This window comes from Lycium barbarum, chromosome 3, assembly GCF_019175385.1.
Source record: "Lycium barbarum isolate Lr01 chromosome 3, ASM1917538v2, whole genome shotgun sequence".
NCBI classification, from domain to species: Eukaryota; Viridiplantae; Streptophyta; class Magnoliopsida; order Solanales; family Solanaceae; genus Lycium; species Lycium barbarum.
Genome location: NC_083339.1, coordinates 95,162,541 through 95,234,629, shown reverse-complemented (window position 1 = coordinate 95,234,629; position 72,089 = coordinate 95,162,541). Strand labels below are relative to the sequence as shown.

The 72,089-nt window shown below is 38.1% G+C and overlaps 1 protein-coding gene, 2 long non-coding RNA genes, 1 other non-coding gene and 1 pseudogene across 4 annotated transcripts in view; 3 read left to right on the top strand and 2 right to left on the bottom strand.

Moving 5' to 3' along the window:
- Positions 1 to 1,573, top strand: part of LOC132631639 (uncharacterized) — a 2,883-nt gene extending 1,310 nt beyond the window's left edge. Inside the window, exons 2-3 of the long non-coding RNA XR_009578947.1 lie at positions 114 to 166; positions 1,316 to 1,573. This is a non-coding gene — a long non-coding RNA (uncharacterized LOC132631639). The remainder of the gene's footprint in view (positions 1 to 113; positions 167 to 1,315) is intronic.
- A 21,366-nt stretch (positions 1,574 to 22,939) lies between these two features.
- On the top strand, positions 22,940 to 52,951 carry LOC132631638 (uncharacterized). The gene is made up of 7 exons (XM_060347293.1): positions 22,940 to 23,349; positions 24,666 to 24,765; positions 29,836 to 29,898; positions 37,727 to 37,841; positions 39,164 to 39,246; positions 51,702 to 51,763; positions 52,528 to 52,951. Exons 1-7 carry the CDS (start codon positions 23,150 to 23,152, stop codon positions 52,640 to 52,642), a joined length of 738 nt encoding a protein of 245 aa, XP_060203276.1. The 5' UTR covers positions 22,940 to 23,149; the 3' UTR covers positions 52,643 to 52,951.
- LOC132634581 (U5 spliceosomal RNA) lies at positions 32,136 to 32,249 on the bottom strand. Its single transcript, XR_009580282.1, has one exon. It is a non-coding gene; the product is annotated as a U5 spliceosomal RNA (small nuclear RNA).
- Positions 52,952 to 62,878: 9,927 nt separating the features above from the next.
- On the top strand, positions 62,879 to 65,348 carry LOC132631034 (protein FAR1-RELATED SEQUENCE 11-like; annotated as a pseudogene).
- A 158-nt stretch (positions 65,349 to 65,506) lies between these two features.
- On the bottom strand, positions 65,507 to 67,344 carry LOC132631637 (uncharacterized). Its single transcript, XR_009578946.1, has 2 exons — positions 66,564 to 67,344; positions 65,507 to 65,994 (listed from the first exon to the last, which is right to left on the bottom strand). It is a non-coding gene; the product is annotated as an uncharacterized LOC132631637 (long non-coding RNA).
- Positions 67,345 to 72,089: the final 4,745 nt, after the last annotated feature.

The following is a 72,089-nucleotide window of genomic DNA, read 5'->3' as shown; positions in this document are numbered from 1 at the left end:
ACAGGGGAGATGCTGCCGAAATTTCGGCAGATCATAAGTGAATTTATTTGAAAGACTAAGACAAGTGTATGTGACGATGAATCTAATGATTATGTAAATCTTCTTGGATGTAGACTAGCGATAACGAGCTTGGACAATTAAGCGTAGCTAATAGGACGTGGAGCAGGTATGTTAAGGCTTGTCCCTTTCTTTCAAAGGCGTGATTCCGATGTTATGATCTCATAATTGTTTCCATATTTTCCTTGTTTTCAAAAGTTAGATGTTTATGATTCCAAGGCATGATTTTCTTCCCGATAACTCGTAAGTATTTTTCTAAAGTGTCTGTACTCTATCAAAACAGAGGTTTATGATTTTGTAAGCTTTTATGACAATAACGATGGATATGTTTCACGATGAAAATAATGATGTCAAAGATGAGAATATTTCTAAGATAACGATGATAAGAATGATTTTTCCCAAAAATGGCCTCTGAAACGTTTGTAAAAGGTTCTGTACTTCAAACGCTCATAACTTTCTTATACTAAGTCAGATTGACCCGAAACTTATTTCTGAGCCTTCAGGTGTCGGTTTATGTACGCTGTTATTCGTTGCTAGTCTCATCTTATAATAATTGTTCCTTCAAGGTGAGACAAATCCATGATGATTATTCTATAATATAATCGGAGGTTACCGACCTTACGTCACTCCGATAGACTTATAGCATTTCTTGGGCTCTCGTGCATGCTGCCTATATGATCTATGTATATGGTATATGTATATGTATATGGGGAATATGGGAAAAAGGGCAAAAGCGCTATAGACGCTGATATATGTACATGATACATGCATATGTATATGGGAAAGAGGGCCAGAGAGTTATATACGCGTATCCACCTGATCAGTTGGTATTATATGACATGATATCATCCCGAACGCGGGATGCCCGGACGCGGGACATATGTGGTTAAATGGATCGGCTGCCGACGCCTCGACAATATGATATGTTCTATTTTCTATATATATGAAAAAGAAATGTTTTCAAAGAAAGTAAAGTATGATATATATATATATATATATATATATATATATATATATATATATATATATATATATATATGGATTGGGCTGCACGTTCCGCAGCACTAAGCATGCATGGTACCGCCAAAAGGCATTCATACGTACAGGTTACTCTTTCATCTCACCATATGCCCTATATTTCCTTTGTGTCATTACCCATGATATGTGTCCCTCATATGTTATTATTCATGCCTTACATACTCAGTACATTGCTCGTACTGACCCCTTTTCTTCGGGGGCTGCGTTTCATGCCGCGCAGGTACACCCAAATGAGTTGAAGCTATGATAGAGGATGTTCCAGCGGAGTTGGCAAGCTCCATTTGCTCTGGAGTGTTGCCGGGTCAGAGTAATATGCTATGATGTCTTGTCCGAAATTAGAGACTTTGCAGACAAAGTCGTGGGTGTAGTTTGTCGGTCTTGAAAGCAGCTTCACCAGCCGATGTGTCTTTATATATTATGTTACAGATTCCACATGACCACAGATTTTGTTTGATTTGAGAACAACAAAAGAAAGATTCTGAAGGCTTAACTGTGTTTTTCATTTCTTATTGATGTAAGAATCTAAAGAGATTAAGTATGTGATAAGGGTCAGAGGGTTCGCTCGGCTCCGAATATGGGGTCGGGTGCCCATCACACCCTAGTAAGGTTGGGGTGTGACAGTGTTGGGTGGGGGGACACGTGCCCCCCCCCCCCCCAACTTCGAAAAAAACCTATATATGTGTGTGTGTGTGCACGCGCGCGCATATATATACACACACACACACACATACAGACATACATACATACATATATGTATACCTTGAAAAACTATGATATATTTTAAAAGGACCCCTCAAACATAATTGTAAAAGTAGTTCAGTTGGTAGGAGTGCCCCTGAGTACTTACTGGTCACCACCCGAGATCAAATATCAGCTCCAACACAATTTTTTTCACCTATATACTTGTATTTTCGCCACTGCTACGCTATTAGTGACCGGTTCGACACGGTATAATCCCTCAGTCATCATTAAAAATTTTGTTGTCGTGTATGTTAAGATAATGGTGCCCCTACCGTCTTAATCCTGGGTCCTCCTCTGAGTACAAACACTATGTACCGGTAGATATCATAGGACGACTAAGATTAATATCATGCATAAAATCAATAAAATAGACAGATAGGCACAACAACACATAACCAGATGAGATTATCAACAAGAATCATCCAACACCGAAATAAGATAAGCCCACACAACAATAATCAATAAAAGTAACTCAATCCATGTAAACACCAACACAACTGTATCTCACTAATCATCTCAACTCTGTCACATATCCGTACACACATGCTAAATGGTAATGTTTGGCCAAATAGCCATGACCCGCAGGGGACCCATGGTGTCCATGTACCACTCGCTCCTGAACTGACCTCGGATCACGAGCCCATAACTAGGCCACATCCTTACCCCCTGTCAAATGTGCCTTTTTATATTTATATTGTCTTTCTCATTACAATGCGATTCCATTCCACAATCAATTAAGGAATGTGAACAATCAATAGATCAATATCAGGGAGCACAAGTCACCATGTCACAAGTCATATCAAGACTCAACGATCAATTCATCAATAGCATGAATAAGGTATTACTTCAAGTCCACAAGAAGAGTATTTATTAACTCCTTCTTTATCATTTCGTAATAGTTAATCACATAATCAATCAACCAATATCAATTAAGGAATTTCCAACCGCACTTTATGTCTGAAGCCCTAATCATGCTTCTCCTATCAATTTCATAACATATACTATCAACTAATCAAAGTCTAACTCAAGTAGACCATAACCTACCTCAAAGTAGAATTGGGACAATGCAATCACTCCGCGATAGCTTTCCCCTTTCACAAAGCCTCCAAACGTTTAAAGTCTATAAATATAACGCTACATGAGTATTCGAATCATCTACTCAATCAATACAACAATTGGGGAAAAGAACCCAATTATTTCTACCCTTTTTAAATGGGTAAACTATCACTAAACGTGAATTCATATTACATCAATCCCAATAATCATATTCTATCCATTCATGGGTTTTCTAATCGTTTCAACCCTTTTACAAGCAGTTTTTATGCTAAAGTTATCATCTTTAAGAAACACTAAGTCTCAATACATCATTTTCATCATTTAATAATCAAATTCTCATCCTAATAAGGGATAATTTATACTCCTAGATGATTAAATAGCAATAAAATCAATACCTCATTCATTTATTCGAGGGTTTGCAGTTTCTAGGGTTCTATTCTTTCATTCACCATTAGAGACCCTTTAACTAATCATGGAACCTAAGAATATGATGGAATGAACAAAGTGGAGGGTTGGGACTTACCTTTCGAGAGTACTTTAGCCCTAGCCTTAGAATTTCGCCACAGGAGTTCTTGGAAACTGTTTTTGGAGTTGTGTGGGGAATGGGTCCGGAATAAAGAATATAAAACACAGATTCTGCCTCCCGTCGACTGCTGCAGCGGTCGGTGTATTGCTGCAGCGGTCTCGCTATAGCGGGAAACCTCCCGCTATGGCGGAACTCATTAATGTCACACCCTAACAATGGTAGGGCATGACGAGCACCCGACTCTCATCAGAGTCGAGCGAACCCTCAGACATTCGCTCTATCAAAACCTGTCATTTCAAAACTTTTAAGAACATAAAACTTTTCCAAATAGAAATTATTAGCTTTATAATGATTATGAAAACTTTCAATCAAATAAGTACTTTAAACCAATTGAAATCATCTAAAATACGTACTCTTTTAAAATCCACAAATGACTCAACTGACATCCTTTGTCGACATCTCGACAAACATACCACAGGACACTGTCTGCAGAAGTCTCTAAGAAGTAAACTGAACATTATGAGTCAGGACAGGGCCCTGACATACCCATAATCATACATATCTATGCATGACTTAGCACAGCTCCAGAATGAGGTGGAACTTTCCAATCCTAGTTGACGTCCAAGCATCCTAGCTATACATTTAACCTGCCAAACAATCTAGGGCTGCGGGCATGAACGTAGCGTCCCCAGGCAAAAGGACGTCAGTACGGACAATGTACTGAGTATGTAAGGTGGTAACAAATCATAATCAAAATTTGCCTTAGGAGAGAAGAGATCACAATCTAACTAAATACCTGCAGCCTTCGCTGGAAGAAACATAAATGTGCACACGAAGTCTCAAAACAATCTTTACGTAAATAATGCAATCCAACACACATGTCGCTTCCGACATGTTAACAGAATGGTCCCTTCGGACAGCCGCTTCCTGCTAGTATCACAATAGTCCCTTCGGACGGCCGCTTCCGGCATAATAATGATGGCCCCTTCGGGCAGCCGCTTCCGGGTTAATATCACCATCATATCAACACAAACTCAATTCACAAATATCAATTTCAATTCATATCATAAGTCACTAATCAATTCATCACAATCCAGTTATTAGCCTTAGTCTTTCATAAGAAGTTATCAAATTTGTATCTCACTAGACTTAGGAGGACATACTTCCAGGTTTGAGGGTAGAATTGTCATGAAATTCTTACTACTTATATTCTACTCAATTTCATCTTATTACCCTACCCAAAGAATAAATGATCATATCAATACAAAGGGATGATACTATGGAATGTAAATAGAAATCATAAATGAAATGAAGTAGTAAAATCTCACACCCCCTTCGGAGTGGTTTTGAAAATCAAACTTTATGTTTCCTTTAGTATAAAACTCATTTCCTCGAAATCATTAGTAAAACCATATACACGACTCAACTTGGCACCTTATAGGTGCTCCCTTCGGGACAGAATAGGAGTACAATATCCATAAGCCATCACAAGAAACATTTAGACCTTACTCGTCTAAGAATGGAATCATATGGAGTACATATAGAATGAATAACAACAAGAATCATGCCAAAGGAAGAAAGGTTTACCTTACATACCTTTGCCGTTTTCCAGCTAACCATTATTCGAGCCTCGAACCTCATCAATTTGTTATCAATACCAAATATACAGACTATCAACTCATACCATACTTTATAACTTAGTTCTTAACTAATTTATATTTTATCGACATTTAGACAGCATTTCCTTTCTATTCTGAACAATCCCAATACCTCAATTCGGCTAACAAACCATTAATATCAACATTAACAACAATACTCAAAAATTATCCACAATAATCTAACTAAATCCACCAAAGAATCCATCCAAATCAACACCTAAGCCCCAATGCCTTAATACAACATATACGACAATTACATCAACATTTCCAACATTCTAATCCGCCAAATCTATTAATAAACATGTAAATAACATCATAGACAACTTAAACATACCTTATGTAGTCCATAACCACGAAATCGACACCATACAAAGCCAATTTTTGGTTCAAAACGACGACAACAACTTGTTCTTCACGAGCCTTGGGGTTTAGGGCCTCGAACTTGATCAAACCCTCACTTTCTCTCTCTAACTCCTCCCTCTCTCTCTAACCTTCCATAAGCTTGCTGAACCTTATATTATATTATCATGCTGTTTATGACATTTTTGTAGTCTATTTATTGTGACCAAGGGCGATGGAGTGGTCCAGCCACGTGTCAGGCTCTCTACTCGCGACCAACGCCTTTGTTCAGTAAAACAATCATATCTCTTGATTCCGATATCGAATAAATTCCCACGACCTATGGTTGGAAATATAATTCAATTATCTACAACTTTCGTATTTGGAGTTTTCTCAAATGCCCAAATAATGATGGGGTTATGGCCTCCCGAAGTCAGATCACCCGAAAACGTAACTTAAAAACATCTTTTTGGAGGACTTACACTTGGATTTGGCTCAAGGGTCCTTCTTGAGTTGTGTTCAACTTACCATATATTGTCCATATAACTTGTCATATGTCCTTTATAAAAATCCCATCATGTGGGCCTCACCTCAGCTTACGGTTACGAGGGCTATATATCTTTTAACGTATCATTCCAATCATATTGCACGAAATCCAAATATCATACTCAGGCTATCCTCATGCTAATACAATAGAATTTCATCCTTTATACTTGTAATATTTGCTCCTCCTTGAGCTCACATTAAGCCGGCTGCAGCTTTAGTAACACAAAATTTTCTAGGGTGTAACAATTAATCCGCGGCTCCCTACAGCGGTGAGCCTAGCATCGCTACGACGGACCCGCTACAGCGGTCCCTAACCCGCTGCAGCAGTCCATTTTGACCAGTAGCTCGGTTTTACCACTAGTTTTTCACCCAAAAATCCCAACACCAATCCGAGACCCTATAGACGCAAACAAAACATGCACATATACATAAAAACACACTACAGACTCATCTGCGGCATTGGAATCCCCAACGGAGGTCCAGTTTCCTAAGTCACCCCCCATAACAACCTAGCGGGTCGTTACACTTCTTCTGAGAGTGACTACTGGATGACTCGGTTTAATTTATTAGAGATCTCATTCATTAAATAATTCATGTCGCATATATATATGTAGGTGCAAAATATATACATACACATATAAATGAGACTACTACTCTAATATTTCGATTGGCCAAGTTAGGTGATCGATAGTATCACATTTGCTGGAGGTCATGATTTTATAAAAGAAAATAGAGAAAATATCTCATTTTACAAGCAGAAAAATACCCTGTTATATTAGGCCCATACTGAAGAATCGAATCGAACTGAATTAGAAAAAATTGAACTAATTTCGATTCGTATCTGGTATGCACAAGTGAAGAACCGAATCGAAGAACCGTACGCCCATTCGTATTTTAAGATGGTGTATTACGATTTTGTCGCCACAAATACCAACATGGCGCAATAGGCATCCGATATTAAGGAACCACACCGGAAGCACCCAAACGCAGCCAATGCTCCATTCTCATTCAATGATTCATTAATTCATAATTAAGATCAAGACATAATTTAATAAATATTTCAATTTCATATTAATAAGCAATAACCAATAATCAACTAAGCACGACTAACACCCAACTCTACATACTAATCACGACTATAACAAAATACTACCCACAGTATTAACTCTGTCTAAGGAGCTTCTAAAAGAATGAGATAACAAACTACTCTGAGGACACAATCTGAAAACTAGTATAATGAAAGAATATAAAGGAGTCCCGCGAACAAGTATGTAGGCTTACCAAAATCTGAATAGCAACAAGTCCTCCTAGTTGGTAAGATCTTCATGTACATGCTCTTCTTTGTTACCTAACATACTAGGTACTTCGTGAATGTCTAGGAGCAAAAGTTGATATGAAAAAATAAGAATCACCGTGAAACAATATCACTAAAGTAGTAAAGATCAAATAAATAATTATAAATCATGAAAACTCAGTGTTAGATAACTTTGATATCATTATTCGTATTATGCTCAGCCTTTCAAAATTGTCAACATGTCAACAAAGTGCAAACTAAACCAAATAGATGATAGATCTATAATAAGGAACCCAGTGCTCAATAGTGACGCACCGGAGCACAATTCACGAAGGCTACTCATCCTCCCGAATAGCAAAGCTCTTCGATGATTTAGGATCCATAACGTCTACTCATCCGAATACCAACGCCATACAAATCAATGTAGGTCGTTTCATCAATCATGACATATTAGACTAATAATTCTTTATCATTCATAATCACCTTTCCATTAATAGGGGTATTTCAAACCATTATTCAGTTTAGAAATCATATTCTAAAAATCATTATTCGAGTTTCAAATTCAATAACTCATATTTAGGGTAAAACATATGTACATACATATATATGCCATATAACAAAATATAGCGATGCGAGCTTGTCCTGCACGTGCACAAAGCCTTGTTCAAAGGCACCTTTATTGTCAAAAGAGGTTTTCAAAGGAGACATACCTCAAATCTAGCTATACTACTCCAAACATAATCTCCAAGGCTCAAACAATCACTCTAAATTCAATTGAAGTTATAAAGATAAAAACTTGATCGAATTCTAAGTTTTCATGAAACTAGGATTCAAACCTAGAATGGTTTTCTTCGACATACAAACAACACACAGTGTTCTAACACCTTTAATTAACTCATATATCCACGATTCACCTAATAACTGTTGACACCAAACTTTGTGTTACACCTCGGAAATTTCTCCGTACTTGTATGATGAGTGGAATGATGAAGAGTTTGAGTGTATGATGTTTTGTTAAGTCGGGAATGGTTAATTATGAATTTTTGGAAATAAGAAAGTCGCGGAAAAATTTTCAGTCCAGTGGTCGTATATGGCACTATACGACCCGTAAAGTGATTTACGGACCGTATAGTGCAATCGTCTTTCAACTTGCCAAAATTTTTTAAGTTTCTGTCAAAGTGTTGATATGGTTAAATACGACCCAGTTTACGGCCCTTAAACTGGTTTACGGACCGTAAACCAGGTCGTAAACTGCCATGTTCCTCAGCTAAAACTTTCTGTTTTTAAAATGATTAAATATGGCCATGGAGGACGGACCGTAAATCAAAATACGGTCCGTATATGGTGGTTTACGACCACTGTTCATCCCGACAAGAATTCATTAAAGATCAGATTTTGTGATTTTTAAAGGGGACTTAAGCTCATTTCATTTCATTTTTCATCAAGACAACTCAAGAGACTTCTAGAACTCTCCAAATATTTACTCCACAAGAATTCAAGAGAATCAAAGGGGATATCAAGATTATCAACACCAAATTCATAAAAATAAGTGTAAGAACACATCAAAGGATCTTCTAAGTCAAGAAATTTCAAAGAGGGTGGAACTAGGGTTTTGGTTAATTGAAGTATTTCAACTTAAGGATTGTTCAACCATCATCCAAGGTAAGTTTCATGATTATTCCATGTTATTTGAAGTATTGGAAAGCATAGACACTTGAAATGTAGAAGAACATAGAAATGGGTCATTATTGAGTGAATAGTGACATAAATGAATGATAGTGGAATTGAACTATGAGTATTGAAGTGTTGTGAGTACAAATACGTTATAAATGATGTTTATATCATGAAACAAGCATTAAATGCATGAAAACTCAAGGATGAGCTAGAAGTAGAAATAAGGGGAAAATTGGAGGAAAATGGTGGATTTTGCCAAATGTACGTAAATGACGATTGTCGATTATGATATTGCGAGTAATATTATGAATGTTGGGAGTTAATATAAAACATGAGAAAAGTAGTATGAGCGAAGGAAGCGCTGCCCAACGTTTCCTAGAATTAGCGATGCGTTCTTATAGTTAGTTTACTAATGTTGATACGAATTCTCTTATGAAGGTAACGACGTGATATCGACGAAGAACAAGTGAGCGATATCTTAGCTAAACGACCAAGGTATGTGAGGCTAGTCCTTCTTTCTAATGGCATGAATCTTTTAGCTTGAATCCCTATTCCTTTCATGAGTTCTTACATTCTAAGAAGTTAAAAGCTTATACCCATGAATGTCTATATGAGATAAGTTATACGATATGATGACACTAGAATGATGATGATGTTATTCCTTGCCTACACTCACCTTATGTACTAGTCCTTTCAAGGTGAGGCAGAATGTCCATAATGGTTCCATAATGTAACCGGGGGATCACGACCTTACGTCACCCCGATAGAGTAAAGTTGATCATGAGCCTTATACACGCATTATGATAAGATAAGTATTTTATGATAAGCATATTACTATGAGTATTTACATTAAGCATGTCATGAGCATTTCACACCGGGCCTAGTTGGTCGGGCAGACACCGCTTCGGCGGGCGGCGATACGGATACACCACGACCTATGGGCGTGGGCAGACACCACTAGTGGGCGGCATGAGATGGTACCCCGGACGCGGGAGGCCTGGACGCGGGCTAATATTATTGATTATCACACCGTTCCGACATGGACGAGCAGCTTGCATATGATGCATACATGTTATGATGATGATTATGAGTAAGATAGCATGCATTACTTCATTTGTGATTACCAGTCAGATCCAGATGTCTCATGTTGATGTTATCCCCATATTATTGATGTCTCCTTTCATTATGTATGACTTTCATACTCGGTACAATATTCGTACTGACGTCCTTTCTTCGGACGCTGTGTTCATGCCCACAGGTAGACAGGGAGGAGAGCTTGGCCCAGGTCCTCAGTAGCTGTCAGCTGATAGATAGCACTCCATTGTTCGGAGGTGCTTATGGCTATTCTTTTGATGTACATTCATATATGCATATTTTGGGCATGACGGAGTCTTGTTCTGTCTATGTATTCATTATGTTAGTAGAGGCTAGTAGATACGCAGTGTGGGTTAGATGGTCTCACAAGATGTTTTCATATGTATGTATAATATTTTGATGGCCAAGAGGCAAACGTATATAAAGTATTTATGTTTGATTAAATATGATTTTCCTACAATTGGTATGTAAAATTGATAAAAGAGTATTAAATGAGCAAGACAAGTAGTAGAGTGAGCGGTGCTCGGTAATTTGCTCCGGGTACCCGTCGCGGCCCCTAGCTGGGTTGTGACACTTTGGTCCTCCTTGTTTAAAAATAACGTCTTCGAGCTTCCTGGCCATTAAATATTCAAAAAATATTTTTTACATATTTTCAATTTTAATCCGAATTTGTAGGATGCTTTTTTTAATATATTGTCATTGTCAATTTTAAAATAATGTATTGATAATTATCCTTGTTTTTGTGTTTTTTTATCAACTTATTTTCGTTTTAAATCATTTCAAGAATTGTTATTTTTTTCACATTCATCTGCACATGTAGAACATATTACTATAATTTTGTTTCAATCAATAATCATTTTAATACATGTCATATTCTTTATTTTATTCATGACATTATATCAAGTATCAATTACACTTTATTGACATTTTTTAATTATATATATGCATATATATAATTTTATATATCAATTATATTTTTAATATAATCCGTCAGCATAGGAAAGACGGAAGAATTATTTTAAATGCAGAGAAAAAACTAATCAAGTCAAGACATCTTTTTTTTTTTTGTGACATGACTAGTTGAAACATTGAGAGAACCTAGTCCTTTGGCTATAACATGGAGACTATTTGGTGTACGAAGAAGAAGCAGTTCCATGCACACAAAAAGAAACCTTTAAGAAGGCATAATTCTATTCTACAAGGAACATGAGTTCAAGACAAGGGAACATTATCATAATTGAACACATAAAATTAGTTTGAGATTAGGAGAAGAAGACGGCATATGCATGAGTAAAATCTTGGTTGGATTGGGAGAACTACAAACGAGTATTCTACATCTATATAAAGCATTACATTGATGCTTTTAAGACTTATCACAAGAGAGAGACTTGAGAGATAAATCAAAATCTATACGAGTCTACCAGAAGAAGGAATCACCTACAATAACGTCAAAAACCTGTTCTTATCAAGATTTATCAATACTGTTCTTGAGTGTAATAGTTAGATTCATGTTATCCAAAATGAGATGATTATATTCATAGTGAATTGTAGTAGACGTTTTATATTGTATATATTGTATTGTACGAGACTTCATTAATTAGGTAGTTTTTAAAGAAGTTGGAGAAAGTACCAACAATTATGAAAAATTGTAGAGGATTGGGGTAGGGGCTACTAGGGTCAGTTCCTTAGATGTACAAGTCGTTGTAACCCTTAAGTGGTCGTTTGTGTCACGACCCAGCCCCGTGGGCCGCGACTGGTGCCCTATTTGGACACCCAAATAGACTTACGTACCGGATCGACATATCAAAGACTTAGTCAAACTTAAAATACGTTATTTTAAGCAGATACTGGAAACAATTATCATCTTAAGCGGTTGCCCGTACAGAAACATCATATCAAATCCGGTAGGCTGGCGGAATATACATGTTATATCCCGTATTTTATACGTTGAATTATTCATAAGTTAATCGACATAAGTTAAGGACGGGATTATTTTGGGATATGTAATAGGACTTTTAATTTTCAATTTTAATTAGTACACAAATTGCTTATAAATTTTACTTAGTATATAAATATTAATGGAGATTAGGGATTAATTAGCCATGATTAGATTATTAAGTGCGGATTAAGAATTAATTATTCACTAATTAGGCACTAGTGGTCGTGTGGGCCCCACCAAGACATGTGGCCAAATTTGATTGGCTCAAGCCATGAGTGGGATATGTGTCCAACTAGTAGGCATCATATTTAAGTCAAATTGATGACTAAGGAACTCATTTATCATCTTTCAAACTTGAGGAACTTAGAGATAGAGAGAGGAGCTCTCAAACCTAAAGAGAGAGAAGGTCACGGCGGCTACTGTTCACGGCGGCTACTGTTCACGGCCGCCACTGTTCACACCGTCACTGTTCACGCGCCACTGTTCACGCGCCACTGTTCACGGCCAGCTGTTGTTTGCTTCCATTAAAATACCAAATCCTACCTTGAATTGAAGGAGAAGAGATGACCATCCATGGCTGCCAAGTTCTCGGCCATGGCAGCCCTTGATTGCCTCAAGTATTGCAAGGAAAAATCAAGGTTTTAAGGTAAGGATTGATTCCATCTTGCATGTTTAGTGATGCCTTGATCCTTGCTCAATTTGGTGGAAGTGAAATCTGTAAAAAAATGAAAGCTCAAATCATGCTCGAATGTATATTAGTTTCATGGGCTGTTTTAATTAAAAATGGTGAATTAATTTTGGTTGTGGTTGTCATGGAGTATATGATGAAAATGAAGGAATTGAATGGTTAGAGTTGAAGTATAAGTTGTTGTTTTGGCAGTGAGTAGGGGTTGTTCTAACTTAAAATGATGAATTAATATTGATGTTGTTGTCGTTATGGGTGTTACGGATCGTATGACGAAAGTGAAGGAATTAGATAATTAAAGTTAAAGTCGTGTTGTTATGAACATGTTGTTATCCTTGTTGAATTAAAAGAATTGAAGATATGGTTGTGTCCATATGTTGTTGTTGGTATTTCTGTGTCAACAGGAGAGCAATTGGAAAATTCGGGATAGGCGAATATATAGGGGAAGTGCTGCCCGATTTTCGTCAAGTCTTTAGATAATAGAAAGCCTTAAAACGAAAATATGTGAACTAAAGGAATGTTCTATAAGGAATGGGCTATAGATTTGTGAACTAGAAAGTGTAGTTACTAACGACAACGTTACTTTATATAAATAGGCTAAAAGAGCGACGAGGCTAAAGGGATTCGCGAATAAGCGCTAAAGGCATGTAAGGCTAACCCTTCTTTCTTTTGGCATGTCGTAGATGTAAGTGATGAATGATATGAACTTTGGGGTAATTCTATTCATAAGTTTTGAGTGTGATTCAAGATTCTTATTCACTTCTTGATTTTAGAATTCTTAAAGTAATTGAGCTATTGCCTCTCAAGTCTTTTGTACGTTGGATAATAGTCGATATATATATCAGCTTCTATTTTTTTTTGGAACTCTATGATGACTCATCTCTTAACTTCTATAAAATGTTTCATACTATATTGACAAGCAACGTTTTGTGACTTCACTACATATTCATACTGTATATCATATATATTGTTATTGTTCCACCTGATCAGCTGGATTATGATATTATTAAGCCGGAAGCGGCTGCCCGAAGGGGCCATTATTATTAAGCCGGAAGCGGCTGCCCGAAGGGGCCACCATTATTATGCCGGAAGCGGCCGTCCGAAGGGACTATTGTATTATTATGCCGGAAGCGGCGGTCCGAAGGGACTATTGTGTTATTAGCCGGAAGCGGCTACGAGTAGGATATTCTATATTTATATTGTGTATGCTAGAATTTGGGTAAGGGACCATATGACATGGTTCAAAATACTGTTCCAGGTTACTCCCGGGTTGCTTTCTAAACTTGTTTACTGTTACGCTTCTCCTTGTTTATGATTTAGTGCTTTACATATTCCGTACTGACCCCCTTTCTTCGGGGGCTGCGTTTCATGCCCGCAGGTTCAGGGACGCGGTTCGACAATCTAGCCACCTAGGAGGAGTCAGCACTGAGAGTCAGACAGCTCCACTTGCTTCGGAGACTGTTCCTGTCTTGGTATAATTTTGTGTATATATTGCGGGCACGACGGGGCCCTGTCCCGTCACCTATGCACGACCATACTCTTCTAGTAGTCTGCGAACAACGTGGGTGTCATGGTTACTGTTTGGCCTTGTCGGCCATTGTTTTGTTGTACAGAAGTATTTGTAGCCTCGTTGGTTTGCCTTGTCATATGTTATGTATATATAAATATGTTTAGGGGTGTTTTGAGTTACAGGTCAACTTTGGTATTCTATTTACAGCTTGCAGACTTAGTTAAATAAACCTTATTGAATGCCACATTTGAGTACAGGTAACATAAGTTGGTGTCACGACCCAACCCCGTAGGCCGTGACTAGTGTCCGTACTGGACACCCAAACGTACCCGATACCCCAAACCAGCATATTATCAAAATATATTAATATAAAGGTTAGTTGGCACTACTAAATATCACAGATGAACAGATTTTGCACGTAGAGGCCGATAAGGCCATCACCGATCATAACAACCCAAAACATATACAGAACCCACACAAGTATGTCTACAGACCTCTACAGAACATAACAGAATCATAAGACGGGACAGGGCCCCGTCGTACCCCTGAATAGCGTACATATATACAAGAGCAGAAGACTGTACCAAAATATAGGCTCCGGATAAAGGAGCGCTCCAAAATAGCAGAATAAAGTCCTAAGCGGGCGGATCAGCAAACCTGTCGTCTGTACCTGCGCAGCATGAAAACGCAGCCCCCGAAGGAAGGGGGTCAGTACGAAATATGTACTGAGTATGTAAAGCACGGAACGTAGTAAACAAAGTCATAATCGAAGCAGAAGATACAGAAAATGAACTGAATATCCAGATTAGCAAAATGTTGATCATATACATAAATAATATTCGCTGGAAACATATGTCGTACCTGGTCCCATTACGGAACAAGATCATAACCGAAACAGAACTTACAGAGAAGTGAGTGTAACATCCGAAGTATCAAATGCATATTTTCGAAACATGAGGAGTGTGTACAGAAACATATACCATATCATATCCGACCCCTGCCAAGGGACTCGGCAAACAGAACGTGGCCACCCCCCGACGCTGGTGCCACCACACATAAGGAGCAGAATAGGGGATAACCCCGTAACATAACATATCATATCAGATGGCCATATCAGATCATATCATATCAGAATGTGTGTACATGGCACAGCATACTCCACAACCCATGTACATGTATACCTGCCCCCTCACATCGAGGCGCGGCGAACAATGCAATGAAATACGCTTGACAACATATCCTGGCCCGGGCTCAGTGTGAGAAACATTGAGGCATCCATGAATGGAGTAGTGAGAAACTAAATGCAATAAAAATACCATATATATTTCCAGAGACTCAATGAAGCATATCGAATGACAGATCAAATCAATGAAATCGAACGGAGTCATAGTAAGTGAAATTCGAATGTCAAAATGGGTTACGGAAGCATAATCTTTCTGAGATCGTTCCCAAGTTTCAAAACAATTCATAAGGCTTAATGAAATATTAAAACAATTTTTATTTAGTAGTTAAAAGAGTAGTTAGAATATTTCTTAAAAAAAATGCTCGAAGACAAGTCATAAACACAAAAGGGTAAAATCGGAAATAGTGGGCCCACCTCGGGACAAACGAAGCGGTGGGCTCAAATTACGTATTTTAAGCTTATAAAGTCACCTACGGAGGTTCTGGGGACATTCCATAATTTTCTAGACAATTTGCGGAAGTTTGCACAATTCTTTCAATAAAGCATACTTATAGGGTTCAATTCCATTGAATGGAAAAGGGGTATTTTCAAATGCGGATTCCGATGAGCAGAATACTTTTCGAGGCTCAAATCCGATCCTAGTACACCTAGGACATGCCAAAAGAAGGATCGGGATAGCCTTACATACCTTATATGCTCTTTACGCCTTTCCAAATTCAATTCCCGTTTCGCCCAAAATCTATAAATGGTCACATTTACCAAATGTTAGCCATAAGACTTTAGGACTTAAATCTTGAATCAACACTTTTCTACAGAAATTTGGGCAGCATTTCCCCTATACATATAGCATCCCCGAGAATTCAACTCGGCCAAAACAATCAACAACAACCCAACAACAACAATAATCACTATAACACAATATAACATAACTAGTCATCTTTCCCACATAATGTCATAACCTTCATTCCAACTTCATATTTTCCAAATCAATATCAACATTCTCGTATTCATCACTAATCAAGATCATTACAACACAATTCGGAAGCATTTCATATCATTTTCACAAAATATTCACAAAATATACAAACTTTCCACCAAAGTCATAATTCATCCAAAACTTCTAATATTCAACCTACATACCCATAACATATTTCCATCTTCCAATTTCATCAATCATAATCATAATTCACATCTTAACAACTTCATTTCCATAATATCACAAAATCATTCTAAAGTGACATAATCTTCTACATTCCAACTTCAACCAAAATTCATTCAACTTTCATTCCCAATATAATTTTCACCATAACCACAACTAGAATACAACATAAAATTCAACTCATATATGTATACAACATATATACACCCATGGCTACATATATATATATATATACATACCCACTTTGCAAACTTCCTTATTTCCATAATTTCTACTCATTTTCACATACCACAACATAAACAAACCTTCATAACATAAGAAAAAGGAATTGATTCTTACCTTTTTCTACAAACTCCTTCACTTGAACAAGTTGTCAACTTGAAGAAATAAGTGCTCCTTCTTCCAAAACAATTACACCAAGTTGTAAAGGACACTTAATTTAGTAGAAATTCAACAAGAAAATAATTTTAGAGTCAAGATTTTGAGGGGTGATTTTTCTATGGCCAAACCCGAAATGGCCTTATTTTTGCTCTTCTTTGTGTTTGTTTTTCTCTTCTTTGCTTCATGAATGTTCTTGGTTGAAAATGAAGACTTAGCCCCTTTTTATTATTAATCACATGACTAATTTAAATGGGCTTGGGTCCTTTATTAAGGACCATGGCCGGCCACCTCCTCACTTGGGCCTGAATTTTTTTCTTTTCATTTTTTTGGGCCAACCCGGTTGGTCCCGAGTTGGGCATAGCCCACTGACCTTTCGACCTTAAAACGTCCATATCTCCTTGTACCGACGTCACCTAGGAACCCACGACCTATGGTTGGAAAGCTAATTCAATTATCTATAACTTCTATCTCTTGGTATGTTTCCAAATTCCAAACTTATAATACAGTTTTTGCCCCCCAAAGTCAGGTCACCCGAAAACGTTTTTATTAAAAATATTCGTTTGGAGGACTTCCACTTTGATTTGGCCCAAGGGTCCTTCTTGAGTTGTGTTTAACTTCACATATGTGATTCATATAATTTGTCACATGTCCCAAAAAAAAATCTTGACGTGTGGGCCCCACCTCAACTTACAATTAATCCGACGTTCAAAAATACGGGATGTAACAGTTGGGTTATCGGGCAGGTTAAGCTCGATCACTCGTCATGGCCCTTGGTCGGGTCGTGACAATACATCGCCTAGATATACACACATATACAAACATATGGGCCGTTGTGGCCATAATAGCAAACGGGACCGCTTAAGGTACAAATCACAAACATAAACGATCAAACATGACCCATGACCCACATGTATGACTACATGCCTCTACAAACCATGACAGAAACATATGACGGGACAGGGCCCCGCCGTACCCAAATAGTTATATATACAGAATATGTATAACAGAGGATATGTACCAAAAATACGAGCTCCGGATCAAAAGGAGTAATCCAAGTGGCAGAATATGTATCCTATACTGGAGGATCACCAAAACGAACGTCCGTACCTGCGGGCATGAAACGCAGCCCCCGAAGAAAGGGGGTCAATACGAAATATGTATTGAGTATGCAAAGCATGAAATACAGAAATCTGAATCATAACTGAAGTGAGGAGTACAGAAAATGGATACAGGATTAGTATGTCAAAACCTGTGCTGAAAATATATATATATATATATATATATATATATATATAAATGCAAATAAAAATCATGCATAGGGCTCGGGAACGTGGACGTCACTCCGACGCTGGCGCCACAACACATCATACTCCAGAAGGTTTCATATCTCCGTACAATCTCCGAACATATTGTATCATCATAACATATCACAACACCAGAACATATCATATGCCATATCACATCATAACTCCGTATACAAGCGGTACCCGGCCTTATGGCGAGGTCTCGGGAACCGTAACACATCGTACTGCCGAATATGACATAGTGCGCACGATCACAAAACCGGCCCGGGATCCGGCGAACGACGTAATAGTAGTATACACGAGCGGAGTAGTGCGGAAACCATATGCATACAAATAAATAAATTCCAAGACTCAACGAATGAATACATATATATACAGATATCAGAAGGCTCAAAGTAAGTATCGAGTCCATCAGAATTAGTATACAAAAGTTGCGCTTTTAAATTACAAAACTTTCGAAAAACACTTCATAGGTCATTTTCTGAAAATTAAGTATCATTCATATTAAGGAGCTTTCAAATAACATTATAGCGCACTTTAAACGGAGCCTTAGAATCATATACACATATCCAAAATATACATATCCAAACTTTGGCCATATCAAATATTTTTCGAACAACATCCGGAAACGTATCGACTAGAACTTCAAACATCACAAGTATGTATCAAACCATATGGGATAGTTTATGGAAATCAAGGACATGGGCCATCCTAGTGGCTCTAGGAATAGAATTGTCTTTAGAAGCATACATATATGTCATTTGTTGATTTCATAACGGTCATGCCAAAGAAAGAAAGGTAGGCTCTACATACCTCGATCGCTCGCTAACAATCTCGATCACTCGCCAAACAAAATCCCGACTCAAGTCTCGGGCTCTCCAAGATCTACAATAACGTTATCAATTACCAAACATTAGCTACAAGTACTTAGGTTCAATTCTAACTAGTACTTGTCTACAGAAATTTCGGCAGCATCTCCCCTGTAAATTCAACATCCCCGAGAATACAACTCGGCCAAATTCATCAACAACCATACCAACAATACCAACAACCATACCAATAACGTCAAAAACCAATTTAAAACGCATTCCAACACTAGTAACCTTCCTTTCTACATATTCATCATAATTCAATTCAACTACGATTTTTTCAAGCCGATATCGACACTTACATATTCACTACTAATTCAAGATCATTCAAATACAATTCAAAAGCATTTCATACAATTCTACAAAATATTCAACAATCCCGCCAAAACCATACTTCACCCGAAACCTCCAATCTTCGACACGAACACTCACAACACATTTTTATCTTCCAATTTCATCATCAACAACAACAATTTGCACCTTAACAATTCCATTCCCATAATTACATAAATCTATAATAAAATCACATAATTTCCTACAACAACTTAACAACCAATTTTCATGCCAACTTGAACTATTATTCTTCCATTTACATCACAAAGCCACAACAACATAATCTAGCATACTAAATAAATTTCATTCTCCCCCCCTTCACTATACCCACACACGGCCACACACCCAAACACCCACAACACAAAAATTTCATACTTTACATTCATTTCCATATACTACAATATATATATAATTCTTCCAAGACAAAAAGAGTAGAATCTTTACCTTTTTCAAGAATTTTCACTTGCCAACAAAAGTACTTTCTTGCCTAAAAAATTATATCACGTTGAAGAGGGTCTCGAGCTTAGTAAGAATACTAGAAAATTGGGATTTTTGGATCAAAGATTGATGGGCAAAATTTTTTTTTCCTTTTCCCTTGTCTTGGCCGAATAGGCCCTTCTTGCTCTTCTCTCTCACTCTTTTTTTTCTTGAAGCTTCTAATGAATGATCTAGTTGTGGCCCCTTTCTTCCTTTTTAATACATGGGTCTAATTTGTTATGGGCTTGGGCCTCTTTTCCTAGTCATGGCCGGCCACCTACTATAATGGGCCTCTTTGTTTTCTTTCTTTTTTTTCATTTCTTTTAAGCCCAATTTGTTATAGGTCTTATTTTGTAATTCCCGAAACTAATTTCCAAAATTCTTCATTTTGCCCTTGACCTTCCTCCATATTTCCACATCAACATTTTTCATAAACAACACATATTTTAAATAAAAATCAAATTATGGCCTTATTTCTTACAAGTCAAAATTATTTCGAATTTTCCGAATATGCAAAAAATACAGGATATAACAGTTTGGTAGGTAGCCAAAATTATCTGGAGATTATAATCCCGAGACTAATTTATCTCACCTTTTGGGATTATTTTATTCCATCTAAAATATGGTATAAAATAATCCCGGGATAAGTGGGATATCCCATCCTTGGGATTATGCTTCATTTTATACCGTGTTTGGTAGGAGGTATAAATTTATCCCAGGATAAATTTACACCTCCTACCAAACACAGTACAAAAAATTAGTGCTAGGATATCCCAGCCTATACCATGCACCAAACGACCTCTAATAGTTGCTTGTGTTATAGTAGAGAGTTTGAGAAATCCTATTGGAAACAGGTCGTGGATTTTCCTCCTTTGAACAAGGAGTTTTTCACATAAAAATACTAGTATTATTGATTTACAATTTCTCACTTTACTTTCTTGCATAATTGCTCAAAGAACCTGGTTCTTTCAATACATAGGTCGCAACAAACTAATAACCCGTTTGGCCATGAGAATTTTCACTTTATTTTGAAATCAACGTTTGACCATGAAAATTTCAAATACGTACAACTTGAAGTTGTATTTGAAATTTGAAAAACACCTAAAACCTTATTTTCACATTTTTTTCACTTTCAATACATTCAAACAATCAAATATTCTTTGCAAAAACTATAACCAAACACAATTCCAACTTCAAAATTCTGAAAAAAGTGTACTAAGTTTTGTACACGAAAATCCTAAATACTGCTATCTTTTATTTTACGGGAAAAGGGCCTGATTTACCCCTCTACTATTGGAAATAGTTCATATTTACCCCCCGTTATACTATCAGCACAGATTTGACCCTGTCGTTACATTACTTGCAATATTTGCCCCTATTTCTAACTGTGCTCCAGCTAGGGCTGCTTATCGGGCGGATCGGGTGGATAATTACGCTTAACGGTTCGGCTTATCGGTTTTTAAATGTACTAATCCGCTAGCCAACCGTTAAGATATCAGTTAGTTCGGTATCGGGTTAGCAATTATCGGACGATTATCGGGCGGTGTGTCGGCTAAATCTAAGAGAGAATGAAAATTTTGAAGTTAACTTTGCTTATCAGGTTGAAAATGTCTGGATCCCTATCTTAAAGTTTTCTTGATGACTTTAGAAGCTAGCATTTTAATAGATTCACCAGTATTAAAAAGGAATAATGATCATTTAACTTCCGCCTATGAATTAACCTTCCTTCAGAAAAGAAAAATATACAAATGACCATGAAATAAAATACACATAAACTTGTCTCACGTATTTAAATCTGCAAAATTGCATAATAGAGATAGCAAACTCAGCGGCATGTCAAACACAAATTTAAATACTTAATTTATAGTCTTGTCTTTTCAATATTGAATCTGATTGGGCCTTTAGCCCTTAGCTTTAAGATTTAAAATGAATACTTTATATACTTGGGGGTGCAAATGTAACTATGATAATTTTTAATGGGTTAACGGTTTACCCAATAAGGGAAGTGAGTAATTCGCCCCCACACCGATAAACCGTTAATTATAAAATTTTAATCCGTTCACCAACCGGTAATCCGATAACCCTATACTAATAAGCCAATAAGCCATTTTTTCGGTTGGGTTATCGGTTGTGGTTCAATTTTGAACAGTCCTAGCTCCAGCATGGCTATTAAAATTTCACGTGGCTGACATTTGGATGAGGTGGGTGCCACATGGCATGCCACCTCACTGCCCTCTCCCCTCTCCATTTCTTTCTTCCACCTTCAACCACCATTAAAGCCACACAACCCCAAATCAGATTCAAGTAACTTAAAATTTTGTGATTTTGATTTTAAGCCACACAACCACCATTGAAGCCACATCAAGAAAGTTGTAATAGAACTCTTTTTTTCGGGGACATTTTAAGTTGGAACAACAAACCTAGAGACGATAATAAAATAAAACTTAGAATACTACTCCATAAGTTTTCTCCAATATTTTATTTTCAGCAATCAGCATCAGTCATAGCAAGAGAGATTCAGTATATTCAGTATACAAGCTAGTCTCCGTTTGAGGGGTTAGTTCAGGGGTGTTTTGATTGGATGAAAAAACATTTTCTGGTGAAAAGAAGAATCTAATCTTAGAAGGAAAATTAGAAACAACTGGGCCATGAATGATTTTACTGCTATTGAAATAATTGGGATTAGATTTGAAGTTTTGAGAGGGATGGAAATTGCACGAGCAAAGAGAAAGAGCTCGTCTCATGGTTTTAGGGTGGAAGATAGAAATGGAGAGGGGAGAGGATGGTGAGGTGGCATGTCATGTGGCACCCACTTCATCCAAATGTCAGGCCACGTGGAATTTTAAAAGCCATGCTGGAGCAGAAATAGGGGCAAATATTGCAAGTAATGTAACGGCAGGAGCAAATCTGTGCTGATAGTATAACGGGGTAAATATGAACTATTTTCAATAATAGAGGGTAAATCAGGCTCTTTTCCCTTTTTTTTACCAATAAACAAAGGCGCAGTCATCGTGAGCAGACCATTAGTAAAAGCGTAAAATATAAATAACTAACCTCTTTCCTTTAATCAGAAAATTAAACAAGGCGTATGTAATCAGAAAAGATTCCCGTATTTATCCAAGTCAATTAGTACCCAAATTGTTCCGTACAGATTTTCTCTTCCCCGTCTCTCTCTCTCTCTCACGTTTCTTCTAGCTCCAGAATTCCAAATTCGTTCGGCGCTACAGATTCAGCTATATATTCCACCGCTCACTTCAATTTGAAGGGTATATTGGATTTGCGGTGATGGCTGCGAGCGCGAACCAGCCTGCGGGTAATCAAGAAGGCAGCGGCAATGGGAATGGGGCCACCAGTAACGGTAATGGTCTCTCTGTTCCGGAAAACTCAGTGGTTGGCCCCACACAGGCAGCCCTACGACACAATCCAGGCCTTTCCGTTGATTGGACTCCCGATGAGCAGTCCCTCCTCGAAGAATTGATCGCCAAGTCTGTAAAAACCCCTTGCCCTTTTTTCTTCTTTTCTTCTTTCAATATCCCTTTTGGAGTTTTACTACTCCCTCCATCCATTTTTACTTGTCACTTTGGAGAATCAAAATGATAATTTACCATTTCGTGCCTGTTTTACCTTTACTATTAATTAAATCTTAGTCGGTCATCATTCTCTCAATTTTGATTAATTCTTTGATTAAGAAATCAAGACTAGTAAGTACATAATCTCAATTTTGAAAGTTGTCCCTTCTTTTTTAATACTCACTCCGTCCATTTTTACTTGTCCAGTGTACTAAAAATAGTTATCCACTTTTACTTGTCCGTTTGAAAAACCAAGAGATAATTTACCATTTTATACATGTTTTACCTTTACTATTAATTATTGGGTTGGAAATTTCAATGAATTGTTAGTGGCTGCACTACTTTTAAAGTTTAGTATGTTTTATTGATTTCAATCATTAAATGACTTAGTAATAATTAGAGGTGATATAGTCATTTTATTTATGGCTCCTTAATGGGTGTGCCAAGTCAATGCATGACAAATAAAAATGGACAGAGGGAGTATTTTAATGTGCGGTATCTTGCTTGCTCATTTCTGAATTATTGTTTTTTTTTTAATTCTTGAAATTTGGTTCTTGAAAATAACACGCCTTGTAATTCCATGCATCTTGAAATTTTCCTGCGGCGTCTTGCTTGCTCATTTTTTATTCTTGAGATTTTGGGAGGAGGGGCAAGGAACTCGGAATCATACAGCATTTAGGGTAACTTCTGCTAAATTTTGTATGGTGGATGTATCTCGCTTGGATAAATTAGACAAGTTGTAAACTGCATAAAGGTATCCGTATTCTAAGGATTATTTAATTTTCAATGACAAATAATCATCTCTTCCCCTCTTGTATATTGTGTTCTGCTGGTTGTAATTCAGGTCATTATCTGGTTGTAATTCAGCTCATTATCTTAAAAGTACTTATAATGACAATGAGCACTTCTTCGTCTCACCCAATCAACTCGGAAATATACCCAGTTAACAACTGTTCTCTATGTAGATGAACAAATATCATCTCCTGATTCGTCTTTGCTGTTTAAAGATTTTGATAAAGGATAATTAGTTACTACAAATATGAATGTTCTTGTTATGGTTATCTGAACCATGCATTTCAGCCGGAGACGACAACTCTTTCTGTTGGTTAATCAGTTTTTGCTTCAATTTGCTGCATGCATTGCCAAACAACATCATTTACACTATGCATTCTTAGTAGCTGACTTCTATTGACATGAATTGTTAAATGAAGATAGGAACTTTACTTTTGCAGATATGCAACAGAAAGCAACATATCTAGGTATGCAAAAATTGCAATGCAGTTAAAAGACAAGACTGTTCGAGATGTAGCATTGAGATGTAGATGGATGTCTGTAAGTTTTTTGATTCTGGTTTCATCTAATTTATTCGCATATTTAGTAACACAGATGTTGTAGATGGATCACTGTAAGTTTTTCCTTTTTCTGGTATTAACCAGTTTGTTTGTAGCTAGTAATATAGTTGTTAGTAACAGGCAATCTTGCTTTATCAGAAAAGAGAAAAAAGAAAAAGAAAAAGAGGCAAGCTTGAGCTTGTATGAATTTTAAACCCCTGAATAATAGAATGTACAGATTGGTTGGATCAGGCGCCTTTCAATGAGTTTTCCTTTTATTTCTGCATTTTGTTGCAAAGAAAGGAGAAGCATTCCTACTTCAGCATCTGTATTTCCTTTCCTCCATTGCAATATAAAGCTTTATCGCAATGTCCAAGAGTAGGAAATTTCTTGCCTTAATTATGTCTTTCATGAGTCATCTTCAAAAAAAAAAAAAAAAGTTAGTCTTTTGTTAGTTGAACCTAGGACCACAGTTGGCCAATTTGTCTGTGTGGGAGAGGGGAGACGAGGGGGCACAATCATCGTTTTCAGAGTCGAAAGCCAAATCTTAAAGTTCTTTAGCTGCAATATTGTTAACGAGCACAGATTGGGCATTTTGCCTTGCTTTCTCAGTGTCACAACACAAGTACCAAAGTGCTAAGGCGTGCGTCTAATATCTCTTGGGCTCTATTCTGAGGAGAAGACTTTAAATTATAGAGGGAAAATGACCAGACATATCCCTAAACTTTTAGAATGAGACATGTTTGTCCTTTGTTTTGCTTTTGACCTGAAGGTGCCCTTGTTGTTAGCCAAGTAACTCAAACATACCCTCCCCACTAACGATCTCTCTAACACGGTAAAAGTACAATTAAAACAAGGGTAAAGAGCCAAAAATACCCTTGAACTATTAGAATAACACCGATACATTTTAAACAGGCACAAGCTTTCATTTCATCATCCTCGCGGTAAGGAATCCGAACATACGCTGTGAAATCAAAATGAAAATCTTGATTTCTGATTCCCCCAATTTACTATGTGAAATTCGACAAGATTAATAATCTCTGATTTCATCAACCTTTTTCTTCAAATTGTTCCTTCGAGACTTAATAGCATCCAAGAAGATTTTAAAGTATTGATGCCTGGACACCGCGGTTATAAAATAAAAGAATTTAAAGTATTGATAGCATCATAGCAATCATTGCTTTTGGGGGAACTTTTCGATTTGCCACTATCAAAAATCACGTGAATTAACCTAGTCAATTAGACAAATTTTTTTTTTTAAAAGAAGAGACTAATAATTTTTTGATGAAGTAATGTGTTTCATTGAAGGGCATCAAGGGGATGTAAAGTTACAGGAGGCTAATTACAAAAGAACAAAAGTGTAGGATAACATTGTTTGCCCCAAAACAATGTCTCATTCAAGAACTAAAGTGCTAATAAAATCCAAAAACTGTATTGAACTAGTTACTGAGATTAACTAAGCATTTAGCTTTAAGAGAGTAGCTTGGAGTTGAAATGCCATCAAAACACCTTCTGTTTCTCTCATTCCAGAGACTTCAACAAATAGCAGAAGGGATCATCAACCAGGTCTTTTTGATGGCCTTATCAACTTTCCAAAGGCTCCAACTGGGATTAACTAAGCATTTAGCTTTAAGAGAGTAGCTTGGAGTTGAGATGCCATCAAAACACCTTCGGTTTCTCTCATTCCAGAGACTTCAACAAATAGCAGAAGGGATCATCTACCAGTCTTTTTGATGGCCTTATCAACTTTCCAAAGGCTCCAACTTACATATGCTTCTCTCAGATTCTGAGGCATCACCCAACTTAATCCAAAAATACTGAAAAACATGCTCCAAAGATTAAAAGCTACTGGACAATGAAGAAAGAGGTGGTTGACCATTTCCAGCTGCACTTGAAAAAATAGCATCTGTTGACCAGTTGACATCCTTTCTTGTTAAGATTGTCTATAGGAAGGCTGACATTGTTGAGGGCTATCCAGATGAAGCACTTAATCTTAGGGTCCAAATCAATTTCCATGGTCAAGAGTCAATAACCTGATCTTGGTTACCAAGCTGTCTATAGTAATCTTTAAGTGAGAAAATTCCTTTACTGCCCCATCTCATTTGATCTTTAGTACTTGCATCAATGCTAGATATTTCCACCTTGGCTAGTAATTCCAGCAAGTCCTCTTAACTCCCAATCTTGAGGGTGTCTTCTCAAGTGTACATTCCAGAAGTTGTTGCTTCTATTTTGGGCAATTGAGGAGAGCTTCTCCAGTGCCATACTGAATAAACCAGGGTATTCTTCCTTTAAGGTGTAGTTGCCTAGCCATTTGCCTTCCCAAAATTTCACATGTTCACCATTGCCAGGCTTGACTTCTGGAAGAATACATTACCCAATTTGCTAACATATTTCCAAAGCCCAACTCCATAGGGATCATTAGATATCTGGGTACTCCTGTTATCCTTTGCCCCATGAATTGATTTGATCACCTATTTTCATAGGATTGGTTCTTCTGTGCCATATCTCCAAAGTCACTTCATTAATAAGCTTTTGTTGTGAGCAGACAGATCTCTCACCCCCAGCCCTCCTTCACACTTTGTCCCACTATATTAGATGAAGCTTATTGGAGCTACTGTTGCCTTCCCATAAGAAGTCTCTCCTGATCTTATCCAGTTTTTCTAGCACCTTATTGGGATAGGAAATAGAGACATGAAATAAGTGGGTATCGTGTCAAGAACATTACTCATAAGAGTGACTCTGCCCCCCTAAAGACAGGTACTGAAGCTGTAAGGAAGTCAGCCTTTTTTCAAATTTTTCCACAACCCCATTCCAGATTTCACAACTTTTGAATTTTGTCCCCAATGGAAGACCCAGGTATGTGCTAGGAAGAGTCCCAATGTTGCACCCCATAATTCCAGCCAGTTCATCAATGTTTAGAACATTGTTGACTGGGTATATAATGCTCTTCAACATGTTAATATGTAACCCTGATAAGGCTTCAAAAAGAAGAAGTGTGAGATTTAAATATTGTACTTGAGTCTTTTCAGCTTCACAGAAGACCAATGTGTCATTAACATACAAAAGATGTGAGAATGTGACTGTGCTTCCAGTGTCTGTGCCACCAGCACTGAACACCTGCATCCATTGCATCTGCCTGGCTTTCTCCATCATTTTGCTTAATCCTTCCATAGCTAGAATAAACAGAAATGGGGAATCCCTTTCAAGGAGAGAAAAAGGCCACTGGACCTCCATTTATTAAGACATAATATTTTAACAGTAGAAATACTGTATCTCATCTATCTTAACCATGTCTCACCAAACCCCATTTTTCTCAAGATTGCAATCAAATAAGACCAATCCAATTGATCAAAGGCCTTTTTAATAGCTAACTTGCACATAATTCCAGGTGGCCCAGATTTGATCCTCCAGTCTAGTACCTCATTTGCAGGGAGAGCTGCATCAGTAATTTGTCTTTGTTTGATGAAGGCATTTTGATGAGAAGAGACCAGCTTGTCAATAACCTTCTTCAGTCTTCCTGCTAACACCTTTGCAAGAATCTTGTATATGCTACCAATGAGGCTTATTGGCATGAAATCCCCAAGTTCAAAAGCACCCTTCTTTTTGGGGATCATGGCAAGAAAAAAGTAAGACAAATAATGAGCAAATTTTTGGGAAAATTAATAAAATTGCAAACAAAAATAAGCAACACTTACCACCCAATTCAGATACCTTGCTCCTAATCAAATCAGAACTTTAGTAACAAGAGTTGAGCTATTTTTTTGCTTCAGTTCACTAAATCTCTTGATCAAAATAAAGCAACAAATCAATTAACTAAATCGAACAAATGAAAACGAAGAAACTAAATTTACAGCTGATGGCGGGCATTTGTAAAACCTCTTTCTAGTACTCGGATGAGCAATCAGTTTGCAACAACATCTCTGTCATTACGGGTTTCATGTGATGACATATAAGCCTCAGACATTGAAAACTTGATTATCCACAAACTGTCTTCCGTTTCGTTTTGGCCGAAAAGTTCCCCTGTCTTTAGTGGGGAGCACATTTTTGAGATACTTGGCTAACAGAGGGGTCACTTTTTGGGCAAAAAACGAAACAAAGGACTAAGTTGTCCCATTTCAAATAGTTCAGGGCAAGATCCTCTTTCCGCTAATAAATAAATCTAGCAAACTGATATATTAATTGTTTAGAAGCACCCACAGTAATGAAGTGGGAGGAAAACATTGAGGTTTCTGGTTCAAATCTCAATGGAGACAAAAAGTGATACGTGATTTTCTTCCATCTGCCTAAGCCCTGGTGGATAGAGTTACCCGGTAGTTGTGATGGTGGAGGTAGCTGGTATCCGGTGAAATAGTCGAGGTATGAGTAAGCTTACTTGAACACCACCGTTTGTTAAAGAAACATTATGATTGTACAAGAAAATTACTGAATAAACGTCAAGTAAATACTTAAAACTTTTGCAATAAGGATCGGAAATTTAAAATGATTCCGGACCATGGTTGATATGATTTTTTCTTCTTATAGGAGTGTATCATTTGTTTGTAGTTATACAAATTTGTTTGTCCACATATTCATTGTCTGTGTTAATAGTGATTTGTTTCTTGCATTACATATATGATTTTTTTTTTGTTTGCACCATTTTTAGCTAAGCCCGCGCTCTAATTGTGTTTACCCTTAAATCCCAGACACACTTTTGACGCTTTTTACGCTTTTCGTCTTCTACAACACTATAGTTGAATAAATGTTCTTTTGGTGAAAATCACAAAATTTTAGAACGGATCTAAATGAGAAACTGAAATGTTTCGCTTTCTAGTTTTAAAGGTCCTGCCTTCCCCGAACAGGGACTTCAATGTCTCAAACAATGATGTTGCTTTACTGTAAACTCCATAAAGAATAATATTATATTACTTTGTGCAGACAATTGTATAGTGGTTTTGTTATAAAGCTTTGTTCTGAAGCTAGAAGGCATTACATTCCCTTCTTCTGCAAATAAATCCAGTTATTTTTGTTTGGTAGAATAAACTTTTCTTATCTGTTCCTTCTTCTTTTAAATTCTATCAATTCCTTGTGGCAGAAAAAGGAGATTGGAAAGCGAAGAAAAGATGATCATAACTCACGCAAAAATAAAGATAAGAAGGTACTACAGCTTTTGCGTCGCATAGTTCTGGCCATTATTTCCTTATGCCTACTAAAAGATGAGGGCTTTTCCTGTCGTTAAGGGTGATTTTTTTGAGCTTTGACTGACTGTTGTTTGTTACGTTATAGACCCATATGTAGCCATGTCCATATCACTGTGGAGAGATTATTGCTTTCATTTTTTGTCATTTACTATTGCAAGTATCAAGTGTGTCTTTGTTGAGTGTTCACCGTTGTCTGTTACTGTATAGACCCATATGTAACCATGTCCATATAGTGGTCATTGTTTTCATTTGTCATTTACTATTGCAGTGTTATGCTTCATCGAAAACTAGCCAGTATAATGGTGAGGACAGAATACTGAACTCTTTTCCCCCTCCCTTAACGGGGAAAACTGGGATTCTTATTTGTATAGTATGAAATTTAGACGTTAACAAACAATTGGATTATTGACTTTTTTGGTTGTTAAGCTAAATTACAATTTTTAAAAGCATTCCCAGTATTGCTTCCTGATATTGTGCGTGCTGCTTTTCTGGTGAGCAATCTGCAATTCTCTTCAATTTAGCTGTCCTGGTCTTCCCCTTACTGCGATAATCTCTTGGAACGCTAATTAAATACTCCTGCCATCCAATGAATTGTCCCTCTTTATAATTGTATTTTCTCACAATTATGTCAGCTTTTCTGTGGGGGAAGCTCATCCCAAGGTTCTTCAATACCTTTAGATGTTCTGTATTATAAACGTTCGTTGGTTCCCCATTTAACATTAAAGTAAGTCAAAGTCAATCTTTATCTTCACATTTGACCCACTTCTACCTAAAGCTCTAAACACAATAACCGTGTTACCTTAATACCTATGCTCCACTGAAGTAGGTCACTGGAATCGGGATGGAGAGACTATGTAATAGAGGTCGTAGTCTTTCTGTTTCTTTGTTTCAAACATGTCTTTATCATGTGGCTTTGTAGTAACGAAGGTATCAACAAGAAAATCTGTTATCTAAATGCTGTGCAATATTTAGGAGTAGAGGACAAAAAGTAAAATTGATTGGAGCAGCCTGTTGAAATACTAATGTGCTACATGGTAGGCCTTGTGGATGCATAAGTCGAGAGTGAAAAGGAATGATCTTACCTTTTGATCATATTATGGAGCTCTGTTCTGACATTATAGAGAACATTAGTAAAAGAGGTTATCTCCCTTGCCAATTTTTGCTTCAAGTCGACCCACCCAAGAAAACATGCGAAGTCAAAAGCGGAATCTTCTACTTATTTTCTACCTAAATGCTGCTTAGTGAGTAAAGGTCATTTAGTTCTGGAATGGGTCCAACAAGTTTTAGGTTTTGTAGGTTTGTCTCAAGATACCAAGTGTCAGAATGCAAAAAGAATCGCAAAATATCATGACTAGCTGGAAGGTTCCCCCTCTAACAAAAATGAAATAACATTGGACTTGAGCCAAAACATCCATGCCCTTTATTAGTGATGATCTTCTTCTCTTCCATCCAAATGCATAAGAATAGCACTTGAAATCTATCTCTTTTTGCCAGCAAAATAATAATGCTCAAGATGTGCCTCAACTCATCCAGACATAGGCACAACCCATCTGATCGTCACGCAGGGAACTAAGAAAAAAGGATCTAAATCTCAGTAAACCAGCCATAATGAAGGAGAGATGGTTCACTATTTCTGCAGCTCTCTTACAGAACAGGCAGCCATTAGCACTAATTCTTCTCCTCTCCCCAGAGTTGTTACCTGTAAGAGGAGCTACTAAAGCAAAACAATAAAAAGAAAGATCCTTTCTTCGTCCTTTATCTTTCCAAATTATTTTTAAAGGAAAGGGTGCCTCGTCTGTGCTGCTAAGGGCATGATAGTAAGACCTTCTCCTTCTATCCTTCAACTTTTAATCAAATTTCTCCTTTTCATGTTGGTTCGATCTCATTTGAAAAGAACTCGATATTTGTAGGAACTTAGGGTGCAAAGAACTGTACAGGCACACACCCACAGACACAAACTCTCTCTCTTCCCTGCCTCGTCTGTGACTCTGCTAAGGGCATGATAGTAAGACTTCAGACTATAAGCCTGTGCGATGTCTTCCGACGAAGCAGGATTGTCAGCTCCTCAAGGCTCAAGCTACGCAGTGACTTGCGTAAATTGGAAAAAAAAAGAAGAGATAATGGACTCCACCTGCCAATCTTTTGCTATCCTTCTAAAATAGGAGCGGAAGTGACTAGTGCATTTAAGATACACATCTTTTCTTCTTCCACCCTCCAAAAATTAGCGTATACCACTATTTGCAACGAGCACACGGTAGTCTTCAGTAAAAGACGAAAGAATAGTTCGCTATGTGCTCATTCCAAGGCTGCGTATTTAAGGTACAAATCCAGTTGTACATTTGTAATTTTTTTTTTTTGGAAGAATGGCTTCTTCACCTTCTATTCTTCAACTTTTAATCAAGTTTCTCCTTTCCATGTTGGATTGATCTCGTTTGAAACGAACTCGATATGTGTAGGAACTTAGGGCTCAAATAACTGTACAAACACACAGAGACACAAACTCTCTCTCTCTCTCTGTGCTTCCTCTGTTCTGCTAAGGGCATGATAGTAAGACTTCAGATTCTGAGCCGGTGCGATGCCTTCCAACTAAGCATAATTGTCAGTTCCTCAAGGCTCAGGCTATGCAGTGACTTGCATATATTGGAAAAAAAAGAGAAATAGAAGCGGAAGTAACAAGTGCAATTAAGATACAAACCCAGTTGTACATTTGTAATTTTTTGAGAATGGTAAAAGTAGTTGCACATTTTTTGTCAGGATAAGAAAGAGATAATAGAGATTTAGTCCTTCTTCTAGACTAGTATCTCACCAAAGGCTTCCCCCCCCTCACCTCGGGGTGACGGAGGCCTTCTCCACCTTCTATCCTTCAACTTCTAATCAAATTTCTCTTTTTCATGTTTGATCGATCTCATCTGAAAAGAACTCGATATGTAAGGAACTTAGGCGCAAATAACTGTACACACACACAAACTCTCTCTCTGTCAAACATAACTATGGATGCAAACATGTACACCTGAATTCCTTTTTGCTCTCAGGAAAACGCTATGATGTACTATATGCTTGCATCTGTTATATGTAGTTTTAGTGGGCACATAGAGAGAAACTATCAGTAACATGAGAACCCTTTAGTATGAAAACTCATGGCTGAATGGGTTACTATGTTGGTGTTGATCTGAAACTCTTCAAAATTAATTGAACTTATGAAACTGTGAGTGTGTCAAAGAAATATCAAAACCAATAGTACAGGGTATTATGGTTTATATTATTCTCATTTCTTTGTCGATAAGTAACTTTACCAGTTTTAGGGAGAGTGGTCAAGTAATTTGGATTAGAGTAAAATGGGAACTCTCAAGTAAATTGAAATGAGGTTTGGTAAAATTTATGCGGCTTTTACCATCTCAAAAAGAAAAATTTATGTGGCTTTTTATTTCTTAGCTTAGAACATCTCTGCGTGTCTGTAGATAGTTCTTTAGAGTAATCTGTCAGAAGAAAAGGATAGTTCCATAATTGGCTTTACTATTTTGGCTAATCAGTCCGTCGGTCTTGCCTCAGGTCTCTGTCAATCTTCCATCTGTGATCTATTGGAGCTCATTTCATTTGTGTTTTTTTTTTTTAAAATTATTCCAAGACTGGAGAACATCGGGCTTCTGTCATGCTTTGTAAATTAAGAGAATTTATTGTAGGCTTGTGGAGTTATATTATAAAGATTCATATTGATATTAAGGGCTTCCAATGGGACTTATAAATATTTTGGCCCGCACCACCAATTCCCTTAAGGTTTCGGATTAGATGCCAACTTTTAGTAAACCTATTCTTATATTCATAAGTCTACATTCAGGGTGGGAACCCAACAACAATTTTGTACGCACAGGAGGATGATGGGTTTTATAAAGATTTTTCACATGGTCTATACGAAGGCGTCAAGGGGCTTATGAAGCCCTTGCGGCACTCCATTTATTGCTTTAAGGTTTTGGGTTGGATGCTCTGATCCTTTCTAACTGTTAATTACATCATTCCAATAGGAATCTATAGTTGATGTCCAATTCAAAGGCATTATGGTTTTGGTTGGTTCTTGCTTCATTTGGTCCTTTAGCTTTAATTCACCTTCATTTCCAAAGAAACGATAAATGGTTTATCTGCTTAGTATGCTTGATGTCAGATTTGATGCTCTAGTCTATACTATCTACATTGTAGATACTCCTTCAGAGCTTATCTTGTGACAAACGGTGCTAGGTCATATTGGAAGATACATATATACTTTTTCAAGGAATATTATCATTACTAACGGGAGAAACTCACATATACAAGAGGTATACCAAAAGTTGAGAACCTACAAGAATGAATAGTTTTTTTGCAAAAGGCATCCATTAACAACAACAACACCCAGTGTAATCCCACAAGTGGTGTCTGGGAGGGTTTAGTGTACGCAGACCTTACCCCTACCTTGGGAGGTAGAGAGGAGGTTTCTGATAGACCCTTGGCTCAAGGAAAAGCAAATGAAGGCAGTTCGGAAAAAGAAATAACGGAAGTGAAGAAGCTACGGCAAAATACTATAGAAAGCATGTTAAAGCATTCTGAAAAAGAAACAGTAGCTACAACAAAATAATACTCTCTCCGGATCAAAAGGAGTGTCCACTTACCTTTTTTTTTGGTTAAAAAAGTGTCCAGTTACCAAATCAAGAAACAATTAAACCTTATTCTTCCAAAATTTCTCTTATTAAGTGTTAAGTGATCAAATCTCAATACCTATTTATTAGGGGTAGTTTAGTCAAATTACCTATTTTTGCCTAGGAGTTTAGTATTTTCTTAAGGGGTGTGCAAATGGCTAAGTGGACACTCTTTTTGATCCGGATTTGACTAGTAATAGAAATCGAAGTACAAGAAACTTAAAGAGTAATACTACGACTACTAGTATGGAAGGATAAGCGGGACATCACTCCACTATCTACTAACCTTCTACCTTAATCCGTGATTTTACTTGTAGATGAAATCTCATGGGTGCACCTAAAAGGTAATTAAAAGATAAGAGGCTACTCTTCAAATGTACAAATTCATGCTCATATGAGTATATACTTGTGGTGCAAGTTTTATACAAGTAAAATCATGACCTTTTTTTTTTTTTTTTGGGAAAATGGTAATTTGTATTCTTCAGCATTATGGAGATGCTGGGGACCTTTAAAAGAAAAACAAAGAGAGAAATACTTACAGAGATCCTAATAATTCTACCAACTGTTCTGTTTCCTCTATATCTTTTTCTTTACACCAAAAATAAAAAGATACAATATAATTCCACTTAACATTCTGAATGGAATTGGACCTATCTTCAAAATTTCTACTATTCCTTTCTTTCCACACTGTCCACCATATGCAGTGTGGGATTATCTTGCACCATGCCTTCTGACTCTTACTTCCCCCTCTTCTAATCCAACAGCTTAGCAGATCTGCAGTATGTTCAGGCATGGTCCACTTTGTTTATGTGAGACTAAGAAAGATGGCCCAAATCTGTGTTGTGAAACTACAATGCAAAAATAAATGGTTGTTGGTCTCTTCTGTTTTCCCACATAATGAACACCAAGATACTACAGTCATTCCTTTTATTCTTCAGAACTTCATGTGTCAAGCAAGCCCTCCTAGCAACCAACCATGTAAAGCTTTGGTTGGTGCTAAGCTTCTCCAAACCTTTCTCCACAAGCTTTGGCGTCTGTTGTTTTGCTGGTTGCTTTCCATTTTGTAAGCCCTGCTAATAGTGAAAGCCCCATCTTTACTATGCTTCCATTTCAATGAGTCAGGTGCATTGTTGGTGCCAGGAAACATCCCTATTTCTTCTAGCAAATTGGCCACTCTCTCCACTTCCCAATCATTTAGTAGCCTCCTAAAAGATAATCCCAACCCTGTGGTGTCCAACAATCACTGACATTAGCCTCTGGATTGTTGCAAAGAATGAACATATCTGGAACGGAATCTCTCAGAGGGGTCTGATTATTCCAGGCATCTCCCCAGAATTTTGTTCTCCTACCATCTCCCACTTTTATATATAAATTGCCTTCAAGCGTTGGCCATAAGTTTCTGATAGTTCTCCAGACCCCAACCCCATAAGTATCAATGCTGACATTACTGCACCAAGGACCGTATGTACCATATTTGCATTTGATTACATCCTTCCATGGAGCTTGCCCCTCTTCATTATATCTCCAAAGCCATTTCATCAATAAACTATTATTCTGCTTTCTCAAATCTCTGATGCCCAAGCCTCCACTGTCTCTGCTTTTCAAAGTAATCTCCCATTTAACCAGATTATAACCTTTAATCTCTTTGCAACCATGCCAAAGGAAATCCCTCCTTAACTTGTCCAGTTTCTTCAAAACTTCAGAAGGTATTGGAAATAGTGACATTACATAAGTAGGAAGGGAATCTAACACTGAATTTATAAGGATATGTCTACCCCCTAAAGACAAGTATTGAGCCTTCCATCTTGCCAATCTTCGTTCTGTCTTCTCCACAATGCCATCCCATATCTATGTATCCTTGTGTTTATTACCTAATGGCATACCCAAATAGACTGTAGGCATATTATCCACTTTACATCCCAGAATATCTGCCAAACTCTGAATATTAGCCACCTCCTTAATTGGGAACAAATTGCTTTTTCCCCAATTCACTTTCAGACCTGAAGAAGTTTCAAAGAGCAATAAGATTATTTTGATGAATCTTATTTGTTCCTCCTGAGGTTCACAAAAAATAACAGTGTCATCTGCATAAAGCAGATTACAAATTTCTTTGACTTGATCACTGTTTCTTCCCCATCTGAAAGCCTTTAATCCATCTGTTTTGGATTGCTATCCTCATCAAGCTATCAAAACCTTCCATTGCCAAGATAAACAGGAAGGGGGAGAGGGGGGGTCACCCTGTCTAAGTCCCCTTTCTGAGGGAAAGAAGCCCACTGGTTCACCATTCATTAAAATAGAAAAACTAACAGTGCTGATGCAAAATTTAATCCACCTGAGCCATCTTTCTCCAAGACCCATTTGTTTTAAAGTATTCAGTAAGAACTTCCAGTTTACATGATCATATGCCTTTTCAATGTCCAGCTTGCACATTATACCTGGTTCAGCACCTTTCAGTCTTGAATCCACACATTCACTTGCAATAAGTGCGGCATCCATTATCTGTCTCCCTTAAAAAAATCATGACTTTTCCTCTTCGATGATTTGCAGTTTGTAAGTTTTGAAGATTGGGAAAAAATGGAGGGCTGTTGCAAGTTTTGTCTTGATATACGAAACTCTGGTGCTTCAGCGCATGTTAGGGCTATTATTTAAGCCTTCATTAGGTTGAACGGCCCAATATCTGGGGTTTTTAAATGTTGCAGTCTTAGTTTTTTAGGGAAAATATGACACTTACAGTTTTAGCTAAGTTCTGAATGAATGCAAAAGGGTTTATGTTTTTCTGGGAATACCATGCATCTATGGTTTATTTCAATTCCAGATTCCTAACTTCTCATTGAATGCTAAGGGCTTATGCACATCTTTGAACTGTTGTGCGTCCATGATTTCTTTTCAAGTCCAGATTCTCTTAGACAGCTTAGTTGATGTTATTTGAGATTTTTGCTCAAGTTGCTTGTGGGTCATTCAATTGTTTTCAAACAACTGATGAAAAAAGATTTATTTGCAATTAAGTTACGACTCTTGGAGAAAATTATGCTTATTTGGCAGCATTTTAAAGACACTCCTGTTTGGTACTTCTGTCAAATAATAACTTCTTTGTCATACTTCCCTTGTTTTTTGGTTTTAGGAAAAAGTTACAGATTCTATGCCAAAGTCTACCCATGTTGCTAATCGTGCAAATGGTCCCCCCTATGCTCAATCTGTTATGTCAATGGACAGCGATGACGGAATTTCCTACAAAGGTCGGTCCTTATTTACTCTTCTGAGTTCACATTTAAAAAGTTGAGTGAAATTTGAGACTAAATATCAAAGGAACCATGTTATTGGTAGTCTTTGTTTTTGTGTGTGAGTCTGGATAGATATGCCTGGAATTGAATGTAGAGGAAAGTTTATGTAATTGGAAAGATGAAATGGATAGAGATGGTGATTAGCACATCACCTTATGCCTCTGCTACATGCATAATCTGAGATCAATCATCATGTGGCATTAGTTGTGCATGACGGCTTGGTGGATATACACGGGCCTTTAGACATTAGAAGCCAACTTCTCTTTCTAGTTTCTTCCCATAAGGTATGCTTTTATTGAGGTTTCATCCTGAGATTACAAATGTACACGGATTTTCCTAATGTTGAAAATAAGCACATAGAGCGAAGGCTCAAAGCTAGAATAGTTGAGATGCGAAAATCAATCAGCTCAATCATCTAATTTTCATCTGTTTTCCTAGTGAAAGTGCGAAGTGTCTTTGACATCTGATTATCAGCCAATTTAGCATTTCTGAAAGCTGACATTTATCAAGTACTTTGAACTCCAAGACCTAGGGCTAGAGGAATCCTCTGAACTTCTGTTGTGCTTCTTACATGGATTAAACAGCGGGAATTTATTTGATGCCAGTGAAAAGTTTAAACGAGATCTCCTTTTAAGTGCAACCGTCCTCTGTTCTTATTTTTTCAATAGTTGCTCAAAAACTGCAGCCAATTCTCTACCATGCCTGTTGAGGAAATTCATGCAGAATAAGTGTTGCTACTAGAGACTTCGTCCCCCTTCCTTCTTACTTCTTTTTTTGAGGATTTAACTTGTTATTGTGGTTGAACTTGTGTGCTTTGAAAAGCCAAGTCATGACTTTTAGAAGTTTATAACATTGGAAATAATTTGGCATGCTGCTTATCACTTTGCAAGAGCTAGTACCTCAGTGATTACATAGAAGATTTCGTTTGGTGCGGAGAATAATAAGAAAAGGGATTTCTCTGTTCTTATGTAATTTGATATGCAGTAAAGAGGAATGTAGCATAGAAGATATCATGTAGTATAGAGAGTCATGTAACATGGAGAACATCAGCTGTCCGTTTCCATGGATTAATCAAGGAATGCTTTTTTCCCTGTGCACTTACGAATTATGATAATCACTGGATGCAAAATGGAATAAAGGGATAAAAAGAACAATCAGTATTTCTGATGTGATATGCAACCGTAAAGTAACTGTTATTTTCTGAGTTCTCTTTCCTTTTTCTTCTAATTTTGGTTGGAATTTCTGAGGAATATGTGTATATCTTGTAATTTTTGCAGCGATTGGTGGTACCACCGGACAGCTTCTTGAGCAAAACGCTCAGGCCTTGGATCAAATATCTTCAAATTTTGCTGTTTTTAAGGTCAGCTGATGCTTCTGGCAATTTTATTCCCACCTCCCTCATCTTCTTTTCTTTGTAAGAGTTGACAAAATGGTATCAGATCATAATAGTCATTTGCTGTTTTTGCTGTTACTCCCTTTGATTATATGTGATGTTGTTTGAGTGGTAATGGAGTTTTGAGGAAATTCGACTTGTATATTAAATTAGTATGTGAACAAGAAATTTTTAAAAATGATTGGTAAGTTATTAGGATGGCGCAGACATCAACCATTATGATTTGAATTGTTCATATGAATTTGAATTTTGAAAGAAATGAGAGTTGCATTAATCATGTCGAACATTTTGAGATGTACCAGACAGTGTCATAAAAATTGGATGGTAAGGAAATATTATTTCCACGAAAAACTGAAAATATTTACCTCTATCTCATTTTGTGCGAACATTAACTTGGATTATTTTTACGGGGGCAAATTTAAGTATTCATTGGTATGAAGGAAAACCGGCTTACATAAACTTTGCCTCCAACGGGAGGAATTGAGTTAAGAAAGACATCTTCATCTCATTCTTGTCTCCTGCGGTGGCAAGGTTCAATTCTTAAAGAAATAGTGTTGTATTCATTTTGTTCTATTCGTGAAGTCCTTTTCTTGATAAGAAATGGAAAACTCTAAGTCTACATGCTTTCTTTGATTGATTTTGACTTCTTCGAGCAAGTGTATGGTTAGGGCACTAGAATTCAACAACAACAACAACATACCCAGTGTAATCCCACAAATGGGGTCTGGGGAGAGTGTTGTGTAGGTAGCCTTACCCCTACCTTGTGAAGGTAGAGAGGCTGTTTCCGATAGACCCTCGGCTCAAGTAGGGCACTAGAACTCAGGTGGGGTCTGGGGAGATTTGTATCACTAATAAAGATGTTGAACAATACCTTTTTCTGTATATAGTATTTTGCCATTACTTCTTTACTTATGTTATTTCTTTTCCCAACAGCTTTGGTTTGCTTTTCTTTGAGCCGAGGGTCTATTGGAAACAACCTCTCTACCTCCCAAGGTAGGGGCAAGGGCTGCGTACACTCTTCCCTCCCCAGACCCCACTTGTGGGATTACTCTGGTATGTTGTTGTTGAACAATACCTTTCTCGACCTTTTGGCTACGATCAAGAGTGGTAAGGATTTTGAACACATTCATTCCGTCATCCGCCTGTTAATATTTGCCAGCGAGATCCCTTGACATGACAAAAAGTGGAGAAGGGTCTGCAAGGGACGATAAGCTAGTTGTGGAAGCAAATATTGGACCAGTTAAATCGTTGAGGAGAAGACAAAAGAGAAAGGAGACCATCACAAAGATTATGGAACTATGTATGAGACACAGCTTGCTGGGCTTGGGTGTGTAAATGTGTAATAAATTGAAATAGTGACATAGTATAGTGGCGGTATTTTGTAGGCATGCAAATCTATTATAATCTTCATTCCCACCTGTGCCCTCTTTCTCTTTTATCCCTTCCCCGTTCTCACTTTCTCTGCTATTATATGTTACCGATGTCAGTAAAGCCTGAAGTACGGTTAATGAATCCCGTTCCTGTAATTCTCTTGGTGTTTGTTTATTGGGTGTGTTACGTTTGGTGCTTTTATTGATTTGTCCACCATGGTGGACAGTAAGAGCCCCTCTCTCAATGACCCTCTGCAGTTAGATCGTGAAATCCAATTGGGTTTTCTCGCGAATTGGCATAATTTTGAGTTTCTATGGAGACCAATCAACGAGTGATACAAGACATGTTCCATATGGCCACATTGACGTCTCACCTCTCCATGGTGGAGTCTTCTCGTACTTGTTGCACTAAGCTACTTTTGCCTCGTCTTGCTACTAGCTTCTCTCATCCCACGTTGCGTCACAAGCCGGTTGTAGTGGAATTAGGACGGTTTGGTTAACCCCAAGGCATGGGTTTTTCATGCGGAGAATATTTCGACTTCAACTCTATTTTCAATGATAACAAGTTATTATTGGCCTCTTCTTTTATCTTGAATGGTGTCCACTCACCACAGCCTGCTACTGGCTTCTCTCATCCCATGTTGCATTTAAAGACTAGTGGAATTAAGACGGTTTGGTTTTTTCAAGCGGAGAATATTTCGACTTCAACTCCATTTTCCGACGATCACAAGTTGTTATTGACCTCTTTTTCATCTCGGTGCTGACTCCTTGGATGGTACTGATGGCTTTATCACAACAAGTAGCTATTGGATTGGGACTACTTTGTTGAGAAACTATTGTTTGTTTTATAAGAGGACCCTGGAGGCATTGAATGACCAGGCTCCGACAATCCTCTGTGATTGTTGTCTATTAAACTCATTTTGGCGATACCAAATGAAACAATGGCCTTACCATAAATTTTCTAGTCTAGTGTTTCATTTCTGGGCATTGCTTTGATATTAAAACAATTGGTTTGGTTCATATGCCCAAGTCATTGAAGGAAGCAATATAATTGGCCCATTTGCAAGAGCAATGTATAACTTCGAGAAGGGGCCCAATTCTAAATCCGCTTACTTAAAAAGACAACCACTTTTGCTAACCCTAGCATATCCACAATTGTGCCTTTACCAAACCTTCCAAGTAGAAAACCAATGCTAGCCTCAAATTTGTTCCAATACAATCGAATATGTTTCCTCCTGTACCATGAGATGTCATAAAGACTTTGGTGTTCCATGGGCTCTCAAGTGTGAACTTTTCAACCAAAATTCTCCTCATTTTTTGATACTTCCAAAAAGAATTTATCAAATAACTTGTCTCGGAAATGCTTCAAGACGGTGTTATTCGCCTCAGTACATGTCGCTTTTCCTCACTTGTGTATTAGTGCAAAAGGAGAATGGAACGCTACGGTTTTATATGGTTTTTTGAGCTCTCAACGCCATCATCGTGAGGGATCGATTTCCCATTCCGATTATTGATGAGCTCTTTGATGAACTAGGAGGAGCCAAATATTCCCCAAAGTGGATGTGCTCTCTGTTACCATCAAATACAGCTCCTCCCAGAAGACGTGGCTAAATCATTTTTTCGTATGCGCGAAAGCCATTTAGCCTATCCAATGCATAGTCTACTTTCCAAGCCATTATGAACACAATTTTCATGCATACCTCTGGAGATCTGCTCTCTTCTTATTTTTATGATATATTAATATATAATGGTTTGTGAGAGTTGCATTTAGAGTATTTGGCAATGGTTCTCCAATTGCTTTGTGAACACCATCTAGTCGGCAGTCGCGAAGGAATCAAAATGTTTATTTGGGCATCAAAAACCTGATTACTTGGGATAACATGATATCCCAAGAAGGCCTGGAAGCAGATTCGACCAAGATTCAAGTAATATAACAATAGCCGATACGCTGCTGAAGAAGGTTCACAGCGTTTTAGGCCTTGCTGGTTATTATCGGCGTTTTTGTCAATGTGCAACTATCACTTGTCCACTCACTAATATTTTATGAAAGGATGCTTTTGTATGGAATGATCGTACTTAGTCTGCTTTTGATACTTGAAGCACACATTAGGGCTAAGTTGCTCGGACTCGGGTGTGTGTATCTGATACGGGTACGGATCCGAGTGCAAGCAAAAAAGGCCCAGCAACACATATATGCATAACTAGGTCCGACAAGGCCACAACCAAGAAAGACAACCAGTCAGAAGGCCAGCAAGGCCAAACACAATACATGTACACTGACTGATAGTCTGTAAGCCTCTAAGAGCACTAATATGCATCAACTGGTCGGGACAGTGGCCCCGACGTAGCCATAGCCATACTTGTAATATATATATTACACACATGCATGCATCCTATTTGATGACTCTGACCAGCAACTCCGGAGAATGGAGTGCGAACATCCCTGCTGAGTTCTGGTATCCTACTAAGAAAGGTACACTAATCTGTCTACCGTACCTGTGGGCATGATCACAACGCACAAAATGCGTCAGTACGAAATATGTACCGAGTATGTAAGGCGGTAAGTGTAAACATAACATAAGCATAAGAGATACGGATAATCATTGGAAGAGATCTAGAGACAACCTGAAACTCTGAACGAGGCCACTGAGGGCGACCATAACCATGACATAAATGTAAATGCATGCTCGTAAAATCATTCCTCACTGTGGAGGCATATATCATATCATATAACAATAATAAATCCCTCTGTGGGGTGAGCTCATCATCATAACATCATCTCTGTCCAACTGATCAGTGGCAATGCACATCTACGTGCCTACCCGGCCGCTAACAACACGGCTTGGTAAAGAAAGAAACATGTCTAGGTGCACATATAATTGTCTACCCGGCCGACTATAGCGCGGCTCGGTAATGAAAATAAATACATATATATAAGTGTAATGCAAGACTGACCTCATAAGAGACATCATAGAAAGAGTCGGAGTGACCTGTCATCGTTACCCTCCGATTTTCATTATTGTCGCTACGTTTATCATTATTTGATCATTAGGCCAAAGAAGTAAAAGTACAAGGAAACATCTTGTTATGAATTATTCACGAAGCCAAAGTTAGTCAAACTCTTATGAAATATGATCGACACAACTTTTATCGGAAATAGTGTGCTAACGAGAGGTTCGTCACCTCGGGGCAATAGACAAGAAGATAAGGATTAACTCAATTAAAGGAAGTACAATCAACTCAACTTTGATGTGAAGAGTACCATAACTAATATCATTCTTTATTCAATAAACAAGAGGGATACGAAATGTGAAAGGTACTTCAATACAAGTTATTCATGAGAAAAGGGTAAGCTTAACCATTTTGGGACATAATCGACACAAGTTGAACGGAAAGTCTTTTAATCGATAGCTAAAAGGAGATGTGGACAATAATTTGGTACAAGTCATAGATCGGTATGTGTCAGCTCAATTATCATGGAATTCGATCGATCCAAGTTAGCGGAATAACTTTTCAATGAAAGGTCATTTGAAATCTAGTCATGCCACAAAAAGAATAGAAAGCCCTACATACCTCGTCGATGAAGTTATATACATTTTCCGGAGTCCTTGAACGTCTTACGAATGATTTCCTACATCATACGACCAATATGGGATCAATTCCAAGTTCATAGCTTATGGAAATACTCAATGAGACATTTCGTCGAACAACTTGCGGGCGTAAGTTCGTAGGGTCATTTGTAGTTCAATTTCTTCATTCAAGACTACCATCTTTCTTCTCCTTTACTCCTACTCTTCTTTATCAATCCATCCATACCTTCACAGCTCCAAGAAAATACATTTAAACCACATAAATCAGCTCAACCAATCAATTTCATCCATACTAGTTCATATAGTTCATATACATGGGATTTCCTCCAAATTTCTTAGATTAAATACTTGGAGAATCATAAGGAGATGATTAAGAGGATAAAACATGCCTTAGATTCCCAGAATCAATCCAAGACAGAGATTTCTTCAAGTTGAAGATTTCTTTCGAAAAGCGAAACAATGAAGAAATGACGATTCTACAATTACCACGTGATTCCTTACGTTAAAGTTACTTGATTAGCCTTTGGATTTGCTTATGATGGATGGAGAAATGTTTGAGAGAGTATAGGGAGTGTTTAGGGTTTGTTCTTTGAAGAGAAATGAGGTTCCAATCTGATTTGGGGGGTCTTTTATATAAAAAGGAATAAGCTGCCACCGACCTAGAGCACTGTTCCCGCGACAGTTTATGTCCCTGGATGGAAATGCGAATATCTCTCTACTCCGATGTCATATTGAGGAACGGTAAAATCCGCTGGAAACTAGACCCATAGACTTTCGATTTGATAGGTGGATCATCCCGTAACTCCAAGTATATTGAGAGAAAAGCTCCGAGACATCTGACCCAAATTTCAGTGAAATTTACAAACTTAACTTGCGACGCCCTTTGTCGACTTTCGTATTACAACTCGTTTGACTTCCAAACTTAACAAGAGACCATTAGACAATTCAAATACTTCATATCATTACTTGCTTAGCATGTGGAGCACTCCTAATCTCACCCAAAAGTACAAGTTATCGTATTCCCAACTTGCCGACTTTTGAGGAAACTCATGCTTCTTTGATTCATTCACCCTCCAAATCTTCCGCCACTTACTAATATTATTTATAGACTCTTGTAACCATTTTTATTAATAAAATCAATCCTTTTTATCCTCAACATAATTTCTTTTTGAACTTACGTCGACTAACTCATGATGCGACTTTAACGGGCGAAAATCTGAGGTGTAACATTTCGGTAAAAAATTATGCCCCAGGTGTAACGGGCTTTAACTTACGATCGTGAAATGTTTGCTATACCAGGTACTCAATAAGTGGCACCAATATTTACTTGGTTGAGCTTTCATTATTTATTCCAATCAATGAGCTCTCAAAAACATAACAGATGAAGTCATTCAGACCCCAGAGTATAAGTGATTAAGCAAGTTGGTTGGATACAACTTCACAATCCTTTACAAGTCGTGGCGTCATAATCTAGTGTGGATGCCCTATGATGCACTGTGATCATCTTTATATGCTATTACTGCGACCACCTTTGATCTGGTGGTGGACCTTTGAGAAGCTAACAAGGCCCAATCAGAAAACTGTTATTAAAAATCATTGCTTTGCTGCTTAAAGCGATGCAAAGTGATGGGTTATCGCTTCATAGGTGAGGCCGTGCGCTCCCGAGAAATGTGTGGTGCAAACAATGACCCACAAAGTGATCCAAATGAAAAGCGGTCACTCAGGCCGGTCAGTTCTTTAAATCTCAACTTTGAGGAGTTGGATTAATATAAGCTTTATTGTAAATTGAATCTCGGAATTAGGTATTTTAATTGCAATTTGATTACAAAAATTCATGTTTGGCATTTTTTAATATTCTGTAATTGTGCGCTTCATTTCGCTTTTCGTTTCAAGTCCCAAGGACCTTGTTGCTTTTTTGTGTTTTTCACCTTCAAAAACTTTGATATAGAACTACTTGAATTACAACAATGTACACAATTTGATCCTAGGAAGGCCAGTGACCTCCTGTACAAGGATGGGTTGCTATTTTCAGGGGATGCTTAATTCTTCCTTGAGATTTGCCCTTGACATTATAACTACTCCTTTAGTTCCACTCTACCCCTTTCTGTTTCATCACAACAAAAAAAATAAATAAATTACACTCTACCCCTTTCGGTGGCCATGCGTGTGTCGCGCACCTTCATTCGCTTCTCATCCAATTTCTTGAGAAAGGAATGCGTCGGGATGTTCAGACTTTTGTTGTTTCTTGCCAAATACGTCAACAAATGTAAGATTTTGCGCAAGCAGCCAGCAAGGGTCTTACAACCTCTACTGTGTCAGTCCTCGTGTCTGAAGAGGTGTCAATGGATTTTATAACTTGCCTTTCGGGTTGAAGGTGGGTGACAGGTTGCCCAAATATGGGCAATGATTGCCTTTCCTTCGACCTTCACAGCTCAAACCATGGCTACTTCATTTGCTTCTGAAATTTTTAGGCTACATGGGCATATTGAGGTCATTGTCACAGACCGCGATCCCAGACTTATGGACTCTCTTTTGTAAGAAATTCACCGATTCCAAGGAAAAACACTATCTATGAGCACTGCATATCATCTGCAAATGGATGGTCAATCTGAAGCTCCAAATAAGTGTTGTGAGCAGTATTTGCGGTGTTTCATGGCTGATAGCCCGCATGAATGGCCACATATACCTTGGGTCGAGTTTTGGTACAGTACAATGTACCAGAGTTGCCAAGATGACACCTTTCCAGGCCCTTTATGGTAGAAAACCTCCTATTTTTTGACATGTCATGAGCAATAGTGCCAGTGAACTGGTGGAGCGGTATATGCTTCAACGTAATGCGGTGATGGATTTGCTAAAGCACAATCTTGTTAAGGCTCATTTAAGGATGAAGGAATTTGCTAGTGAGAGGTGACACCATGTCGAGTTTAAAGTAGGAGAATGGGTGTTTGTGAAATTAAATACCTATATACTGTACTCTATTGATTGCAATACTACCATAAGTTTGGAAGACGTTACTTTGGTCCATTTAAGGTTCTTAAGCGAATTGGAGACATGGCCTATGAACTGGATTTACCGGATGAGGCTCGAATTACCACGTTTTCCATGTTCCCATGCCACAAAGATGTTGGGACACCAGATTATCAAATTACACCATTGCAGCTCCAGGATAGTGAGCAGATTGCTTTACCAAACCTTGATGACAACAACAACAACAACAACCCAGTGAAATCCCACAACGTGGGGTCTGGGGAGGGTAGAATGTACGCAGACCTTACTCCTACCAAGGTAGGACGGCTGTTTCCGAGAGACCCTCGGCTCAATAAAAACATAAAAAGAGGTCAGATACGGCTAAGAGATTCAAAGCGATATGGAAATGAAGTAACGCAAGTGACACAGATAACATAGAATAATCAAAGCACAGGAAATAACAGATAATAGCATAATAGCATAAATTAGAGTACAAGAAATTATACTACGATAATGCGACTATTAATAAGGCAGGGTAATGAGACTATCTACTAGCCTTCTACCCTAATATGGGTCCTCCAAACCCTCCTATCTAAGGTCATGTCCTCAGTAAGCTGTAACTGCGCCATGTCGTGTCTAATTACCTCTCCCCAATACTTCTTTGGTCTACCCCTACTTTGTCTGAAACCATCCATGGCCAACCTCTCACACCTCCGCACTGGGGCATCCGTGTCTCTCCTCTTCACATGCCCAAACCATCTCAATCTCGCTTCTCGCATCTTGTCTTCCACCGAGGCCACTCCCACCTTGTTCCGAATATCCTCATTCCTAATCCTGTCACTCCTGGTGTGGCCACACATCCATCTCAACATTCTCATCTCAGCAACTTTCATCTTTTGAACGTGAGAAACCTTAACTGGCCAACACTCCGCCCCATACAACATAGTCGGTCTAACCACCACTTTGTAGAACTTTCCCTTAAGTTGTGGTGGCACCTTCTTGTCACATAGCACTCCAGAAGCAAGCCTCCATTTCATCCACCCTGCCCCAATACGATGTGTGACATCATCGTCAATCTCCCCGCTGCCTTGCATAATAGACCCAAGATACTTGAAACTACTTTTCTTCTGGATGACTTGGGTACCAAGCCTCACTTCCAAGCCAGCCTCCTGAGGTGCTTCACTAAACTTACACTCTAAGTACTCTGTCTTGGTCCTACTCAGCTTAAACCCTTTAGACTCCAGGGTTTGTCTCCAATCCTCCAGCTTAGCGTTAACTCCGCTACGAGTCTCATCGATCAGGACTATGTCATCCGCGAAAAGCATACACCATGGCACCTCACCTTGAATTTGCCGCGTCAATCCATCCATCACCAAGGCAAATAAGAACGGACTAAGAGCTGATCCTTGATGCAACCCCATCACAACTGGAAAGTGCTCTGAGTCTCCTCCTACTGTCCTTACCCTGGTTTTGGCTCCCTCATACATGTCCTTGATCACCCTAATGTACGCCACAGGTACACCTTTAGCCTCCAAGCATCTCCATAGGATTTCTCTTGGAACTTTGTCGTAAGCCTTTTCTAGGTCAATGAATACCATGTGTAAGTCCCTCTTCCTCTCCCTATACTGCTCCACCAGTCTCCTCACAAGATGGATGGCTTCTGTAGTTGAGCGTCCCGGCATGAATCCGAACTGATTCTCTGAAATAGACACGCCTTTCCTCACCCTCATTTCCACCACCCTTTCCCACACTTTCATAGTATGGCTTAGCAGCTTGATACCTCTATAGTTGTTGCAACTCTGGATATCTCCCTTGTTCTTGTATAGAGGGACCATTACACTCGACCTCCATTCTTCAGGCATCATTGCCGTCTTAAAGATGACATTAAACAACCTAGTCAGCCACTCCAAACCTGCCGGGCCCGCACTCTTCCAAAATTCCCCAGGAATCTCGTCAGGTTCGGTCGCTCTTCCCCTGCGCATCCTACGAACAGCACCCTTAACCTCCTCAACCTTAATACTCCTGCAATACCCAAAATCTTGACGCCTTCCAGTATGTTCCAGATCTCCCAACACAATGTCTCTGTCCCCTTTTTCATTTAAGAGTTTGGAGAAGTATGACTGCCATCTCCGTCTAATGAGAGTCTCCTCTACCAATACTTTGCCATGCTCGTCCTTGATGCACTTCACTTGAACCACATCACGTGCCTTTCTCTCCCTCGCCTTGGCTAGCTTGAACAATTTTTGATCCCCTCCTTTCTCTTCTAGTTCAGCATAAAGGCGTTCAAAAGCTGCCGTTTTTGCCGTTGACACCGCCAACTTCGCCTCCTTCCTCGCCATCTTATAAAGTTCCCTATTCGTCCACTGCTCCACCTCATCCTTGCTTTCTATCAACTTCGCATACGCCACCTTCTTTGCTTCCACCTTCCCTTGAACTTCTCCATTCCACCACCAGTCCCCTTGATGCTGGCCACGACTACCTGTCGAGACCCCCAACACTTCCCTTGCTACCGCCCTAATGCAACTAGCCGTCCTATCCCACATACTTGTCGCATCCCCACTACTATCCCAGGCCCCCATAACCTTCAATTTCTCTCCCATCTCCACGGCACTAGTCGTGGTCAACCTCCCCCATCTGATCCTAGGTCGGTCATCCACGACCCTCTTCTTCCTCGGCATCTTGATCCCTAGATCCATCACCAAGAGCTTATGTCGGGTTGTAAGATAGTCGCTCGGAATGACCTTACAGTCTTTGCACAGACCTTTATCGTCCTTCCTAAGGAGTAAAAAGTCAATTTGGGTCTTAGCCACTGAACTACGGAAGGTTACCAAGTGCTCCTCCTTCTTTGGGAAACTCGAATTGGCTATCACCAACCCGAAAGCTCTTGCAAAATCCAAAAGTGAGACTCCTCCTCCATTCCTGTCCCCGAAGCCAAAGCCTCCATGCACATCATCATAACCTCCCGAAATAGGCCCGATGTGCCCATTGAAATCACCTCCCACGAATAACTTCTCAGTAGGCGGTATGCCTCCCACTAATTCGTCCAAATCCTCCCAAAAGCGCCTCTTCTCCTCCTCGCCTAAGCCCGCTTGCGGCGCATAAGCACTAATAATGTTCAAAGTGAGTCCTTCAACGACCACTTTAATCGATATCATCCTATCAGTGGCTCTCCTAACCTCTACCACCTGGTCTCTTAAATCACTATCTACTAAAATGCCCACCCCATTTCTATACTTCGACCTACCAGAGAACCACAGCTTATACCCGTCTACCTCTTTAGCTTTAGGACCTACCCATTTAGTCTCTTGGACACAAGCTATATTAATCTTCCTCTTCTTAAGAATCTTAACTAGCTCTATGGACTTTCCCGTTAACGTCCCAATGTTCCAAGACCCTACTCTCAACCTAGAGGCTCCTTTAACCCACTTACCCCTCCTAACCCTCGCCCTCGCCCCCGTCCCCGAACGAGAACATGACCCTAGTCTACCATCACTAACCAAAGCCACGAAAATAAGTATGAACTAATAAATTATTCAAAGGTCTAAAGTCAGCAAAATATAACTACAAGTGTATAGACAAATAGTGGATATGGCAACCGGAGGTACCAACTCCAGTTGAACTGAACCTGGTTGTCGCCGGAAAATACTGTTCACGGTCGAGTACTGTTCACTGCTGGAAAAATGTTCACAAATACCTGAAAGGGAGAAGAGAATAGGAGGGAAAAAAGAAGAAAAGAAAAATAAAAGAAAAAGGGAAAAGGAGAGAGAAAGAGAGGGCTGGCCGGAAAAAGTCGCCGGAAAAAGTCGCCTGCGATGGCGCAGCGGCGTACTGGCAGCACCAGGAGCAGATTAAAAAAGGAAAAAAGGGATGGGTGTATTTTCATGACAGAAAATGGAGACAGGATTGCAGATATGATGGGCTAGCTGTGGAAGAAAATATTTGGCCAGTTAAATCGTTGAGAGAAGCAAAAAGAGAAGAGATGATCACAAAGATTGTTGGACTTTGTATGGGACAAGGGTTGATGGGCTTGGATGGTAAATGGATAAAGAGGCGGGGATAGTTAAATAGTATAGTGGCAGCATTTTGTAGGCAGCCAAATCCGTTATAATCTTCCTTCCTCACATGTTTGTGCGCTCTCTCTCTCTTGTATCCCTTCCCTGTTCTTTCTCTGATTTTATCTGTTACCGTTTCCTGTAAATGTCAGCAGTATAATGAGTAAACACCTTTCCTATAATTCCTTCTCTGTATGTTTATTGGGTGTGCTACATCCCTCTCTTTTTGAATATTTGCTAGCGAGGTCATTCTTTTTATTTCATGCACCCACTGCATAGTATGTTGCAATTACTCCTTTTATGCTGAGCTAAGGTCAAGTCAGTTGTATTCTGAGTTAAATCGTGTGGATGGATTCTTCCTCATAATTTTCAATGCAAAGCATCATTTGTCCTTGGGTTATCGGTAGTATTAACATCTTTCTTTTATTTCTGTTTCTATGCAGATCCAAGAAAACATTAACCTGTTCACTCAAGCTCGAAACAATATCCTCACCATCTTAAATGAGTATGTTGTGGATTATCCTTTCCCTTCTCATTGTAGATGTTTGTGTGCATGCTTTTATTTACAGTCAATCTTATGCCATCTCTTTGGCATAAAGGAATCCTATTTGCAGGGAATACGTGGTTTTATTAAGTGATACATTTTCTTGCGTACTCATTTATCTAATTTTGCTCGAAATTATGTAATTGCTTGGACTTGTACTTCCTTTGTCCTAATTTACATGATGCACTTTCCTTTTTAGTCTGTCGCCTTTCTATATTTAGAAGGATCATTGACTTTATACTTTCAATTTTACCCTTAATGAGATAATATGTAGCCACACAAATATTTAGGTTGGGACGGAGGGAGGAACTGTTATGTGCATTTAGCAAATTCATGGATGTATTTTGAGTCCCGTTGATTCTCCATATTAGCTAATTTGTTTTGTTTCAACTGGGGTTAAAATGATTTTTTTTGAAAATTCGAGTCATGCCTTGCGCCTTATAATTGAAAACATATGTGATGACTTACGAAACTAGGAAGAAACTTCTTATTCTCATAGTTAACCTGAAAGATCTTAATCCTTGAAATCTTACACAAGAATAGGTTTTTTGTTATTCAAGTATCTACTTTTACTTTATGCTAAAGCTAAACAGGATGTTTTTATTCGTGATTTCTTGATCTTCCTCAACTGAAATGTTTGCTTCAATATGTATCTCCTTAAGAATGTGGACAACAATATTTGACGAAGTCTTTTCTCTGCATGCTAAGAAAACCATTTCTTGCAGCTTGAATGATATGCCCGAAATAATGAAGCAGATGCCACCCCTCCCTGTAAAGCTAAATGACGAGCTTGCCAGCTTAATCCTTCCGACTCGACCACCCTTGCCAAATAAATCATGAGATCCATGAGGCTTGGGCTTACCATAGACGCTTCTATGAGTTCACTGAAGTTGAAATCCTGTTGATTACTTGGATAAGCATAATAAACTAGTCAAGGTTATTCCTCTGGAAATATGCATTAAGATTAGTTCCTTTTGGCATGTTAGGACTCCATTTGTTTATCTTAGTTAATTGTCCTTTTCTATTATCTAATTTTGTGATTTGATGTTGATTTACTTAAGTAGTTAGCTGGGCTAGCATGTAAATATAGTTAGTGTTGGAAGAATTATTGTTTCTGTAAATCAATGGATGCAAATAAGTTAGATCCTATACTTTTTCTGCCAATACACTACTGTTATGGACTACTCAAATTCTTCCCCCGGCAAAAGAGAAGACAAAGTTGGGAAAAAATGCACACGCTCGTCGTTTTTACCTTTATTATGCATCCAATATGCGTCTCAAAAAAATTAAAAAAATAATAATTATATATATATATATATATATATATATACGTGTGTAATATGTTAATCAACCATATTCGACTGGAAAGTTCAGTGTGCAGCGGACGACTAGTTGGATAGTTGGGGGAAAAAAGAACCAAATACAGTAAACTGATTCAACTGACAAACGGATAACATTCGTAATTTATCCTTCCACTAATGTCAGTTTAAACCAACATTACAGATTAATTTTACAGATATTTTTAAAGTCTTTTCTGCTCTTACATCTTTGTTTACGGCCTCGATCGCTTAAAATGGAGAATTGATGTAGGAGTACTTTGTTTCTTTGAGATAACTCATTTAGCATAACCGATCGCTTAAACTGGAGAATGCACATGAGAGTACTTTGTATTCTCTGAGGTAATTTCATTTAACACGGGCTCGATCGCTTAAAATGGAGAATTGACAAGGGAGTACATTGTATTCTCTGAGATAACCCATTTAGCACGGGCGCGAGCATTTAAAACGGAGGATAGAAGTATTTTCATATTTTGTACCCTCTAAGATAAAAAGCAACGGTTAGGCATCCTGAAAAGCAAATGTCTAGGCATGTTGACTTAAAGTATCAAGTTCACCTTTGCTCTTGTTTCTCTCTATTCTAGAGGTTCCTTAAATCCATAACGTTTCAAGTCTGAAACATACTCCATTACTTAGCTAATTAACGTAGTTCATTTCATGAAATGTAAAATTTACTGCTCGACTTTTCCTTCATTTCTCTCCCTTATGTGCTCTATGCTTCAAAACCATAAATAGCCATAACAGAAAACATAATCAATACAATACACAGTGAAAATTGCAGCCAAAACAATGAATATCACCTTAAAGTGTTCATCCGAGTCAGTTCTTTCCTTTCCCTTTGGAGTAGAAATGGACTTTGAAAGCTTTTGAAAAACAGGTTCCGCAATAAATTTACAGGGACATTCTATCATGCAACTTCTATATATTCAATAAGAGTTAAATAAACGTCAGGCCGAACACATTGATAGCCCCTCAAACTTGTCAGTAAATTTTATATAGACACTCGAACTATGACGTGTCTCAATTGAACACCTGAACACATGAGAAAGTGTTGCCGTTAGAAACTCCTGACAAAAATTTTAGAAAAGTTTTTGCGCGTGTTTTCAAGCGCTCATCAGATAAATTAATCACTTTGTTGAGCTACTGTGGTCTATTTAATTTAAGATCTTATGAAGTTTTAATGATTGACAAACCATGTAATCGACAGTCAATGATCTAGAAGGATGAACAAATATATACAAAACCAGATCCTTAAGAAATCTCCTAAAGAAATTGGTAATGCTGACAACAAGATTGTACAAACACTGGAAGAACCAGGTCCTTTGCAGAAGAACCGGAGACTGTTTGGTCCAAGCATGAAAAAACTGTTTCACGTGCACAAAGGAGTTCTTGAAGAACTGAGATTAAGACTTAATCCAATTCTACAAGCAATCCAAATTCAAGACATGGAAATATTACCATAATTGGACATATGGAATTAGCCGTGAAATAAAAGAAAACAATTGGAGGCCGACGCAAAATTGAAACCAAGTCAAACATGGATTAGACTCTTGGATTCTTGAACTTATTCTACAAGGATTTGAAGAATAAGAAGCAATCATCTTACTCATATAAATAGCGCTACATTGATGTTGTTGAAGACGAGAGACTCCAGAGCAAATAGAGAGAAATTATTCAGAGTGTCTTGAAGTGAAAGAGAATCAACTACAACAAAGAAAAACCTGTTCCTATCAAGATATATTCATACAACTCTTTGAGTTGTAATAGTTAGATTCTTTGCTCTTGCCCGTAACCTTTTTCATTCATATAGAATTTCTATTATGTGTTGCTTTGAGTTGTAAGGGCTTCTTAGACTGGGTAGAATCTATGAAGAAGTTAGCTACATTTAGTGAAGAATTGTAGTATGGGGGATAAGTGTTGTAATGGTCAGTTCCTTAGATGCAAAGAACTGTAATCTTAAAATTGCTAAGATTTTTAGTGGAGATTTGGGAATCCTATTAGAGATAGATCATGGTTTTTCCTCCCTTGAACAAGGAGTTTTACACGTAAAAACTCTTGTTTGATTTATTATTCCGCTATATACTTCTTGTTTACTGCTGAAGAACCTGGTTCGTCAGTAAGTTAGGTGGCAACATAAATAACAATTGGTATGAGAGAAAGTTCTTTCAAAGAGGCTAATTTCTTGAAAGACTAACGATGGCTGCACCACCAGGAGTTCAAGAAGGTCAATCAACCACAAGATCACCATCCTTCAATGAAAAATATTATGGATGGTGGAAGGAAGGAATGCAAGACTTAATAGTTGGTGAAGATCTTGAATTATGGGATATCATCATGGATGGTCCTAAAATCCACATGACCACAGATGATAAGGGGAAGAAAGTTATTCAGAAGGCAAGAGGGGAATATGATGATGAAGACATCAAGGTAGTCCAAAAGAATATGATGATGAAGACATCAAGGCAGTCCAAAAGAATGCCAAGGCCAAAAAGATTCTTATTTGTGGCATTGGAATGATGAATATAACATAGTCTCTTCTTGCAAGACAGACAAAGAAGTATGGGACACCTTGCAAACAGCTTATGAAGGAAAAAGTCAAGTAAAGAAGTAAAAACTTGAAAAAGTCAAGTAAAGAAGTAAAAACTTACCTTGTTGAATAGGCAATATGAACTGTTCAGGATGAATGATGGAGAATATCTCCAATAGATGCTCAAAAAATTCATAGACATTACTAATGAATTGAACTCACTTGTAGAAGTCATTCCTTTAGGTAAGAGGATTGAGAAGCTTCTAGACATCCTATATGGCTCTTGGGAAATCAAGGTCAATGCAATAGTAGAGGCAAAGAATATTGAGACTATGCCAACGGATGAACTCATGAAAAACTTGAAAACTAATGAGATGAAGAGACTCCAAAACAAAAGAAGACTCCACCACGAAGGGAAATGAATCTGGTCCTTTTATCTACTCAGAGACATGACCAGGATGAAGAGGAAATGGCTCTGCTAACTAGAAGATTTTAAAGGATGATTAGAAAAGGAGAGTTGACAAGGGAAACACCTCTAACTCTAAAACACCTAATAAGGGAAACCTTGTGGTATGCCACAGGCATGAAAGTCCTGATCACTTTATAAGAGACTGCCTGAAAAGAGAATTTGCGTCAAGGAGAAGCTTGCCTGACAAAAGAAGCATGGAACATGTCCCTAGAAACAGGATGACTACTAGGCAAGTAAACCAAGTAATAAGAAAGACATTAGTTGTCATGAGAAACTCCTCAAGTGATGATGAAGCTAAAGAAGAAGGTTCATCCTTGCTGGCAAAGGAAGAATTGGACTCAGAAAATAACCTAGCATTAATTGTCAAATTTGATGCAAATTATGAAGATGACAACTCTGAGGTAAATTGTGCTGAATATAAAGGATGTCATACACACTTATTCGAGGAGGAAATTGGAGAGTGTGGCTCATGTTGCCATTGATGCCTTTGATTCTCCATATTGTAAATGAGAAAAGAATGAATGCATATACTTCTCTCAAGTTGGATCTCAAAAATTAAGGAGAGAGTCAAGAGAGTCTGGGTAGGATGATTGATGCTCTCAAGAGCCAGATTCTCACACTATGCGATGAAAAATATGCATTGGAGACTGAAAATAAGGAACTTGTGGCTGCATCTTAAAGAGTGAAAATCATGCTGGGGACATTTAAGTAGAACTAGAGACTATGAGTGTGAAACATGAACAAGTACAATAAGAGAATCATAGAGCATATCGAAGTTCGAACAAAAATATGCAGATACATATGAATAAGTAGAACTTGAATCAAATAAAACTGAAACATCTCAATGGAAAATGGGAACAATACCTGTGATGACCGCATCTAGAGCCTTTGCCTCTAGTCTACCCAAAAAATCATAAAAATGAGCTTGGTCGCCCTTGGCCTAAGTACCACCACGATTGTCGCCTCTACAAGACTGTACACTACCTCATCCATCTACCTCAATGTGCAGCGCCCCTAGCTGGTTGTACTGTTTTCCTTAGTGTAGGGGCATGAATAATGGCCTTAGTACCCTACTTTAGAGAACCTTGTTGTAGTCTGGGGTCGAACCTCAGGCAATTTCCATGCTGACCGTACTCATAACATCCTCTATGTTGTAGTTTTGCTGGGACTACTATGTAGGACCCGATACGTCGGATAACCGCCACGGGTCATCATCTCAGAAGAAGAACTATAATAAAGTCTAACCTGATGGTGAACTATAAGAGTTCTGCCCAGAATAACTGCCCTGAGAAGTTTGCAAGGATTATTTACTAGCCTTCTAGGCATGTGATGCCCTCAACCATGAAAACCCCTACCTCTAAACAAGGCACCACTAAAACCACCTAAACTCCGAGGCTTCTTACCCTCGCGCTCCTCCTAATCCTGGCGCTTGATGCGCTCAATCCGCCTAGCAATGTTTATAACATGATGAAGAGAAGCCCCTAACTCAACCTCGCAATCCAAACTCAGACAGATATGATAAATGAGTATCATAGTAAAACGACGACAAACCTCAATGAATCGCATCTCATACTTCGTGATTATGATTTCATCTTGGTGCAAAAGCCCAAACTGTGTCACGCCCCAAAACCCACCTTGGGGGCAACAGGCATCCGACGCTATGAACAACACCGGAAGCACCTTATAAAATCAATAAACGTCTACTCCCTTTGAAAATCTTTCGACATTTATTTAAAACAATCATTTATAGCTAACCGAAAGCATACTCATACTTATAAAAATCAGTAAAATTTTAATAGAAATAAGATGTCATAAAATGTGGGAAACACCCCAACAAGTCACACGAGACTTTGACAATCTATCCACAACTCTGACAATTATCTATGGAGCTCCTAAGATAAATAAATGGATGGACTAACTTCGGGACGCAACCTGAAAACTTAAAAGCAATAAACTAAGATAGAGGGGTGTCCCACGAACAAGCATGTGGGATCACCAATAAGTATGGAAAGCAGCAAGTTCTCCTACTCCGTACGCTTATCACAAACCTCTTCGCCTTCGTCACCTAACATGCCTTCAAAAACAACAATAGTATGCCTGAGTACTAGGTACCCAGTGAGTGTCTACGGGAAATAGTTAATAAATCCAAAATAAGATAGTTATAGTAAAACTTGTGAGTCAATAGTATTCATACAGTTCCAAAGTAAGTGATAGAGCAACAATCATCAACCTTAGTAGAACTTCTCGTAGACGACCAAATAGACAAGAAATATACCAATTTCGTTCCATCAAACCTTTTATCACATTAAGTCTTTCAATCAAGAACTCAAGATCATTACAAGCCACTCACATGCAACCAAAGTATAACACATGCCAACTCATGGGCAGACAAACATAAGATGCACTAAATGATCATCAGGGTCTGCGTATAGATGCGGCTTACGCATCGGAGTACAACTCAAGGTGGTTACTCATCGTGCCAAATAACTAGGCTTGTGCATGAATGCGACTTATTCACCGGAGCGCGACTCACGATGGTTATTCATCCTTCGAATAACTAGTCATTGCGCACAAGTGTGGCTTACACCGGGTGTAACTCACAGGTTACTCATCCTCTCAAATAATTAGGCTTGTGCATATATGCGACCTAATCACCGGAGAGTGAATCACGAGTGAACAATCATTCGATAGATCGTATCATCCTTTGGACTAGTACAACAACAGATGCACCGGGCTACACGCCTCAGAGGTTAATCGTGCTCTGAACTAATACAACAATAGATACACTGGGGCTACCCTCTATATAGGTCAAGCATCCTATGGACTGACACAATAATTCAAAAAGAGATATGTTAGGGATAACGGCTAATCGTCCTCTGGACTAGCCCAACTTGCCCATACAGGTCCAACCACAAACAAATACATGTCATGGCATAGTAATCGAATCATCAATCATGTCTTATAGCCGAATTAACTTTTCAAGTCATCTTCTCACAATAGAGGTATTCATGTCATAATCAATTTAGGAATCTTGTTCAAATCATTAATTCAATTTCTAGTTCAAGAAAACCCATTCAATGACAAAACATATTTAACGCTTTAATATTTAGAAAGTAAGTTCAATGATCCCATAATGGGGAAAACACGTTAATCACAATATTATTTTTCATATAAGGTTCGATGCAGGCTTGACCCTACACGTGCATGGCCTTGTTCACATACCATCTTTAATTCGAAAATAAATTCAACAAAGGAGAACCACCAAGCTAACAACCAAAAGAGGATTCTCAAAAATCAATCACGCTTTCAAAAAAATTCTTAGAAGTAAACATGGTTCAAATGATATCTTTAAAGTATAGATGTATATCAAAACGTTTTAAAAAATGTAGACATACTTCAAAAGAGGATTTTTCGAAATCTAGACATACCTCAAGTCCCGCTAAAATCTAGAAAACATATGCCTCCAAGTTCAACAATCATTCCACAATGATTACTAATGATAAGGTTCAGTACTTTAACAAATTTTAAGAGTTCCCACCCGTAATTGAAAAACTAGGGCTTTTCATGCCCCAAAACATGTTCTTCAATCCCTCATGAATTACCCATGGATTCTCATTGTTTCTAAAACCCTAAACTAGTATAAATCCTCTAAATAATAGCATTATAGATCAAATATCATACATTTAAGAGATATCCTAAAGTCTCCATCAATTCTCTTTCTTCGGTTCTCAAGAATCTATGGTTTTGAAGGATAAACTAGTGTTAATTGATGTTAGAATGATGTGGTAATGATAGAAATTGATCAAAAACTTACCTTAGATGGTGGAGGGACCTTGGGGGAAGTTGGGTTCTTGAGAGCTCCCCTTTCTAGAGAAAATATTTGTATTGGGGTGTGAGGTATGACCAACGGCTTTTAAAGAGTCGTTCCCGGTGTGTGGCCGCCCAGCTGGAATGCCCAACTGTGCAGCTGACCCCTTAGCAAAGGTAGTAAGACTGCCTTCAGTTCGCGGTCAAGCACCTGAAGTTTGGCCGCGCAGCCGGCCGCGCAGAGTGTGTAGTGTCCAGCAAAATTGACATAACTCCTAGCATAAAGCTTCGATTGAGCAAGTCTATATATAGTTGGAAAAATATTTCAAAGGGCTAAAACTTTCATATTTTTAAAGTTTTCTCAAATTTCCAACAGATTTTCACATAAACTGGCTGGAAGTCAGACCTATCCTAAACTTAGTCGGTTCTATCAAATTTTATGCACCTCACTATTCGTCTTGATTTTAAAACAATTATTTTCACCTAAACTCACTCCGATAGGATTTGATATGGCTAAAATGTCACATTATCACTCACTTAGCACATTCACACCTAACTCAGATTTACAGAGTGTTACAAATTGACTCTTCTTCCCCTCTCTATGGCTAGGAGGAAGGAACTTCTCCAGGAACACGTGCGAAAATTGTGTCCATATGGAGGTGGTGATCCCACTGCCATGCTCTAAATATTTAGTATCCAACACTATCTAGTTGGACTATATCAACTAAAAAGTAGTGAAAATTTTATTGGAGTCCACTATGCCCAAATTGTGCAATATTTCCTAACAGTGAACAAGAACTCCTATGCATCACTATTAGGATCCCCATTGAACTTTTAGGGGAGGAGGGGTGTCTGACCGCTTGAAACAATCGAACCTTTTCCACTCATCATCTGTCGTAGTAGGTGGGACCCTTGAGTGTGAAGAAATATTAGGCGATAGTATAGCCATAGGCTGGGGCACAGTTGCTACAAATGGATGAGCCCTTGGAGTTTAATAACCTGGTGCAACTTATTGATATGGCGTTTGAATTCTCACCCTATCTATGAACTATCTGGATATAGCAAGTAAGATTCTGGCTTGTTATGTACTCTCTAGAAATCCCAAAATATGAACCAAAGTCTCCTGGAGCACATGAGTAATAATAAATACCTCTAAGGCTTGAGTTGGTCCAACCTCAATTGTTGGAATCGGCTCATCCTCCTAAATTTCTGGTGGGTCAACTGAAACTGATCTAGCCCTGCCCTAAGCAACAACTAGTGCTAGGCCTCTCGCAGGTGCTGACGTGAGGCCTCTGGTCTGAGCACCAGCCCAGCCCCTACCCATATCCCTACCGCCAGTAGCAGCCTGGCTGTAGGTGAGGGCTTCTACTCTCCTGTCGCAGATGCTTGTGTCCTCACCATCTATGAAATAGTGAAACAAAGAGATTCAGAACTCAAGCATTTAAATTAATCCAAAGTCATGATAACTTAATCTGAAATATGATAAGTGCAAAATACAAAGAAAACCCTTAAGAATTAGCTATGTGAATCAACAACATTTACTAAATAAAAATACAATTGTTTGAGTAACTAAATACAATGCCTTAAATAGATAGAAGAACTAATATAAAATAGGAATAGAGTCCACGGTGCTACAAATCAGTCGCAGCTCACCCTGATATTTTCAAGAAAACTCCCTAGATTAGTTCACAGGCTCCCGCTAGTACATGGATCAGTACCTGCACTAAAAAGTGAAAAAAGTATCGTATGAGTACACAATCAAAGTGTACTCAATAGGTATCATTGACCGACCCCAATGAGGTAGTGGATAGGATTGGATTTCAAAACGTTTACCTTAACCTCTTTAGTTAATATGGTCTAAACTGATAAAGGAAAATAATAGTGCAAGCAAATCAGTCAAATCAGCATAGTAATTATGCACAAATACAACATATAAAGTAATATGTACAAAACAGATAGCAGTCAATGTATCACTTATACAAAACTTACTCTATTTAAACATCACAACTTAGTACTTCCAACACAACCTGCATGCACACTACCTGATAGTCTCAAGAGCGGTGACCCGTGAGGGACAACCGCATTGTTCACACGTCGCACAGACGATCTCCATGACATGGCACACGAACGATCTCCATGTGCCTATTAAACAAACAACATGGACGATCTCATATAATACACACACACACAGACACATATATATATATATATATATATATATATATATATATATATATATATATATATATATATATATATATATATATATATATATGGGTTTTGCTATCGTACAACATGAAGGTTGTAGGATAGCAATGTACCCATCTTTTGTTTGACAAAAAGATCCCTATTAGAGTATTTTGGTCTTTCCCTCAAAATCCTTAATTTCCCTCCAAACATTTCTAGACCCCAATCTTTGGTTGGTTATATATTGAAAGCTCTGGTGGGAATCCATCTGGAACTATGATTCATTTTTGCATTTTATCAATTTTCTAACCTTCCATCTCCAGCCATATGGGATTTGTCCAATTCTAAAATTTCTTTTAAGGATCTCTTCTCTTCATTACATTCTAAAGGTAAGAATTTAGTGTTCCTTTTCATCTGGTGACCAACTTGTGGTGTAATATATTTCATTTGCTTGTGGCATGATACTATCTAAAAATGTAAACTTTTGTTCAAAAGTTTATTAAAGTTCATCTTCTCTCTGAAGAACATAAATCATTACATTTAATTTTTCATTTTCGAAGTAATTACTTATTCTTGTCACATTGTTGAACATAAGAGAGTATTGTATATTGAGATCACACCCTGTAGATTCAAAAAGTTAGAATCGGATATTTAAAATGCATCTAATTTCCCCTGCTATAGTGATTACTTTATTGACAAACTTTATACTGTTAATGATTTTAAATAATGCAGATTCTTAATAGATTTTCATGGATTTTACAGTAGGAGTTTTAAGAAGTCATTGTTCATGTGGTGATAACGGGTGTTATATAAATGAAGATATAGTTTTGGCAAGTACTGAAATATCAAATGAAGAACTTCAGCAAGAAAATAGTGATATTAGTAATGGTTATTTGCACAAAGGCAAGATATTTAGTAGTGACAACGAGGCTTATAATTGCTATGTAAATTTTGCTAAAAAAGTTGGTTTCTCAATCAGACGCGATTGAAAATTGGGAAGTGAAGAACATCCTATGGGAATTTATAAGAGGGATTATGTTTGTCATCGAGCCGGTAGTCCTCGTTATCAAAAGATTGCAGAAAAAGAGCGACAACGAGATAGAAAATCTTTCAGATGTAATTGTAATGCCAAGATGTCTATTTCTAAAGATATGATTGATGGTACCCCTCGCTGGGTAGTGGTGCATTTTGATAATGTCCACAACTATAAATTATTGAATGAAAAGGAGGTAAGATTTCTTCCTGCTTACCGAAACATTGACATTATTGATCAAAAGCGGATTACACTTCTTGCAAAAGCTGGTTGTTTAATGAGCTTAATCAGAAGAGTGGTTGAATTAGAAAATGGTGTAGATGTATGTCAATTGCCTTTTACAGACAAAGATATCAGGAACTTTCTCCAATCGGAAATTTCTACCAATATTGAATATGATGCTTTGGAACTACTAAAAGTATGCAAGAGTTTGAAAGACAAAGATGTTGATTTTCAATATGATTTCACAATTGATACATGTCAAAGACTTGAACATATCATTTGGGCATTTGGAGACTCCATTCATGCTTATGAACTTTTTGGAGATGTAGTTGTTTTTGATACTACTTATCGATTGAATCGCTACGAGATGCCACTAGGAGTTTGGATTGGTGTAAACAATCATGGAAATTCTACGTTCTTTGGTTGCGTTCTCTTACGTAATGAGAAGGCGTCTTCTTTTTCTTGGGCATTAAAGGTAATACACATTTTAGTTTTCAAAACCTTCTCTTTAATTTTCTTAATTTATTGCTAATCTGTATTTATTTTGCAGAGTTTTGTACGACTTATGAATGGAAAATATCCACAAACCTATTTAACTGATTAAGATCTTAGTTTGATAGAAGCTATTGCTAATGAATTGCCTCATACCAAACATGCCTTTTGTATCTGGCATATTACATCCAAGTTTCCTACTTGGTTTTCTTCTATCTTTGGTTCAAGGTATTTACAATTTAAATCTGAATTTCATAAGCTTTATGAGCTCGGCAGCGTTGAAGAATTTGAACATCAATAAGACGAATTAATTGCTAAGTTTGATCTTGAATCAGATAGGCATATCAAATTGCTATACACAAATCGTGCATCATGGGCATTGCTATATTTGAAGGGATATTGTTTTGCTGGAATGACAACGACTAGCCGCTCTGAATCGATCAATGCATATTTGAAGAGATTTTTACATGCCTGAACAAGTTTAAAAGAATTTGTTGAGCAAGTTGGGGCTGCTGTAAGCATAAGAAACTACGCTGTTGAAGAGGCAACGATGCGACAAAAGTATTTCAATCCTCAAATTAAGACTTCCATGCCAATGGAGAAACATGCTTCAAAAGTCCTTGCACCTTTTGCCTTTAAGTTGTTACAAGATGAGATGATACTTTCTGTGGAATATGGTCTATTTCCAAATGGTGATGATTCATAGATTGTGCGACACTATAGCAAAATGGATGGTGGACGATCTGTCTACTGGAATCAATTAGAGGAAATTGTTCAGTGTTCTTGTCAAGAGTTTGAATTTTCAGGAATTTTGTGCAGGCATTCTATTCGAGTACTTTCGGCTCATAACTATTTCATGTTACCTGAGAAGTACTTGTTGGCGAGATGGAGACAAGAAAATTCCTTGGTTCTAAAATTTACTCATATGATGAATTCATGTATTGATGCTAATGGGTTTTAGAGTTTTCAATCCATAATCAAGTATTTGGGTCTTGAATCAATGAAGACAAAAGGGCGTTTTGAATGTGCTAAAAAAGGAACTAGAAAGAGTCCTACAAATTGTTCAAAGTCTTCCCGAAAGTGAACACACCAGTGAAGATCACGAACATGTTATTTCTAGTCAATCCATAAATGACAATTCTTCAGATGACGATTTTCACATTGAAAATCCTCAGCAATCTCAGACAAAAGAAAGAAAGAAAGGAAAACGGTCAGTTGGTGGCGTCGAAGCTGCTAAAAGACCAATGTATTGCCATGTTTCTAATTGTGGTGGAACAGGTCATGACTCAAGAAATTGTCCACTCAAAAGGAAAACAGTTGAAATTCCAGTATCTCAATCTCCTAACAAGTAAGTATTGGTTTCTGTCTCATATCCTATTGCCAAATTGCTAGGTATTCATAATGTGTCCAAAAAATTTTGAAAAATAATTTTTTGTTGTAGGATGACCAAAGGATGGAGAAACAAGCTATGAGATGATTAAGTATTTACATGGAATCCTTCTGCTTATTGGAACAAAAGACATTGTATATCATTTTTGTTGGTTATGAAGTTTTGAGTCTTATGTAAAAATACAACACTAGAAACAAGCCATTATATATCATATCACAAACACTTTTGGGAGACTAGTCATTGGAACAAACCATGAATATCCTTTATTGCATTAAACACAATTTAGATAAGTACAAGAGGAGGGGAACTTCAACCTAACCTCCAATAATTTGTTAAGAGAACATCTATCTTCTTACAAAATTGCATGATTATGCTACCTAGTTTCTACAGACCAAAGTCCTGAAGAAAGCTCCTTATTATACAATTCATAAGGTAAAAAATCATGTTATCATAACTATTGAGCGAGGGGATTGCTAGGACACTTCTTGAGAACCTTTGCAGCAAAGATAAGCTCTGTATTACTCTCAATATGTCAACCAGGATAACACTTCTTGAGAACCTTTGCAACAAGGATAAGCTCTACATGAATCTCAATATGCCAACCAATACATACAAACTTCAACATCTCTTCTCTTGTTTAAATTGTCATTTTGTCCCAGCTCTTGTGGCCTTTCTGATAAACTTATGAGGTGGAAGTGGAGCATACTTATAGCAAGTTTCATCACCATCTGCATGACACGAAATAGAAGGCCATTACATTAGTGTTTTCGTTAAAAAAAAAAAAGATTCAATATATTGGCACAATGAAGAATCATATTCTATTGTACAAAATATAAGCTAATCAATATCTCAGACTCAGTTAAGCTAATTAATATGTCGCTTATACGTGAACACAGAAAGCTGAATCATGTATTAGATATATCAACTACTCCAACTAAGTGCAAAAAGAGGCTTTATTTTACTTAAGAGAATCTATGGCTTTAATATCAGATTACTACACTTTGTTGATTGGATAAGAAAGGGTAAGAAAACTAAATAAAGCTTAGTTGATACTTAACACTAAGAACCAAGAAACCCACAACAACAATACAAATTCAAAAGTACTGTAAAAGACGTTTTTTCTTCAACAAATAAAAAAACATCAAAGGTTAAAAATAAAATAAAAAAATAAGTGAATGAGGGGGTGAAAAACTAAGAATATAGTCAATTTGGCATTCCAGTTCCAACTTAGCAACGTTGGAAGTTAATCCATTTACATATTTCCAACAAAAACTCTACATACCATTACAATATTTACCTTAGAATAATAATTAAAAATATAGAAGAAAACATGATGTTTTCAATCAAAAGAATCATCTGAATATACTTATGGTGTTTACTTGTCAAATTTGCAGGTGCTACAAAAAACATATGTTTATTTTAGAATTGTAGCAAAAGAATTGATTCTGAAATCGGATGAGTAATTCTTTGGATGTTCGGAGCTCTCGCTATTTAAATTCTAATTTTTTCCTAAGCTTTTCTCAACATTAGAATTTGGGAGAGGAAACAACGTAGAAAACTGGGGGTTATGGAAGATTGGGGTCTGCGAATTTGAGAGAAAATTAGCAGAGGAAATCGGAGATGGCTATGAAATGTCTGCGAATTTGAGGGAAAATTAGCGAAGGAAATCAGAGATGGGTATGGAAGGCCTGTGAATTTTGAGGAAAGTTAGCGCTGACGAAATCGGTATGAGGGTATATGGAAGACTGGGTCTCGTATTTGGATGAAATTAGGGATTTTTTAGAGGAAAATTAGGGATTTTATTGTAGGAGAAAGAGATATCTTAGGGGGAAGGGAAGATACAGAAACGTGACAGTGGATGCAAACTTCTAAAAAAAAAAGAGATAAATTTCAGAAATGGGATTATTATTAATCTATGGGAGCCTGGGAGAGTAGTGGGGAGGCGACCAATATGTGGGATGGGATGGCCAGTTGCATTAGGGAAGTAGCTAGAGAGGTGCTGGGGGTCTCGAAGGGTAGTCGTGGTCGGCACCGAGGGGACTGGTGGTGGAATGGAGGAGTTCAAGAGAAGGTGGAAGCAAAAAAGGTGGCATACGCGAAGTTGGTAGACAGCAAGGATGATGAAGAGAGGAGAACGAATAGGGAATTGTACAATATGGCGAGGAAGGAGGCAAAGTTAGCGGTTACGGCGGCAAAGACAGCAGCTTTTGAACGCCTGTATGCCGAACTAGAGGACAAAGGCGGGGATAAGAAGTTGTACAGACTAGCCAAGGCGAGGGAGAGGAAGGTGCGCCACTTGGATCAGGTGAAGTGCATCAAGGACGAGGATGGTAGGGTACTAGTGGAGGACGCTCTCATTAGACGGAGATGGCAGTCATACTTCCACAAACTCTTGAAAGATGGAGGGGAAAGAGATATTGTGTTGGGAGATTTGGAGTACTCGAGAGGTGTCGTGATTTTGGATATTGTAGGAATATAAAGGTTGAAGAAGTTAAGGGTACTGTTCGTAGGATGAGTAGGGGAAGAGCGACCGGGCCCGATGAGATTCCGGGGGAATTTTGGAAGACTGCAGGCAGGGCAGGTTTAGAATGGTTGACTCGACTCTTTAATGTCATCTTTAAGACGACTAAGATGCCCGAAGAATGGAGATGCAGTACAATGATTCCATTGTACAAGAACAAGGGCTACATTCAAAGTTGCAACAACTACAGAGGGATCAAGCTGCTAAGCCACACTATGAAAGTGTGGGAAAGGGTGGTGGAGATAAGGGTGTGGAGAGACGTGTTTATCTCAGAGAACCAGTTTGGATTTATGCCGGGGCGCTTAAATATAGAAGCTATTCATCTTGTACGGAGACTGGTGGAGCAATATAGGGAGAGGAAGAGGGACTTGCACATGGTATTCATCGACCTAGAAAAGGCATACGACAAAGTGCCGAGAGAGGTTCTATAGAGATGCTTGGAGGCTAGAGGTGTACCTGTGGCGTACATTAGGGCGATCAAGGATATGTATAATGGGGCCAAGACCAGGGTAAGGACTTTGGGAGGAGACTCAGGGCACTTCCCAGTGGTGATGAGGCTGCATCAGGGATCAGCTCTTAGCCCATTTTTATTCTCCTTGGTGATCGATGGATTGACGCGGTAAATTCAAGGTGAGGTGCCATGGTGTATGTTATTTAGGGATGACATAGTCCTGATTGACGAGTCTCGCAGCCGGGTTAACGCTAAGATGGAGGTTTGGAGACAAACTCTGGAGTCTAAAAGGTTTAAGTTGAGTAGGACCAAGACAGAGTACTTGGAGTGCAAGTTCAGTGATATAGTACAGGAGGCTGACGTGGAAGTGAAGCTTGGCACCCAGGTCATACAGAAGAAAGATAGTTTCAAGTATCTTGGGTCTATTATACAAGGAAATGGGGAAATTGATGATGACGTCACACATCGTATTGGTGCAGGATGGATGAAATGGAGGCTTGCTTCCGGAGTGTTGTGTGACAAGAAGGTGCCACCGAAACTTAAAGGCAAGTTCTACAAAGTGGTGGTTAGACCAACTGTGTTGTATAGGGCGAAGTGTTGGCCAGTCAAGAAATCTCATGTTCAGAAGATGAAAGTGGCGGAAATGAGCATGCTGCGATGGATGTGTGGGCACACTAGGAGTGATAGTATTAGGAATGAAGTCATCCGAGACAAGGTTGGAATAGCCTCAGTGGATGACAAGATGCGGGAAGCGAGGTTGAGATGGTTTGGGCATGTGATGCGGAGAGATGAAAATGCCCCAGTGCGGAGGTGTGAGAGGTTGGCCAGCGACGGTTTCAGAAGAGGTAGAAGTAGGCCGAAGAAGTATTGGGGGGAAGTGATTAGACTGGACATGGCGCATTTCCTGCTTACGGAGGATATGACCTTAGATAGGAGGGTATGGATGACTCATATTAGGGTAGAAAGATAGTAGGTAGTCGCGTTTATCCTCCCTTAAGAGTAGTTATGTTGTTCTATAGTTTCTTGTCTCTTGATTTCTGCGAGTTTCTGCGAGTATCTGTTGGTTTATAATGACTTATTTACTTTCATTGTTTTTATTTTCATAGTTATTTATAGCAGTTAATTCTCCTTTTACCATGACTTTCTTGCTTTGTTATTCCTTGCTTTCATATTGTTTTTGATACGCTTGATGATATCTAACCTTTTTTTTCTCTCCTCTCTTGAGCCGAGGGTCTTTCGGAAATAGCCGCCCTACCTTTCAAGGTGGGGGTTAGGTCTGCGTACACTCTACCCTCCCCAGACCCCACATAGTGGGATTATACTGGGCTTGTTGTTGTTGTTGTTGTTGATAGACCCTTTAATAACTAAAGTAGTAAAAAAAGTTGGAGGGATATTTTTGTCAAACAAAAGATGGGTACATTGCTATCCTACAATCTTCATGTTGTAGGATAGCAAAACCTATATATATATATGTATATATACACACACGCACACAACGTGCATATCATAACATAATAAACTCACATAAGCAGTCATATGTCATACAAATAAGATATAATCCTTTGCTAAACATATGATAATTCAACTGCAACCTAGGCACTCAAATAATCAGGTTCTTTGAGCAAATATAAAAGAAGGCAAGGTGTGAAATAAGTAAAAACAACACAAGTATTTTACGTGGAAAACTCCTTGCTCACGGGAGGAAAAATTATGACCTACCTTTGCAGGAATTTTTCAAACTCTTCTACTAGGACTCGAGCAACTTGTCCAAGGTTACAACGACTTTTGCATCTAAGGAATTGTTCCAAACAATCCCTACCCCAACTCTCTCTTCCTTAATAGTTCCAAACTGTTAGATCTCTATACTCACTCTCCAATGACTCTACCCAATAAGAGAAGTCCCTTACAACTTAATAAACACCCATTACAATTACTAAGAAAAGTAAATAGATGGAACCAACTGTTACAACTCAAGAAAATATCTTGGTAGGAACAGGTTCTGTGTTGCTGTTCTAGTTGGCTCCTCCGAGACTCTGGTGTTGACTCTCAATTCACTCTGGATGTCTCTCTCTTTGGTTGTGGTCAAGCTTCAAAGATTTTTGACATGCTGTATTTATAAGAGTGGATTTCCGTCTTCAACTCTCTGAATCCATCAAGACTTGATTTCATAAGTTGTATAACCAATCCTTATTTGATATGTATTATCTTCTTTCCTTGTTTACGCGTATACAATTTCCTTCTCCTGTTTCCAATTTAATTTCATGTGTTCAACTTATGGTAATATTTTCATAAATTGAACTCCAATTCCTTGTCGAATAGGAATGAATCAAAACTTCCAATTCTCGAAGTCTGCATGAAATAACTTCTCTCCGATAGTGTCCAGTTCTTCTTTCAAAGGACAAGTTCCCCTGAGCAGTTCTTCTTCTGTTGTGACTGCTTTAGCAGTTCCTTTGGAGATCTGTTTAGAATCTGGTTCTTATCCATCTTCCTTCAATCTTCCTTGTACTTGGTTTTCTCTTGATACATAGCTTATCAATCATCAAAACTTCATTTAAGCTCTAAACTATTATTGAGAGAACATCATCTCAACAATTCCTACTTTTTTTGATGATGACAAACTCATAGAAGCTTCATACATCTTCATTTGCACTTGATTAACTCCATCAATCTTCATAAGCTCTTGATCACATCTTCCCTCTTAGGCATATATCCTATGTTGACAATCTTCCCCTCTAAAACCCGCTTGGTGTTGTTCAAAACTACAACTTTATGTTGATACAACCCAATCTAGACAAACTTCAACAAGATGTTAAGCTCGTTTCAGTTCATCCTCAAAATAGTAAACTCAGTAAACTTACCGAGTCAGCATCCAAGAATTAACCTTCTATTCATTATAGCCTAGTAGATGGCTAGGTTACTTGACTAAATAGGATTTTTAGGCTCACTTAATCATGCTAGGGACTTAAATTCCACTCTTTATGACTCTATAAATGGCTAGGTTTAGAGAGCTTGATCATATACAATATGTCTTCTCAAAAAACATCCTCCTGTATGTTTTTTTTCATAAACATTTCTTCAGTGATGAGTATAAGGACCATGTTCGTTCTTCTTTCACCTCAGGACAACTTCTTTATAACTTCCCTTGTGTTTCATCTAGTGCTTCTAAAATAGGACTAAGTTATTTTACAAATAAGAACCAATTCCTTTACAATGCATCCTAATTGCCAACTAGATATCTGTGTAGCTTTCTTCATCTTCTCATTATTGACCACTTTCTTTCATTCAATATGATCATCTTCTTTCTTTCAAGCATGCTTGATCTTTACAATAATTGTGCCTGATGTATGTGATGTGGCACATAAAATGTATGAATATAACTGAATTTTCCCGCTTTTGGCATCATTGAAAAAACATGTGTATCAACAAGATCAATTGTAATCTATCAATATCGAACTCATGGCCATTGGGGCTATACTATTATGAACATGATGTAACGACCTGTTTGGTCGTTTAGTATCTTTTTACCCTATTACCCCCGTTGACCCTTCCCCTAGCTTCGTTAGAGTGATTTTGACCCGCGGGGTTGGGTGGCATGGTTCCCGAGGTAGTCGGGAGAGTCTTGATGGAATTTGAAGAATTTAGAAGCTTTTAAGTTGAATAAGTGAAAAAGTGTTGACCAATAGTTGATTTTTGGGTAAACGAGTCTTTTTGGAATTTTCATAGGTTCCATTAGTTTCGGAGGGTCGACTATAACTTGGTAGAGTATTTGGTTCGGTTCCCAAGGCACTCGGGAGCATTTTGGTCTTTGGGTTGGAAACTTAGTTTTGGGGGTTTTGGAGTTGACCAGGTTA

Bases quoted from the DNA above. Each gene is read 5' to 3' on its own strand.
- LOC132631638 (XM_060347293.1), top strand. From the start codon at position 23,150: ATGGCTGCGAGCGCGAACCAGCCTGCGGGTAATCAAGAAGGCAGCGGC. The intron at 24,766-29,835 runs GTAAGTTTTTTG...TCCTTGTGGCAG, and splicing joins TGAGATGTAGATGGATGTCT to AAAAAGGAGATTGGAAAGCG. The intron at 37,842-39,163 runs GTCGGTCCTTAT...TAATTTTTGCAG, and splicing joins TGACGGAATTTCCTACAAAG to CGATTGGTGGTACCACCGGA.